This window comes from Xiphias gladius, chromosome 1 (genome assembly GCF_016859285.1).
Source record: "Xiphias gladius isolate SHS-SW01 ecotype Sanya breed wild chromosome 1, ASM1685928v1, whole genome shotgun sequence".
NCBI classification, from domain to species: domain Eukaryota; kingdom Metazoa; phylum Chordata; class Actinopteri; order Istiophoriformes; family Xiphiidae; genus Xiphias; species Xiphias gladius.
In genome coordinates, this window is record NC_053400.1 from 26,446,886 (window position 1) to 26,518,588 (window position 71,703).

General features: G+C 42.3%; 4 protein-coding genes and 1 long non-coding RNA gene across 11 annotated transcripts in view; 2 read left to right on the plus strand and 3 right to left on the minus strand.

The window, feature by feature from the left end:
* The first annotated feature begins 10,538 nt into the window (after positions 1-10,538).
* Positions 10,539-30,822, plus strand: sema6dl (sema domain, transmembrane domain (TM), and cytoplasmic domain, (semaphorin) 6D, like). Of its 6 annotated transcripts, none has more exons than XM_040133400.1 (19): positions 10,539-10,623; positions 17,061-17,229; positions 17,763-17,874; positions 18,884-18,944; positions 19,152-19,214; positions 19,340-19,441; positions 19,639-19,729; positions 19,955-20,074; positions 20,397-20,485; positions 21,323-21,540; positions 21,645-21,776; positions 22,413-22,568; positions 22,904-23,077; positions 23,471-23,611; positions 23,902-23,979; positions 24,107-24,165; positions 24,752-24,808; positions 26,593-26,834; positions 26,942-30,822. In XM_040133400.1, the coding sequence occupies exons 2-19, from the start codon at positions 17,109-17,111 to the stop codon at positions 28,076-28,078; spliced, it is 3,153 nt and encodes a 1,050-aa protein (XP_039989334.1). In that variant the 5' UTR covers positions 10,539-10,623; positions 17,061-17,108; the 3' UTR covers positions 28,079-30,822. The 6 variants fall into 6 exon arrangements, with proteins under 6 accessions (XP_039989334.1, XP_039989351.1, XP_039989368.1 ...); XM_040133409.1 differs by lacking the exon at positions 10,539-10,623 and adding an exon at positions 11,486-11,567; XM_040133444.1 differs by lacking the exon at positions 10,539-10,623 and adding an exon at positions 25,335-25,517 and having other exon boundaries at positions 17,087-17,229.
* LOC120793405 lies at positions 21,442-44,494 on the minus strand. Its single transcript, XR_005707974.1, has 3 exons — positions 44,408-44,494; positions 23,897-23,996; positions 21,442-21,554 (listed from the first exon to the last, which is right to left on the minus strand). It is a non-coding gene; the product is annotated as an uncharacterized LOC120793405 (long non-coding RNA).
* Positions 44,495-53,053: 8,559 nt separating this feature from the next.
* Positions 53,054-56,570, minus strand: LOC120801253 (E3 ubiquitin-protein ligase RNF128-like). Its single transcript, XM_040148020.1, has one exon. The coding sequence runs from the start codon at positions 56,261-56,263 to the stop codon at positions 55,175-55,177; it is 1,089 nt and encodes a 362-aa protein (XP_040003954.1). The 5' UTR covers positions 56,264-56,570; the 3' UTR covers positions 53,054-55,174.
* Positions 56,571-59,552: 2,982 nt separating this feature from the next.
* slc24a5 (solute carrier family 24 member 5) lies at positions 59,553-66,043 on the plus strand. Its single transcript, XM_040124976.1, has 9 exons — positions 59,553-59,767; positions 60,190-60,369; positions 61,442-61,525; positions 61,762-61,865; positions 62,011-62,111; positions 62,574-62,857; positions 62,980-63,186; positions 64,405-64,506; positions 64,893-66,043. The coding sequence occupies exons 1-9, from the start codon at positions 59,611-59,613 to the stop codon at positions 65,213-65,215; spliced, it is 1,542 nt and encodes a 513-aa protein (XP_039980910.1). The 5' UTR covers positions 59,553-59,610; the 3' UTR covers positions 65,216-66,043.
* The window catches only part of myef2 (myelin expression factor 2), an 11,180-nt gene continuing 5,501 nt past the window's right edge, over positions 66,025-71,703 (minus strand). Inside the window, exons 10-17 of one of the 2 annotated variants that reach the window (XM_040124914.1) lie at positions 71,138-71,239; positions 69,571-69,615; positions 69,370-69,465; positions 69,173-69,268; positions 68,873-68,932; positions 67,251-67,435; positions 66,796-66,847; positions 66,025-66,570 (exon numbers count right to left, since the gene is read on the minus strand). In XM_040124914.1, coding sequence (XP_039980848.1) covers positions 66,407-66,570; positions 66,796-66,847; positions 67,251-67,435; positions 68,873-68,932; positions 69,173-69,268; positions 69,370-69,465; positions 69,571-69,615; positions 71,138-71,239 — 800 coding nt within the window. In that variant the 3' untranslated portion in view covers positions 66,025-66,406. The remainder of the gene's footprint in view (positions 66,571-66,795; positions 66,848-67,250; positions 67,436-68,872; positions 68,933-69,172; positions 69,269-69,369; positions 69,466-69,570; positions 69,616-71,137; positions 71,240-71,703) is intronic. The other variant, XM_040124923.1, reaches the window with a different exon arrangement.

Genomic DNA, 71,703 nt, shown 5'->3' on the forward strand with positions numbered 1-71,703 from the left:
CTGCTCATTAAAGAATTACTGCTGACTTCATGTTCACACGGGCTGAGCGAACTCATCAATGTGATACATTAACTTATCAGGACCCCACAGGTCTTTCAGGGATACACCCAGGAGCTTCGGGGAGAGTCGAAGAGGCCAAGTTTGGACAACCCTCATGCTGATACTCAACTACAAATACAAAAATAGGGATTTGAAAGTGTGTTTGCATTTCAAAACTCTGGCACAGAGATCAAAGAGCCTGCAGTAATAACACTGGCAAGAGATCACATACAGTAAAATCTTTAAATATAGCTTTTCAAGCTTAGAATAAGAAAACGATGGCAGTTTGGGGTTGCGTCAAAAGGTGTGGTTGACTTTATCTAAATTATTATTATATTTCCATCCATTCATCCATAAGCTATACCGCTTATCCTGTGAGGGTCGCAGGGGGGCTGGAGCCAATCCCAGCTGACTTTGGACGAGAGGTTGGGTACACCCTGGGCAGGTCACCAGTCTATCACAGGGCAAGATGAGATATTGAAAGTATTTAAATATACCGACCAAAACCATTTTTTTGGGACGATATAGAGGATATTGTTAGGGATCCATAGCTATCAGCATCAAAACAAAGTTTGTTACATGTATTCCAAATGAAGGATATCTTCAGTCTCTCTGGTGTTTATAAACTGTAATTAACTTTCCAAACTTTCCAAAATGTTATATGCTTTTTTAAACCCATATAATGCCTTTTCTCATCCACCATCCTCTGTTCTGCTCTCATTCAAGCTCTCCTCTGAACTGCTCTGCTGTACTAACTTTAAACCATCCTAAACTTGGCTGCAAACACAAGGACAAGCTATAGCAAAAAAAAAGGCTTCCATTCAACTCTGTTTGTAACAAGGAAAAGGCTTGTGCTTTGAGAAAGCAGCAAGTCAGCAACATTTGCCTCTTAGAGAAATTAGAAAGCCCAGGGCACTGGCCACAGGACCAGCAGCATCCCTGCCTATGAGGTATAGATAATTGTTTTGAGAGCCCCTGTTGAGAGCTGCTGTCTCATTTCCATATCTCCATAGCAGTGGATATGATATAGTAGAGTGGATCCACTAAAAAAGGCAGACTGTAAAATAACCCCTCTGACAGCTACATGCTGGTTAGCTCTTCTCTATCAAGAAAACGATGCGGGAATTAGAGAGATTTCAAGGAGATAAAAGAATGGAGAAAAAAGTGAAAAATAAAAAAAAAACAGACAGCCAAAAGGAGGACGTCAGAAAGGGAGACAGAGAAATGGAAAAAGCACGGAATATAAAGCGCAATTGCCTGGGATAAGGCTCATTGGTATGACTTATCATCTGCTGGTATCCATGACAGCAGCTGTAACCTTTGGTAAATGACTCTACTTAGGCCATGAAACGGCCACCGGCCCGATGGGAGATAAAATTAACATCCCGCTGCAATAGTGCAGTGACATACACGTGGACACTTAACTGTTTCTGCAGGAATAGAGACACACACATAACATACAGTTTACAGAGAAAATATTCTTCATTATTCTGTCTTTATCATAGAATATCAGAGAAAATATTCAGTGCTACCTTTCTATCACTCTACTCAACAAACTGGGAGTAAATGTAATATGATGTAGAATACGGGGATATTATAATTTAGCAAATGATCACATTATCATTGCCTGGATGGAGAAAGAGATGGAGGCAGAGATGTGAAGAGAAGGGGAAAACTTGATTTAGCTTGAGGAATGGAGACCACAGAGGAGGGGCTCAGAAGGGGGAAAGACTTTATTTAACATGCAAGATACCACTTGTCTATAGCCCCAGGTAGGACAGTAACACAGAGTTAAAGCTACTTCAGCACTCCATCCACCAGGAAAAGTGCAGAGAAAGGGTTTTCCCTCTAATGGAAGCCATTAATTATCATTTTCCCTTATACTTTGTAGTCATCACTCTCTTAAGTTAAATCCTTTGGATGGGAATGTGTATTGTCAAAGATAGGGGTTTTTTTCTTCTCTGTAAAGCATCTTTTTGTCTGTTTTGTGCAAAGTGCACTTAATGGCCTGTACACACTCTGGAGCTACCTTATGGAACTCACTGATGTTATCAACCGATGAATGGCCACGCGGGTCAAAGGTCAAGTCCAGCTCCCTTGTTTTGACTCTGAAACCCTGTGTGTTCACTCTGCTTCCTCTCCTGTAATCCCCACCAGCTGTGTGCGGACATGCACTTACGCGTGTGAGGCTAATAGAGAGAATAAGTAGCTGAAGTCAGAGTGGGTTGTGTGTGTATGTGCAGAGCTCTGTGATGCAGCTAAAGCCAGATGACTTACAAGAGGAAAGAGTTGGGTTTACTTCATTTAAATATAATCTACCTTCGGGAGATATAAAACGTTATTTCTATTCAATGACAACTGGCATCCAGCAAGAGCACAGAAATCTATCAAAATATTCATTTGGCGCAACAGGAAGGAGAAATCAATCCCATAAAAACAGAGCACTTGATAGAGTTCCATTAGACCAGCTCTTAGAGCTGTACAGAAATGGCCACTCCACTGCAGTTAGGGCATTGAGAGGCCACGCTGATTTCACCAGGCTACAGTTTAGGCTGAATAAAGTCATGCTCCATTTTCAGCCAGTCCTGACAACTGCTTTTTTAAATGACACCTGATACCCTCACGTCCCCGATGCCCCCCCACCACCATTCAGCTGGAGACACACTTGAAGAAGGGCATGCGTGGGAGGGGGATGAGAAATGAATCAGTGGGTGTTGTGGAGGAGTGTGTGAGGGGTCAGACGCCAGGGTTGTGCATCTCTGTCCAGCCATCACACACGACTGTCTCCAAGTGACTGTGGAAGTGTGTGTTTCACATTCCACCTGGTCGGTGACGGAGTGAAAGTCTAACACATATTCCCAGTCCTTCTTACTATAGCCTTATTGAAGTGAGGCAAGAATGTCAGTGAGCTAAAATGTGTTTTCACAGACCTAGAAGGATAATGCTGTTTCAGCGTCTTATTTTTGTAGTTTTTAGCTTTCATTCCTATCATTCCTATTCTTATCATTGCTCTTCTCATTTTGGTTCTATTTGCCTTTTTTGGGGTAATAAATTTCTGCTCCCATACCAGTACAATGGAGCTGAATAGAATTTTGTCTGAGCTTTTCACACTACTGAAAAAAATTTGCGACTACTTTCTACCAAAGAATTAGTCCTTTTGAAAACTATTGACAATGTGTTCTGTGGCTTATCCAGAGTAACCAGGATACTGTTTCTTTAAAGAGACATTGTTGAATTTTTATAAATGTACTTTTTAATTTATTTTTTTTTAATTTGGTGAACTGACTTTTTAATCCATAAGGCTGACTTTGCAGGGTATGTGTAAGAATTCGGTCTGGCACTGATGAAACAGGACTGACATAAATGCTGACACATATACAAGGAAATTTCACAGAAAAACTCAATTTTACGTGGTTCTGCATCCTATCTAATCCCATCTACTCATCTATCTCTTGATCCCCGGAGGCGGTGTGACATAGAAACCGGGAAATAGGAGCCGAAGCATGTTTGAGCTGGTCAAACCCCAAGTGTGGAGGCTGGAAAGTATTAACCCTGAAACGGCTGGCTGTTGAAATGGGTGCGCGCTTCAATATGGGTCTGAGAAAGACAGATACTCCTGTTAGTGTGTGTTAATTCAGGTAGAGTTAGCGGGGCCTGCTACAGCTTGTCTGATGGCTGACCTGGAGAGACGGGATTACCTTCTCCAGCTGCTCTCCTCCCTGCTGCCTCTCCTAATGCCACCTTTATTAAAGGGACAGGTGACGCTGGCTCTATTTCCCACATATCACAGTTGGGTTATTTGGTAACAACACAGAGCACAATCCAAGCCAGATACGTAAAGCAGCAGTAAAATGATGAGAGACTCATCAATCCTGCGCAATAGTTCATGTAATATTAACACTGTATGTCGGCTTTCCTTTATTTCACAAATTTACTGGACTCTGTCTGTACATGCTGGATCAAGGAAGGAGCGAGTGTGAAAGTGATAAAAGAGTAAATGGAGCTGATAGAGTGGGCAGAGTCCATAGCGAGGGACTTTGTGCTTGGTATGAGACAACATAAGCAGGCATGATGTGGGTGTGAGCACAAACATTTGCTCCTCATTTGAGAGCATCTGCATGAACATGAACAGTTGATGTAAATGTGATAAGAGCTGAGGACGGTCCAGTGAATTCCAGCATACTGGTCCTCCTTGTGAAACGCAGCATTTGCTATTGTCATGCAGGCGAGGCCCATTCTTGTCATTTCCTCTCTAACACACACACACACACACACACACACACACACACACACAGACACACACAGACACACACAAACACCCTGGCCCCCAGCTGGCTGTGTGTGGACACCTGGTCTGGATCTAGAAGCCGATGGCATTCCTGAGGGCTGGGATCTTAATTCCCCAGATTAGCCTATACAATCCACCTAAGGGGTTAATCAGCATGTAGCATCACATCCCACCAGCGCAAACTTTAGTTCCACCCACACAAGTAGAACTGCCTGCATGGATGTGAGAACGTATACGTACAAACACAGATGTAAAACAAATAATAAATGAAAAGCTGTATAAAGAGAATATCAACCACTAGCTCCGCAGTCCCGCCAGTGATTAATTTCACTCAGAAACTAAAAAACCATGTGTTTGCCCCCCCCCTCAAAAAGGGTGTTTGTTTACAAGGTCTGAGAAGCAGAAAAGATGCCTTTTGCAGCATTTATGGTATTTTGCTGACATGAGACATTTGCTCGCCCCAGTCTTTAGAGAAAGTCCCTGGATAAAGGGCTTTTCTCTTAAATCCCCGATAGCCTCCGAGCTCCAAGGAGGACTTAACTGGCGACTGACAGCCAGGACGGGAGGTGGGACAGGGTTTTGATGCTTGGACTTATGACTGGTGCTGGGGTAGGGTAAGAGGGTAGGTAAATATTTGGGCCAGCAGTTGTGGTTTAAGTGCTCCCTTTGGCAGGTCGTGGGGCTGGCTAGAGTCAGAGCTATGGCAGAGCTGTTACAGATATATTGCTGCTAGATATTCCTCCGGTTTTGGGCTGTGCAGCAGAGTCAGGGTCATCTTACTGTAAGCTCAATGGTAGAATATCATGTTAGAGACTGTGAGTTCTCCCTGTGTGGCTGCAGTTGGCTTTGGGGCCCTTGAATGGCACCTTGCAGCTGCCCTCTGTGTGTGTGTCTGTCTGTCTGTCTGTCTGTCTGTCTGTGTCAAATGCTGCGTCCGGTGGTAAGGTCGGAGAATGCAACAGCTACCTCCCACCAAACCCAGCCCGAGCTCCTATACCCACAGCTGTTCACCAGACAGTCAGTGCCATACACAGCACCTGTCTGCATGTGTGTGTTTGTGTGCATGTCTGTGTATGTATGTGTGCCCGCCAGATCACACACAAGAATAGACCCATACTTCAGAGCGTGTGAACAGAGCAACCTCTGTAGCTCTTCCTTTCCTGTTCACACTTCAACCTCAGCCTGCTAAATCCTGCTTCTATCCTCTACCACCCTAAATAAAGTCATATCCTTCCTTCCTGAAAATGTTGACTTCTCTGTTAGCTCATTAACTTCATTACTGAGACTGTGACAAGGCCTTGGATCATCTGCGTGGTTGACTGCTATGTTTGGAGCATTCATTAACGGAGCTACAGTGATAAATTTTAACAGAGATGTTATGGGATCAATGCTGTAATGAAGGGCATAGTGTGTGGGAGGAAGCATTTATTATCATTATCAGAAGTAATAAAACTTTTGCCCTCCAACGATGGGCTCCCACGCCAAGTGAATGTCAGTGTTAGGCCTCAGGCCAGGACAGTATCTTTAATTGGTGGAAACATTGTCCTAATGGTGCCATGGTGGCATTGCATTAAAGACACATCATTATTCATTTCATACATAAGACAGAGGGCAGTTGTGTCACTATCAGCTCAAATCCAGGATCATTTCATATTGCCCTCCTACGTGAGCGCTTCGATAGCCAAGCAGATTAAAACATTTAGATAGGAACTGAAATGGGATCAATAAATAATGAGTCGAAAATGTCATGTGTGTCACTCAATCATCTGCAGTTCACACTGATACGGCAGCTTATCGTAGGCTGCAAATTACCCACAGCACTGGCTATGAATATGATTAGCATTCTCATTTTCTCCAAGAAAACTCTAATAAACACAATTCCATTATATCAGAATTTATTTGATACCTTTGTGTGCATTTCCTTGAGTAAATGTGGCAATCATCAGGACTGCATCAAAGCAAACTAGATACTGTAATGTCCTTAAATTTTAAGCAGAAAACAAGTTATGACAAAATAGATTTGCTTCCCTCCTTCCCTCATCTACAAAATAATCTCATAGAAGGAATGTGAAGGAGCAATATGTGCAAACAGAGCACAGGTTATTTTCACTGCAAATTAAAGATATATGTTTCAGTCCTACCTCTTGTCAGTGCATTAAACTTTTGGCCATAAAACTTGTCACCTTTCTCTGACCTTTGGTTAAGACGAATTTTCTGTAAAAGCAGCTGATGAAGTAGATTGGATGGCATAATCATCAAATCTTCAATCTGTGAATTGCACCTCACCTAATATATCTTTGACATTTGCACCCAAACAGATATGAATTGCTCTCTACGTAAAGTCAACTTGTAATTTGATCTATGCTCAGTTTTTCTGTTAGAAAAAGAAATTATTATTAATAATAATAATAATAATAATAATAATACTATAGCATTCTGCATATTTTTTAAAACAGTTTTCAGACAGCATCAAAGCCTCTTTTCTCTCGTTCAGTGTTTCCAAATGCAGCAGGTGACTGACCCTTAAGGGCCGGTGTTGCTAGCAATGTGCTGTGGTGCACTATTGACTAGAGCCTATCATTGTCCTGTAAAGCCTGTAAAGACTGATAAAGGTTTGTTCCCTTTTTTCAACAAGCCCACTTACGTAGCATTGATTATGTACCATTAGCAATTTAGGACGTCTTTCCCTTTACAGCATTAAACATTTTGGGAGGGCACATTGTGCTTTTAAGCTAGCTTCCACTCAAAAAGTGGAGGCTACTTCGCCTAGCTTTCTAATGTTAGCACTGATTCACACTCAGCGCTACTTTCCATTAAAGGTTTAACAGCGCCTGCTGAGTCATCAGCAGCACTTAGTGCTGTGTTAGTCCTACATTATAAGTATACAAAGGAGGGGGTCTAGCTAGTATTAGCTGTCTCTCTTTCATGGGTCCAGTGGTGGTGATGGCCAATGACCAAACTGTCAAAACTCACAGCAAAAGTAGTCCTGTAGCCTCTGCAGTGAATATTTACCTGTACTTAAAGAGTCATTTGCTATTGCAGGAGAAAAATTATCACATTTATTTATTTTTTCTTTTGGTCATTACCAAACACCGATGCTATGGCTAACAAAAACTAATATAGATTTAATCTTAAATCGGCCTTTAAAAAAAAGCTACCTGAGACAAAGCAGTAAGATACCACTTGCATAGAAAGAGTTTCATTTGTAGTATATTTCTTTATGTTTTAACATACCATTTGGTGTTTACTCTAATCCAAAAGGCTGAACACCAGAGTGAGTGAACAGATTTTTGACATGGGTGGCCCTAGCGGATCTGGCTGAGTTGAGGATTTAAAGAAAAAGGTCTGCATGTAGATTGGAAGACACAAAGCCTCTCAACAGGACTGCACAGTCAGGTGACAAATGGTGCCCCAGGCCGGTCGAGTGCCAGAAATGGCCTCTTAATCAATCAGAGGTCACCATGGAGGCTCAGTCCTGACTGCCTCCACCCTGAGAGGCAGCCATCTGATAGAACATTCAATGCCAAGCAAAAAAGCACATAACCTTTTCTCCTAGTTAACACACCACTGCTACTGTTACTGTCATCTCATCAGTTCTGAAAAGTGCACCACTCAAAGAAGAGACGTCTTTGACTTTCTTTTGGTTGTTCATTATGACAGTAATGCTAATTCAATTGAACTGTCTTGGACATGTTTAAATTCAACTTGACAACTTTTAATTTTGTACATTTGTTATTCGAGATGTGCCCCTTAACTTGTTCTGTTTGTATTTTATATATTCTCAAGTCCTCTGATTGGCTGGTGGGAAATGGCGATGTAGTAAAACATCCGACCCTGCAGTTCTCTCCATATCTGGCCTCAGCCCATCATTGACACATGGCCAGCTGTACTGGCATTTCAGGCAGTAAATAAGGGAATGTAGGGAAGTGCACTCCCTGGTAGGCCCAACCTAAGGCCAAGCCCTCACATTCTCCTCTGCACCCCAAGGCCCACCCTCACACGCCCCCTGGGGTTGACCTACACACGGCAGGGCCCCCAAGGGAGTTTATCAGGCTTTAGGAGTAGCAGAGGCCTTCTGTCCTCTGTCTGTCCCCACCCTCCGTGTATATCAGTCTACTCTTCCATCATCCGTCTCTCCATCTCCCTGCATCAATACATTCATCTGTCCATTCCCACTATCAATCCAAACATACTCTCAGACCAAAGGCCTTTGTCATTCACCCATCTGCTTCAATCCTATGTTTGTAAATGTGTCTCCATTTAATCATCTGTTTTCCCATGACTCAAATATGTCATATTTTCAGGAAGCTGCATTTCTGCATCTTTTTTTAAAAAAGAAAAGAAAATAATTGGCTAAGATTTCACTGGCCAATCAAAATTCTAATGCAACTCTGTTTTTTGGCCTCTTCATTTTCAATATCTTACTTGATTAATCATCGTTCAATTGTAAAATGGTACATTTAGGGGATATATGGGTTGTCATAAGTGTAGGAAGACTGTAAAGTCACAGAGAGTGTGTGAATTATCCTTTCATTAATCTCCTTGCACTGGTGACAATTCATTTTAAGTTGCAAAAAAGTTAACGCCACAAGCTGATTAGGAATTGTTAAAGCAACAGTCATGCACCGAAACACATTAAAACCTAATGAAATGGTGTCACATTGCCATTATACTCCCAATAAAAATGTCATTTCACTGGATAAAAGACCAATCAATACTTCTACCAATCACCAGACGCCCACAGATCCATATATCTATTCACCCATCCTGACACTCAGTGGCTGCGTCACCACAAATCTTCGACACATTGATCTATCCATCTTCCCCCTCTCCCACAATAATAGATGCTCGTGCTGATTCAGTCCCCACGGGACACTGGGGCATCACACAGACGTTACCCTGACAGAAACACTGAGTGGCAAGACTGAAGCTTGGGTGACAAGAAGAAAGAGAACTAAGGTCACATAAAAGACAAAGTCTATCATTTGAGATAACCGTGGTAAGATTGGAGGAAAAACTGAGCGCTATAGGGGACCCGAGGAAAAAGAAAAGTTCTGTCAAATTAAGAGAGGATATCAAGAAGTAGCCACTCCAAAAACAAGAGAGTGGGACGAGTAAGGGACAAGCAAGGAAAAGGACATGTGAGAAGTGTGAAACCAGGCAGATCGGCAGTTCAAACTAGTGTTTCCTGTGCAGGTATTGAGATGCAGATCCCACTTTCTCGGCTTATAATGGGGCTGTCAGGAGTGTATGCGTGCGTGTGTGTTGTGGGTGGGTGAAGATGTTCATGTGGAAGAGATTCTCACACATCTGCTAACCTGCTTCTCTAATGGGGTGCAAATGGGCCTCCATTGTCCAGCCTTGCAGACCTGGCTGGAATGACCTGACACGTTCAATGATGACTTTGGCTTTCACATGCATACGGGAACATGTACTCACACTGATGTCCACATACACATGCAGAATGCCTAATGCCTATGAATAGATCTAGCAAACAGAACACTGGATAAGGGTAATTTAACATTCCTATAGAGATTTAGAGTGGGTTTCTAGAAAACAATGATTGCGTAGCCATATAAAATTATTTGTTTTGGCAAAAATCATATTTGTGTTATTTATTTTTGTATTAAAACAGACAAAGGAGTTATGTAGAATATCTGTAAAATGTTCTGAATATGGATTTTAATCAAATATTTGAAATAAGTACAATTTTTCTGTAAAAGTTATACTTGTTGTCAATGGGTACACTTTTGCAGGCCTGATCAAACGCATGACAGTGTGCCGAAGGAGATGGAGATCTGTACTCCAAGCATCTCCCTTTTAAATCCCAACGTTTCAGGAAGCGGTGTTTTACTCAGCAGTGGCTTGCCACCACTCATCTGACATGATTTTAACTAGGCGCTCTTGCCGACTTGGAGTTGGGGGATGGGGTTTAGCAGAGGGCAGGCAATACGGGGTCACACGGGAGGAGAACTGTGAGGGGGCGGCGCGGGGGGGTCGCTTTTTCTTTCTCTCCGGGCTCTAGGAAAGAAAGGAAGGAAGCCAGAGCGAGGCAGCGTAGCCCGAACCAACTGAGGAGAGATGGATGGTGGGGGGAGGGACTGGAGCAAGAGCGCTGCTTATTGGTAGGCTGTGGATCGCTCTCTGGATGGATTGACTTAGCACGGGTCAAATTACACCATTTGCCGTGCATTAGTTTGTTTTCCTCTCAGCCAGGAGAAGTTGATTCACTACGCGCACAATATTTTCTTGGATTACGGCAACAAAAAGGATACAAAATAAGCTATTCAGATGAGGTGAGTTCCTTGCAGCAACGTGGATATACTTTGCTGCGCCGCATTACGCAGTGAAAGTCGAGGGGAAAACTAGACAGGAGAAGTCTTTTTCTGGGAAAACAAAATATTTCTTCTGACCACGTCGCTACGCTGCTCTGCAAAACTGATGGTTACAGGACAGAAATAGTTCAGGACTTTTTTTTTTTTACTTATGCTCCGGTCCAATATACTATTCATTCATTCCTCTTAAGACTGGCAACATTTATCTGTCCAGCTCGGAAGCGCCTCTCCGCCGCTAATATAGAGGAGCAAGAGGGAATCCACCAAATCTAATTTATCTACTCACGTCCCGTTGAAATCTTTATCGGGCCGTATAAGTTCTGCATCGCACCATTAAACCAATTTATTGCATGATTGAGTCCAAAGTTACGCGAGCGTCGTCTGTTAGGACGAACAAGCGCAGAAAAAAAGAGTTGGGCGCAGATGTAGTAATTGTTTACTCCGGTGCATATGTGCTGTAATGGAGCGTCCGTCAGTCCACACGCCCGCTATTATTTTAAATCAGGGATTGTACACAAAGTCGGCAGCGCGGCGCACTCGGGATAACATGTCGTTAATGTTTGTGCCTTTTCCCTCTGGTTTCCAAAGTTAATAGTAGTGGAAGGGGGGCCGGTGTATTGGCGTGTGAGGGAGGGGGCCGTGCGGTCGTGGCAGAGCTTTGAAGATCAGTCATCGGAGCGCAGGGGCCCGGGGACGGAGACAGAGCAGGCAGTATCAAAATGCTCTTTATGTGGCGAGCGGAGCTGAGATCTGTGCGCAACTGGATAAAAGGGAGACGTGGGGTCCGGATGGAGCGTTAAATAACAGGAATATTCCTCGCTGGGTGTTTTCTCTTAAATGGATTACCAAAGGAGTATGACATTCAGTCGGATTGCCCAATTCGTGCGTGAATTCGGATACTCAAGGTAGGTGCCCTCGGTGATTTTTAATTATCGATACAGAGCATTTTTAGGGGTACACCCCCCTGAGTTGTACAACCAAGATCGATCTGGGATTGAGAAAGGGCATATCACTACTGGCTTCTATTCCATCCGGAGAGCCACTTTGTGAACTGAATCTATAAACATTTCAAAGTAGAATGTAGCAATTTCTTTAAAAGAGAGATGTGCTTAATATAGATGATGACTGACCAACAGTGAAATCAGAGCCACGCCATTGTAGTCGCTAGGCACACAAGTGTCCCTTTTTGCCACAGTTTCTGTTACAATAGCTCATCTCTATTGTGAATTGTTCCGAGTAGAGTTAAATGATTGAAGTCACGAATTAAAGTGTCTTCCGCAATTCGGCTTCACAAAAACCAACTTGACATAAATAGAACCTGCACATTATCGGACGGACCATGCTGGCAAACGCAGTATTATACAATAACAGGCGGGTAGTATGGGCAGTTTGACTCAAAGGTTGTTGACTACTCATTTCCATGGCGCTTTCGTCCTATTTAATGTTTTCCGAAATTCATTATGATACTCTTATATTGTATAACACATTGGAGAAGCGCTCGTAACCGCTTTGGAGGCAGAGCTGCACGGAAGCCCAGCCCTGTGCATGCATTAAGTGCTGTGGAGGCAGTTAAACGCAGCCCCATCACTGTTGTCACTCCATCGCTATCCCCCCGCGTCTTTGTTGTCTTTTGTATTAGTCCTACATGTGGACTAAAGGGGTCTGAAAAGATTTACCACGGATAAAACTTGAATGCCTTTACGCCCCGGTCCGCACAATGCCAGCATTAGAGCCCAGGCTGCTGCGTGGATTGTGTGCGCAAAAGAGGAGCGGAAGATCTCCCAAGCAAAACTTGAAAAAAATTACCAGCGAATGAAGGAAAAGAAACAGAAGAATAATAAGAAAGAGGGATCATCAGACTGGTCAATTTGTTTAATATGGAGGGATTTAAGTGTGAGAGTTACAGCAATTTTAGGGTTTGTTCTGTGGTATCTCATTATTTAAGAAAATCGGACAAATGAAGTACATGTGCACAAAAGAGACAGACCAAATGAGCTCATTCTTAAATTGTCAAAATAGACTCACCTGGTGTGCTAAATTAATTTAAGCAAGGGCAAGGTAAAAGTGGACCCTCTTATTAAATTTTTGTTTTCCTGGGGTCACAATTTTATAGGCACTACTCCCTCAAACCAGTACAGTCCCTTTACAAAAAGAAAGACATGGTCAATTTGTTTCAAAACATACACCAGATGCGTGCATTTCCTTGAAAATCTGGAGTGTCTGAGCTCTGCCACAGGGATAGGAGAAGCCCAGCTTAGTTACTGAAACCACACACTTAATATTGGCAGGAGCACCAGACTCCAGCCAGGTCAAACATCAGAACCAGTTATGGGTTCGTTGACAGCACAGCTGGCTGGTGTGTCTCGCTTCGCCTCACTGGCCATGGGGTCAGAACTCAGTGACCAAAACGACCACCGTTAACCTCCACTACAGCCAGCTGTAACCCCGGAACAACTGCCATTAAACCATACAGTGATCAGTGTTAACCCTTTACAGCCTCATTGTTTCCCTAAACTGCTGCATGGAAATCATATTGTTCAATTCTCATTTGGTTGACTGATAAATGTTTGACCCCGTGTGCAGGATTTGGATTCAAGATGTTTATGTAGTATGCTGTATTCCTCAGAACCCCCTTTTTAGGAGCCCCAGAACAGCTCTCCTGCGTGTCGGCCCTCTGACCGGGGGTGGGGCTCTATTGTGTTGACTTGCCCAAAGCCCCTTTTGTTTCTTGGTCACACCTGCAGCTCTGCCCCTTTGTGCTCTACTATTGCAGAACTACTGCTGGGAACAGCCTTTCTCCTGTTTCACTCTTCCTCTCGCCAAGGTAGAGAAGAAAGGGAGGGAAGCACGGTTTAGGGTGGCAAAGCCCTCTCCTCCTGCCAAACCTCTGAAGCAACAAGTCCAACCAAGCCCCTCAGAAATGGTCCTTTAGGGTAGTGGTTATTACTGAAGTGGGAAAAGAAGTAGTAATCATTTCTGGACCCGTGTAGTGGCTGCTCTAATCATCTGGCTGACTCACTGTCCTGTGTGGCTGCATCTTGATTACTTTCTCAGAGCCACAGCTGAGAGCCGAGACAACCATGTTATAGGACATATCCAGTTTTGGACACGGACAGGCACGCATACTTACACATGGATTTAGACACACGTACACCAAGTGTGAAGAGAGAAATGCCTGAAACGGAACTCCCTGGCTATCTGATTTCCTGTGCTGTTAAATTTACAGCTCAGTATGGTGCAAGAAGACGAGTCAGGCAGCCTGAAGCAGCAGGCATTGTTCCTCTGGGCTTACATCCACCCATCGCACGCACACACAATTTACGAAACCTCACGCACCACTGTTGTTTGCCATCCTTTTATTAGCCTCAATTCCCCCCAATAGGACTTCCCTGCAAAAACACAACCATTCTCTGTTACAGTTGAGAAGAGGTTATGGTTGACATACACCAGTGAAAGCACAGCTGAAAGGAAAATATGTGTTAATCTGTCATTTTAAGCTTGAAGCACTAAATCTTCAGCTGAAACTACTAGATTTGGGCTGCAGACCCCTACACCCACCATCGGTAGAAATACTATTCCGCCAGACCTCCTCCCCCTCTCCCCTCCCCGTGTTTAACACCATGGACCCGAGCCAACAACATCAGCAGGGAAAGTGCGTGGTTGTAGGACATTGAAAAGCCTGTAATAACAGAGGTAGAGTGAGGCAAGGCTGAATGGCACTGAGTTGCGTGACAAGCCCAGCGTTTCTGGGCTTGTTGAGGCCTACGTGTGCATGCACACACACACACACACACACACACACACGCCCACACACACAGTCACACACATACTGGAGGGCAGGAACTAGAGAGCGCAAATAGTCAATAGAAAACATGCTGGGCTCACTAGAGATTGAGGAGTAATTTTAGATTGCTGACCTCTGAATGTCTTCTGTTTCTGTTTTACATTAAAGTTTCTGAGGAAACCCTTCGCCTCTGCAGTACGGCTATTACCATGCAAGGGATCATGAGCGAAGGGAGCCGAGCTTCTGCCTCTGGTTGGAGTGTTTTTCTCCGGAATTGTTTAGTGAGGGAAAATGGCAGGAAAAAGTGCTCTGGATGTGTGTGAAGAGGCGATATAGAGCAGGACTCTAAAGTCTGACAACCAAGGAAATGATTTACCTGTGAACATAGCCACGTTTGGGCTAGAAGCACAGCCTGCAGCCTGTATGATAGCACTATAGAATTGAAATGCAAGCTGGGTTTATTTACCTTTCATAGCTCCTCGTTTTTTTTCTATTGTTGTGCATTAGGTATCTATTCCTGTCCCAGCCTTCTCCTACAAACTCCGCAATTTATTGCTCGGGTTATAAAACAGCACATTTCTTTGTGTGAGAGCGTCTGAACCAGGTAGTAAAAAAATTGCTGCAATGCTTTTAAGGAACACCACTGTCTCTCTTTGCAGAGCCGTAACATCACTTCTTGTTTAGATTAAGCTGATGACAGTTGTTTTTCTGTATAGATCTGGGAGCATGTGTGCATAGATCTGTAGATCGTTTGTGTCCAGAGATTCATTTGTATCTAGATTAGAGTATAGCGACTGCTCCAGCATCATTGATGTTTGTAGTTATTGAAAGAGAAAGAGATCTTTTGGCCCTCATACAATCTTTTTATTTTTTCAAAACATCAAACCCATAATTTAACTATTAAGTGGACTAATTGAGATGAAGTGCCGTCTTATCCAGGCCTTGCATTACTCAGTCATAATGACATTGCTTTTTCAAAGGCCCCAGTATCCCGCAGAATACTGAATAGCCATGATTACATGCCGTTGATGACTAAAACACACCGGCATTACTCTGATTCCATCTCACCACCACTTCCATCCTTTTTTCTGAAACATCATCATACAGTAACTGTTCAGAGCTAAATTGGGTTATTAGTGTCCGGTAAAAACGCTGCACGCTTTATATCAGCATGTAGGGATAAAGGCTGTCTGGCCAGTTCATATGTTATGTAATCCACATACACTGGCTGACATGCTTATGTATATGGTTGCTGTCAGGTAAACACCTCACAATGCCTGATTTTTTACTTGACGACCATGTGTATTATGGCTAATTTAGTGTTTTAAACTAAGAGTTTGGAAATACTTTTAAAGCCAGAGGTTCTTCAAAAATGTCCAGCCTATGAGAAGATGAAATCGACCAGATTTTGAGCTACAGAGTTCTCACATGGATACAGTAATGTGGTAAAGTCCACAAGAGATTGCCTTTGCTGGCCACTGATCTGCCATGCTTCCTGTGTGGATCAATCAAAGCACTAATGGCTTGGCAGGCAGGGCTCACAGACAGCACTGGAGCAGGTGTACTTTGGGGCTAATTGAAAAATTAGTCAATACTGTGTGTGTGTTGGTGCGCACACACACGCGTCAGTCTTTGCACTACACCATTTGAAAGAGTGATTATGTATGTGAAGCCCTGTGTATGTGTGTGTTAGTGTTTCCCAGTGTGCTCCCAGCTAATCCATCCCTCTGCCTGTGTGACGTCTCCCGGTAAATTGTTTATATCCGTTCAGGCTTTGCCTGCATGAATAATTTGTTTGCCTTATAAATATTTGAACGTACACCGATCATTAATATGCACAGACACAGTCTGTCTCTAAAGCACTTTTCCACACACTAACATACACATTGAACCCCTGCCACTCCCACAATAAATTATTACCAATGTCGTTGTTGGTGTATCATGTCTACAATCAGAATATTGTACAAACTATTATCCACAAAAATGATTACTGTGTCAAAACAACTGCGCGACTAGGTCCTCCTAACACAAAGATGAGTGAATCATTGCATTAAAGCACACCATCCCCAAAGAGAGGCTGGAGCAATAACAGCCAACAGAGCGCTAATAGAAGTCAGCTAAGGTCAGAGCAGAGGCTACACGAGTGATGGTGATGAAGTTGCAATGTGCTGATTAGTGTTGAGCCTGGCCCAGTACAAACCAATTGAGGCACAGATGTACAGAGACAGCAGGACTGCCACGTTTCTAACAGAGTGGACTTCCGCTCCATCCAACACACACACCAAGACACCCCACCGGTCTGTTGGCTGACCTTCCCTCAGACAGCAGATGCAAGGGAGAGGTAGAGGGGGAAACGCCAAGCACTGCCACTGAAAGCTCAGTCATCAATAAGCCGCAGAAGGCATTATGTGAGCATTAGGTTTGTATTTTATTGGCTTAGAAAACAAAAAAAGGAATTCTTCACTGCGGAAATCATACTTTTTTCATTGTTTTAAGTTTAACAAAGGGTTTGGAATTGGCTCATAAGACTGGAGTTTGCAGCAGTAGGTGAAATATAACATGAAATGTATTACATGTTAAGCAACAAAAGGATGCATTTTGTGTGTGTTTACAGGTAACGACTCCACTAGTGTGAAACAGGAAGTGTCGTCTGTGAGCAGCCATGGGCCAGAGAGCTGCGCTTCTGCTCAGTGAGCTGCTGCTGCTGCTGACAGCTTCGCGCACTCTCCTCGCAGTCAGCTTCCCCGAGGACACCATACCCCTCGATGTCGTTGACGCACACTGTGAGTACGCGCGCAGAGATTGCGATTACTGCAACATCACTGAAAAACTCAACAACTATCCTTTATATGCGCTTTTTCCTCACACAAGTTGCTGTGTTGTTAGGCGTAATACACAGGGAAGGAAGACAAATACCGGCAGCCTCCTACTTCTAGTCATGTCAGCAGTTCAGACACTAGCATTCAGTATCCATAGTAATAAAATCAATGTGTACGGGCAGTTGTAGCATTAAGTGGATTTCATCTTCATCTCTGTAATGTGCAGGAAGAACAGAGAGATGTGCTGACATAGGCAGCCATTATCTCACGCACAAACACAAAGTAATGACACGGATATAATTATGTACAGAATATACAGGAGATATTTGTACTGTAGCATTACTAATAATTACAGGAGGGCTTGTGTAAAGCACATACACAGCATGTCTAATCAGTACAGCTGAGTTCCATGTAGCGTGAGTGTGGCTTTTCTGTGCAAGAGCGTCCGCTTCTACCACGAGATTCGCATCAACAGTGTGTGTGTGATGTCTTCACAGTTTCACGGAGGTACCCTGTGTTCAGAGGCAGGCCCTCTGGCAACGAGTCACAGCATCGCCTTGACTTTCAGCTGATGACAAAGATACAGGACACCCTGTTCATCGCTGGCAGGTAAACTCAACACACACACACACACATACACACTATCTCTTTCTCTCTCTCTTTCTCTTTCACACATCCCCCACACCAATATACTTAGTCACTCCTTGGCAGGTAAACAGTGGCATAAGGGGGGGTAAAAAGCTCTTAGTGTTATTGGATCTTTGGCTTCTAGTCCTGCATCTGATGTATATGGCCAGTATTGATCCAGGAAAGGTGTCTATCATCCCGACCTGACGCTCCGTCAGGGATTTCTTGGCATCTTTACATGTCTTTTTGTTATTTATGGGTACTGAGATTAATCTGACTGCCAGCACTAATATTGTAGCAGGAAATCACTCTGACATCTACAGTATAAAACTCCCAGCTCTGGAGCCCCTGCAATCACCGCCACATGTATCACTGTTGTCAGGTGGATCCCTCCTATTGCCAGTTTTGGGTAGTTACATGTGTTGACTGAGAGTGAAGCAAAATGTTCTTCTCTCGATAAAAATTTGATCCCCATTGGTGTTTGTCATGAAAAATGGTATAGCAAAGAGGATATTCAGGTTTTCATGTAACAGCCAGTTGTATAAATCACAAAATTCACTATGTATTAACTCTGCAATAATGCAGAAATTCGAACAAGTTAAATTTCAGTCTCATCATTTTAAGTTTTTACTAGTTTTGACAGAGTTTTCAAAAAGGAAAAGATTGCTTTAAACTAATTTCACTTATATTTTATATTACCACAAACCAAAAATCTGTGTTTTTTCCCACTGCCAGATGAAGCTGAAACCGTATTTCTCAGTAATTAATAAAACCATGCAAATGAGCTGCTGATTATGCACCAGTTCCTCTAAGAATGTAAAGAAAAACTAGAAATGGCCAAACCATATAGAGAATGTGTTGAAAGTTCCTCAGATTTTTATTTTCAAAACAGAAAAACTGAAAATGATGACCCCTGATTATATTTCATATAAGAGTATTCCTGGCTGTGCTGTGTCACTGAGTTGTGTGTTGTGTTGTCGTCTGTCCACAGAGATCAGGTGTACCTAGTCAGTCTGAGAGAATCCTACAGAAATGAGATCATTCCTTACCGGGTAAGATTCTCTCCACAAGCTGCTCTCTCAATCCACAAACACTAAAAGGGCTCTATAGAAAAATACAGAGCCATTCATCACAAACTGGACAGGTGGTAAAATGAGAGAGTGGAAAAGGGAGGACTGTGTGTGAGTGTGCCTGTGGAAGCGTATGTGTGTATTTAGTGTGCTGTGCAAGTGTCTAATGCTCCATATTGCTTTTTACAGAAGCTAACATGGCGATCGGGCCAAGCTGACAGAGAGATGTGTGCCGTCAAGGGAAAACACAGAGTACGTCTAAAAAAATAATTCACCTCATACGTTTTGTTTTATGTTCCACCACACGGGCAGAGACTGTGAGCTGAGAAGCTGGCTGCCTCTCAAAACGCTATGCAATGTCATCTGTCTGTTTTCAGGACGAGTGCCACAACTTCATCAAAGTACTGGTTCCCAGAAACGATGACCTGGTATTCATCTGTGGTACCAACGGTTTCAACCCGATGTGCAGATACTACAGGGTCAGTGTCCTGTGCCAGAGCCTGCCATGGCATTTTCATAAGTTAAAGGTTGCATACCCAGATGTGCACAAAGGCGCACACGCACGGACACACGCACACACACACACACACAAAATCTGGGCTACTTTTGTGAAAATGTCCTTAAAGTAATTTGGGTAACAGACTTTAATGTTTGGGTGACTGTTGTGTTCCTTCAGCTGGATAACCTAGAGTTGGATGGAGAAGAGATCAACGGACTGGCACGGTGCCCATTTGACTCCAAGCAAACCAACGTTGCCCTTTTCGCTGGTGAGGGTCAAACACACATCCACCCACACACAGTGTTGCTGAAGAAGAAGTAATGTGTTCATACTTATGCCCTCATTATCACCTCTGTGTTTTTGCCACAGTAAAACTGTGCCTGCAGCGATAACAACTCAGCCAATTAAGCCTTATAAAAGACGAGAAACAACAAAGCACCAAAGAGCAGTGTATCCTAGTTTTAGGTGACTGTGCTCCTTGTTTTGTTTTTAGAAGGGAAGCTCTATTCTGCCACTGTAGCTGACTTCCAGGCGAGTGATTCCGTCATCTATCGCAGTATGGGTGATGGATCAGCCTTGAGGACTATCAAATATGACTCCAAATGGCTGAAAGGTAAGCGGATGCCTCTTCATCTCACTCAATCTGTATTTCTCTCTCACCTTGCTTTCCTAGAGATACACGTCCACCTGCCACTAAGATACACGTCTACTTGCCACCACGTATGTATGTACGTTGCTGTCAGAGCAGTTTTTGGAGTGATACAGAGCTCTCCCCCCTTGCGAAGCTCCGTGGGGATATGGCCTGTTCTCTCCCAGGCAATCTAGGTCACCCCCAGTCATATACAGCCTTGTACAAATCCCTGAAATATTCAACATGCACAGTGGTGGTGACGGTGCAGAAATATATTTCAACTCTTCCTCTGTCTCTCCCTCAGAACCTCATTTCCTGCACGCAGCAGAGTATGGGAATTATGTGTATTTTTTCTACCGCGAGATTGCAGTGGAGCACAGCAATCTGGGCAAGGTAAGACATTGCACTTGCCATTTATAATGCTTTATTGAACATTTTCCACACAGATACGGGATGCAGGCCTTTATAAAAAATAAAAAAAAAAGCTTACACCACCTTCAGTGCATTCATTTCTGCCACAAATGGCCCTAGTAGTAATGGGGTCCATGCAGGCAATGACAGTATGTCGCATTAGAATACATGAGAAAAAAACAGCCAATGTTTGCTGGGAATGTTCTGCTAATGTAAAACCATTACACAGTGAGAGGATTTCTCACCCATAGATTGCACACAGAGTGTGTTTTTCTCTCCCTACGACACACACATACATGCTGAAGGCATTAGGATGTGCAATGTTCGGGGCCAACTTCAGATTTGACCATGCCTCATCCCTGAGCTGGTCCGGCCGAACTGCAGAAAGCCAGCATCCTCCATCAGCCACCAGCTAATAAATATTTCAACCCTACTAATGCTGGGATGACACCTGGCCTCTGATGGAGGTTTGCACTGGTAAATTATTGAAACTGTCTAAGCCAACTGCTTCACACACTTCATTTATACTCTATGCCTTGGTAAGATGTGCAATCAAATACACATTCACATGGTGCTCCATTAGGCCAGTCAAGGACATTAGATGTGTTTGTTTTTCAACTGTTTGCTCCAGTCAGGGGGAACAATCTCCACACACAAAGTTAAAAATGAGAGTGTGTGTTTGTTAAGTCGTCTGTGCTGAGTTGCTACAGGATGGAGAGATTCATTATTCAGTGTGTTGAAGTGTTTTTAGTGACGTTCACTCAGCTGCCTTCCTCTTCCACCCGCTTCTGTCCTCTCTTAAACCCCTGCTCCTCGCAGGTTGTGTATTCTCGTGTGGCCCGGATCTGTAAGAATGACGTTGGTGGGTCACAGCGGGTGCTGGAGAAACACTGGACATCTTTTGTGAAGGCGAGGCTGAACTGCTCTGTGCCAGGAGAGTCCTTCTTCTACTTTGATGTGCTTCAGTCCATCACTGATATAATTAACATCAACGGAGTTCCCTCGGTGGTGGGTGTGTTTACCACGCAGATGAACAGGTGAGCCATGGCTGCTGTTAGTTGTTGGATGAACCAATGCAGAGGACAGAAATAAGAAATTTAGAAGTCAAACATGGACATTACATTCGTATTCTTCTCCACAGTATCCCTGGGTCAGCAGTGTGTGCCTTTTCCATGGCCGACATAGAGAAAGTATTCTGGGGTCGATTCAAAGAGCAGAAGACTCCCGACTCTGTGTGGACTCCATATCCAGAGGAGAAGCTGCCCAAACCTCGGTAAGGACTATGTCCTACTTCCAAACCCTCTAAAAGCATCCAGAGCCAAGAAGGCAAAAAATACCCCACCAATTTAGAGAAGAGTCTTAATCTATAAATTCAGATGTTAAACAGGGCTCTCTTTGTCTTCCTTTGACCAGGTGGCACTTGACTAAGCAGCTGTTTGCCCCATGTCATCTTTCCCCTTTTTTTAAACCTTCTTTGTCCAGGTTAAGCCCAATGAAATCAAATCTTTTCCACTAGTAAGAGACCAGGTTATTAGCTTTGTCCCAGCACACACATTCACCATCTGCTGATTATTAAATAATTAATTTGGTATAATTAGACATGTTGCATATTTAACCTGTTTACAGTCAGCACGTATATTTGTAGCTCTGCCCTATGTCAAAAACACAAAGTCCACCAAGCACCTCATTACCCCGATAAATCATTGATGGAGTATAACCATGCATATGTATATTTTATGTTTCCAGCTGAGGTCTTTTTGTGATCCTAGTAAGCACCTGCTCCTCTCCCGCACCCTCTTGTTGCACTTTCCCTCCATTTCCATACACATTATTATTACTCTCTGGTGTGTGATCGTATGGGCTGATCTTTGACCTTTTGCCCTGTGCGTGTGTGCACCCTCCATCCTAGACCCGGGTGCTGTGCAGGTCACGGTCCAGCTGCATCCTTTAAGAACTCCATCGAATTCCCGGATGATACCCTGCAGTTCATCAAGTCCCACCCCCTCATGGATACAGCCGTGCCTTCCATTGGGGATGAGCCTTGGTTCACCAAGACACGTGTCAGGTAAATGGAGAAATGGGTGTCTATGCCAGTGCCAGTGCAACACCTGAGTTTTGGAACTGATTTTTTTTTCTGAATGCCTTACTTTGAGGAATACAAGCATATTTTCCTACAAAGGCCCTTTTTCGTTTAACAAAATTTGCCTAATTTCCCCCCTTTGTATCAGTTTGTAACCACAAGCAGCTCTACAGGAACTTTGCTGAAATAAAATAGTGTAAAAGTTGTAATCTGAATAAGAATAAGTAAACATGACTAAGAATCTGACTAAGATTTTGATGTAAACTTTCAGTCATCAATGCAATTAATGAGTAACACATGCCTCTCTGCTGTGTGTAAAGGTACAGGCTGACCGCGCTGGCTGTGGACAATGAAGCAGGACCCCACAAGAACTACACAGTGGTGTTTATCGGGGCTGAGTCGGGTGTTGTCCTCAAGGTTTTGGCCAAGACCACCTCCCTGTCCCTGAATGACAGCCTGTTGCTGGAGGAGATAGATGTCTTCAACAGGGCCAAGTAGGGATACAAGTGCTTTTCACCCTCTCTCTGTCTGCCTCTGTTCTCTTTTTCTCTTTCCTGTCTGTCTGCTGGCTACGGAGTCAGCAAATCTTAAAGTGAAGCTTCCTGGCACAGATGTCAGTGTTTGTTTGCTTCCTGTCTAATCACAGTGCATGTGTGATTGTTTTTATTCTATTTATTTATTTATTTTTGCTTTCATAGATGTGAAAATGCACGCTGCCGCGTGTCAGAGGTTAAAGTCCTATTGTTTTTACAGTTTTTTACGGTCCTAATGGTAAAAAATGCTTTATCTGACCTCTCCACTTAACAAGTGACTAAGTCTGCTGAGACTGAACAATAGACAGATTTATCTGATAAACCTCTGATCATGTTTCTCTTTTCCCTTTCCAGGTGCCTTTCTAACCGTGAGGATGACAAGCGTGTCCTCTCGCTGCACGTGGACAAAGACAAACACAGCCTGTATGTTGCCTTTTCAAGCTGTGTCATCCGTATTCCCCTGAGTCGCTGTGAAAGGCATTCCTCCTGCCACAAGTAAGTGATGTGCTAATGCGCACGGTGGGGGTTAAAATGTGATTGGTGCAACCGGTCATAGGTTTGTGACTTTAGTGTGACTTCAGTAAATGTCATAAAGGGATTGATAACAGGTTCCCCTTATGCCTTGTGGTTAATGTTCAGTCAGTCACAAATGATTACATTGCACTTGCCAGAATGATTAAACCTGGTGTTCTGATGGTGTGTGTGTGTGTGTGTGTGTGTGTGTGTGTGTGTGTGTGTGTGTGTGTGTGTGTGTGTGTGTGTGTACATGTTTTTGTGTACCCCAGGTCCTGTATTGCATCAAGGGATCCTTATTGTGGCTGGAAACCTCATGGAGCCTGTGAGAGGATACAGCCTGGTGTTTTGTAAGTTCAGGCCCCACCTGCAATATGGAGTAAAAATATTACAGATGAGAAAATGAGATAAAAAGCATTTTTTGCAGTTTTTTGATTAATCTCTCTGTTTATCGGTCTCATTTTCTCTCTCTTTCAGAACTGGATATGAGCAGGACGTTGAATTTGGGAACACAGCCCACCTTGGAGACTGTCACGGTACGAATCTCATCTCCATGCCATGCCATCTATCCTAAGACACATACATACACACACAGAGATACACACACATTGACACACACATGTACGCAAATGAAACACAAACTCATCTCCACACACACCATGAGTCTGCACACTCACACCAGTAACCACTCCAGTAACTTGCCCCTACATAAGTCTATGTGCAGTATTAACACACACATCTACATACAGTACATGGCCACCTGTAACTAATGCTGCCTACTAGGCAGAAACATGGACATGTACAATCAAGGGTCATGCTCAGCTGGTGCAAATGGTAGAGGTCTTAAGATAGCTGTTGGCCAGAAAATGTGCCTTTACTGATTTTACTTGAAAATGTCTGCCCCTTCGTTTGTACCAACTAAACATGACCCAGGCTGAACCTCAGTATTGATAAGAACCAGAGGGCCTCCAGTGAGAAAAGGACACTGTTAGAGAGTGCTTTATATCTTTATTATTAATCCCAGTAAACTGCACTCTTAGTGTCTCTTAGGGACTTTATTATTTTTTAGTTTTTATTTCTGAATTCCCTTATACTGATTTCTTGTGCTTTTAATTCTTTTAGCGTTTTTGGGCACTACTTCAGCGCCAGATTACAAATCATTTGGCGACCCTACCTCTGGTTAGTTTGATCTTTTACTCAAATGGTTTCTTTCTTTGAGTTCAGCATCTCCAACCCTGTCTTTCCGCCACTGCCACCATTCATCTTTTCTTACCCAACACCTCCTGAATGCTAGTGTCACCTGCTTCATTTTCATCGTCACAAATGACAGATCCTCGGGGCGACATCAGTGCTCTATTTCAGCACAGATTCACTTCCTCCTTTTCACTCATCACTTCGTCCTACCTCTTGCATGCCCAACTACCATCCTTTGGCATCCTTACTGTTGTGTACCAACTCCTCTTTGATCCTCAGTATCCTCTCTTTTTTCCCCATCCAAATTGTCTAAACAAAAATGTACTTTCATTGGTCTGTGAATGTGAAAACACAACATTTTGTTAAAGTTTAACTATGATAAGGTTTATTTATTATTTGTTTGGACACTAACCTTAAAAATTACACATTTCATATGCCTACTAAATGGGACGATAACAGTATGCTTCACCCACGTCTGCAAAGTTTGTTAACAGTTTGTTTGTCACCACAGACATGGAGTTTTCATCAGCGCCAGTCACTGTCCAGCCCAGTGGGCCCATACACCCCCCAGTACTCATACCCACTCAAAGCCCCAGTTCTGGGCCTGGTCCAGAGCTCTACGGCTCAGGCTTTGTGCTGCAGGATGACCCAGCCACCTCCCATTCTTTAGACTCTATCCCAGGGGGCCAAGAGGGTAAGGCCCGCAGGGAGGCAGCCAGCATGCTGCATTGAGCCTGATCTGATAGCTGCCCACAACTGTCACTAAGCCACACAAATGTGAATCTACATGTAGGCTTACATATGCAAAGCCACACATGCACAAAATGGCAACTATTTAGGGTTTTTATTAGATGACATGGCAGATTTTACTTTCGTCTTCCTTTTTCAAATAGACAATTTCATACATAATTTATGTTGCTATGCATATTTTTATGTTACTACTGTTTTCCTTCTTTTAAGTTGTAATTTTCCTATGTTCTTTATTTCTTTATTTTAAATTATTTATTCCCAGTTTGCTAATCATTAAATCTTACATTCACTGTTTTCATATTGTTTCTTAAAAATCTCTTGTTTTGATTTAGCGTCCGTCTCTGCCAGTATAGTTTTTTTTTAACTCTAGACATAGTAATAGTTTACCCTGGCTGGTAGATCATTGACTGGGCCTACTCTGCCACATCACTATTGTGGCCGCACGGTAGATGACTAACTCTTTCAATGTCTGTGGTTACTAACAAACTTCCAGTAGAGCAGCAGCTATCTCAACACCTGGAAGGCAAACACTGCTTCTCTTTACTATGACCAACTTCCTGCTGGATGATCTCTTGTGCGAAAAGACTGATTTGGTTCTCTATCTCAGATAAGAGTGCACCCCTAACCCTTTGGTACCAGTTAAATGCATGACAAAAAGCCTGTAGCGGAACGTGGATTAAGGCAACACTAAGTCTTAAGTCTCGCACAGCCCTTCTGAACTAACAGCACGACTTCTTATAGATGGTGAAATGGAAATGGGTACCTAACAGCTTCTGCCAATTTTCACCATATTTCTTCTTCATCTGGGTTTCGATTTATAGGGATGTGTCAACATTTAGATAATTTGGTTGTGGGTGACTGGCTACCTTGTATGGGGAGAGGTGTAAAAACAGAAACTCATGCATGGTTGTATTCACACACAAACATGCACATTTCAGCTGTTGAAAGGGGAAGGACGCTTCACTGAGCACTTGGACTCTTGTTACCAGGGGGTTAACCAATGTCTCAATGTTTTGTAGGTGTGTGGGATATCCAGGCAGGTGAGACTAACCAGATGGTCCACATGAACATCCTCATCACCTGCGTGTTTGCTGCTTTTCTCATGGGTGCTCTCCTGGCTGGTTTGATTGTTTTCTGCTATCGAGACTCATTTCTCCGTAAACCAAGACATGTCAACAAGGATGCAGAGTCTGCACCATCCTGCTCTGACTCCACTGGAAGCTTTGTCAAGCTCAATGGCCTCTTTGACAGTCCTGTAAAGGTTAGTAGCTCCAATGATTCTCAAAAGTTTGATGAAAGTCTGGAAGTGATTGAAGAAGGTATGAAACTGTGTCTAATTTTACTCTTTTGATTCTATTGTTTTCTTAGGAGTACCAAACCAACATTGATTCTCCCAAGCTCTACACCAATCTGCTGAGCAATGGCAAAGACCTGAATACACCCAACGGTGATACCAAGACCATGATCCTGCGGGAAGGCTGTCAGCCCCCTGAGCTGGCTGCCCTGCCTACACCCGAGTCCACACCTGTGCTTCAGCAGAAAGGCCTCCAACCCCTCAAAAACCAGTGGGAGAGGGCTCATGGAAAGGTCAGTGGGCCCCGTAAGGAGTCTAACTCATCAGCGACAGCCAAGAGTCCTCAGTTCCTTCCTTCTTCTCCTGCTCCTCCCAACGCCAACTCCCACCACCCTCACCCTGCCCTGGCACACTCCCACATCCCAAGTGCAGTTGTCCTACCCAATGCCACACATGACCACCCTAACCTTGACAGTGGAGATGATACACTGCCGCATACGTCTGAAAAGAAGCCGAAGAACCCCGATTCTAGGGGAAGTAAGAAAGACCAGAAGAGGTCTGTGGACGCCAGAAATACTCTAAACGACCTTTTAAAACACCTCAATGACTCTGTGGCCAACCCGAAGGCCATACTTCAAGAGGGATCAGGGCCCCGCCCGAGGCAACATCTCACACTGGAGCCCATGGAGGAGTTGACTGAAGTACCCCCCAAGGTGCCCAGCCGTGAGGCTTCCCTGTACTCTCCTTCCTCTTCCCTGCCCAGGCACAGCCCCACCAAGAGGGTTGATGTGCCCATGCCCACCACTCCCACCACACCAACAGGCAGCCTGAGTATGGGGGGCACCCTGGAGAGGCAAAGAGGGGCGTACCAACTCCACCGGAGTGCCTCTCACAGGCAGTCCTTATCCACCTCACCAAATGGGGTAACAATGGGGGTGTCTGTGTCTCGCCAACACAGTATGAACAGAGGTAGTTACATGCCCCCAACACCCCCCTCCAGACTTGACTCCCATGCTGGAGTGATGGGAGCAGGAATGCACTCAGCCCACCCATCCTCTGTATCCCGACAGAGCAGCTACAGTGGGCATGGCTCACTTCCTCGCACAGGGCTTAAACGGACCCCATCGCTAAAGCCAGATGTGCCCCCCAAACCCAATGGGTTTTCACCACAGACTCCACAGATGCGAGTGGTCAATAAATACAGTTATTAAAAGAGCATGGACACTTCGTAGTGAGCTCTTGGCCTTGACTGTAGAGCTTTGAGCCCTGAGGGCTTGGGCGGGGGCGCTGTGGATGGGGTAGGGCCTAGTGTGTGTTTGTGTATCGACTTGAGGTGTGTTTCCCCTTTAAATGATATGCACATTCACTCACACTAAAAAGGGAAAATCACACATGTGGCCAAAGATACTCCTTGGGGCTTTTTCGCTCCCTATGTCTCCATCTCCCTCCCTTGTCACGATAGCCACAAGAAATGAACAGTGGGCAGTGGTGAATCTGCTGCTCCCCATTGTATCTGGGCTTGGGTGTCGCCCGCTCCCATATTAGGTACAAGGTTTAGGACACCAGCAGGGGCTGCTACGGTGTCTGTGCATGTGGTACCAGGTAAGAAACAGTGGAATACTTGAAGAATGGGTCTCATTTGTCACTGCCCTTGAGCACTGTCTTCCCACTAATGTGAACTGAACAGAGAGGAGGAGTAGGCCATGCCTTTGTTTGTAAGATTGCTGGGGGCAGAGGAGAGGAACATCAATAATCATAGTGTGCGTGTTGCTTAAGATACATATGACTACGAACTGCTGAATCAGGCAGCAAGCAAACAGAGAAAGCGCAAATGCATGTGTTTGTGTGTCTGTGCTGGTTGGTTGATTGAAAAGCAGGCTTGTGTAGAGGCAGTACACATATTAGGCCTTCACACTTGGTTATCAAGAGTGTTGCCACATGCCAGAGGATGCACCTTAGGACGTGTCTAAGACCTAAGTCACTGTCTTTCATTTCAACAATATTATCTCTTCTCTGGTCTTAGTTGAACCCGTCTGAACTGAGCCTAAACTATATTTTTGTGTCACTCTGTGGTGTTTCTGGTAATTTGGTTAGACTGAGGTTAAGTCGGTCAAGCTGGGTGAATACTGGGACAGGGACTCTGTAACTCACTGGTAAATTTGACAGTACATTTGCTGCTATTGGTTTTAGACATAGGTGTTTGTCTTTGATGCATTTTTTTCTCTACCAGACTGGGATAGACCTGGTACGGGTGTGCAGATCTGTTTGTGTGTGTGAGCGTGTGTTACATTGCAGACAGAGGCCAAGAAGTACAGTTTTGAGCAACCAAACACACTGTTAAAAAATGCTTCTCTCCAGGACCGAAACCTCCCCTAACCTCCAGAGCCCCTTTGTATGAATTATGCTGGTGGTTCAAGAGACTTCTTTCTTTATGTAGCAGTGGTATTAAGAAAAAAGAAAAAAAAAAAAAAAAACATTTCTCATCTCATCTCAACCTATAAATGAATTTTGAACACAATGATTTACCATTATAATGTTTTACTGTTTTATTTAAAGAATTTACCATATGAAACTAAAGCAACACCAATGGTTTAAGTCCATGTATATGAATTAAACATTTCAGGGCACTTCTGTTGTATTAAACTTTTGTTTCCTCTAATAGGAGAATACTAGAATTTTCCTCCTACATTAATCCTATTAAGGGTATATTAAACTGACTATAGAACAATACATGGATGTAACATCTCTGTCATCTGTCGTGCTGTGTTCCCTGTGCAGCTTCCCTGCGAGTGGCCAGTGTACAATCAACACAACATTTACCAATGTGTCCAAATGAGTCATGCTGGGAATGACAAGATCCTGTATATATTTAAATAATATAAATAAGGATTATAAATATTTTTAGGCAAGTGAACCTGAATCTGTGCATTGTGTGCCTTATTCACAAAATGAACTACGACAGTATATAATATTGGCAATGTCAATTGGTCCTCTGTATGTTATTGTCATATACTCTATAAAGAATTTTTATATAAGCAATTTGAATTTCAGTAGGACTTGTGTTGGAAAATCACTACCTAACCTAAACTGAAGTGATGTTGAAACAAATTGACTGAAAAACACTCCACTTGTGAATGGTAGTTATGTACAAAAGGACAGTCACAAAACATTTATTTGGGGTATGAATCAGTTTTTCTCCTTTACTGCCGGTGTTGAAAAGAAGGGTGTTAATCCACCACATAGAGGTGCCATGCAGTGAATGTATTTTCTTGACAGTGGGATGTAGGGTGGTTAGACCTTGCACTGTGGAGCAGTCGGCTCAATGCAGCACATCCTGCCCACAGCCAATGTATTAACACTGTGTTCACATGAAAGCCGTCTGTTGGCATGGGCGGCGGTCACGCAGAATCTGTAAATCCCCAGGATTGCAGTGACAGGAATTGTTTCTATTGGCCAGTAGGGACGACAGGGGGATCCTTTCTCTTAGCAGTGGGTACATTATTTGGGTGATATCTGCAATCTTTTTCAAGTGTCAGTTGCCTGTTTAGCCCAAAGCCACATTTTGTTTACAAGTGATGATTGTATGTAAAGACTTTCTGCCTGTCATCTAACCAGTGTTTGGGCTCTGTTTTCTACTCAACAAATGCACACTGACATCACAAACATACACTCAACATACATTGCTCAACTGCCTTGTACATTGCAATATGAACTGGGTCTTTCTGTTGCAATCTAAATTGAAGCCTTTATATTTCAGTCTGAGCTCTGTGTATGTGCAGATGAACCGGATTTTGTCATGTAATTTTGATTTAAATACTGTGCAACATGGTGATGCAAGGCCAGCTGTATATATTATCTCCAGAGTATTTGAGCGTGTAGATATGTTGTAAAGTTGTACTGTGAATGTGTAAATAATAATGATGGTCTTTGTTTCATGATATTTTTTGTTGATTTTTTTAACACAGCATGTATAGTTGAAATAAAACATTACTGCACAGAAACAAGTCTTGAGGGTTTTTTCATGTTAAAGACATGGAACTTAGCCGGGTTGGGTTTCAAAAGTCAGCTATGTTATGTCGTGTTTCTGGTGTGATACAGCATGATGGAGAGCTGAATCTGACCTTGGTGCCTTGTGAATCCATTCTAAGACCCATGAGACTTGTTTAGACATTAAGAGTCTGCAATGATTAAGAGCTTCAAAGTATTTTTAGAACTGGGTTGTTTTGAAGTTTGACGCCAGTAGAGAGTCAACCACACCAGATAGCATGTGGGAAAGTTTCCAAAGTAGTATGTTCCTGTAGACACCAAACATCTGGACTAACTACTGCTCAGGGCACAAGATCTAAGCCACCAATGAGCTGTGGAGGAATGCACACACACTAGCACTTGTATATAGAAACATTTAGATGCATTCAGCATAAACTCCAGGGCATGATGTTATGCACAGATAGGGCTGTGATAAGATTAGCTGTCAACAACAAAGAATAAAAGCGTGATGGTTGGATGAAGGATAATCACTTTTCATGTGTTTCTGATTAGCAGAATGGAAAATAATTAGTGAGGAATGAGTAACGACCACTCACTCCCCTCTCAAAAAGACAATCATGCACATACAATCACTACAGCACATGTGCTTCACATGCTTTAGTACTGAACTTCTCATAGGCATTCTCACACAAATACACAAACAAGCAGAAAAATACGATGTGAAAACGGAATTTAGTGTAAAACATGACAACTGGAATGCAGATGCATCTGTCCAAACTGTTTCAAGTCAACCACGGCATGTCACGGTGGCCTAGTGGTCTATAAATACATACCACATAACGTAAACATCTCAAGTTTGAAACCATTTGGGGACCTTTGTTGCATGTCATCTCCCCTTTTTCTCTCCCCTAACATTTCCTGTAAGCCTCTTCACTGTTTACCATCAAATAAAGTAAAGTGGGCGTAACATAATCTTAAAAAACATCACAAACAATTTTTTCCCATCTTATATAACCACCATTTTGAGTGCTAACTTCCTGCAGAAGCTCAAGTCAATGACCACGGAAACATGTAAAGTCAAATATTAAGACTGAAAGGAAAAGGGTTTTTTTAATCTCACTGATCTGCACATAAAGCGCAGGAGGGATCCTGGAGTGTAGCTCCTGCTTTTTTGCAGCGAGGTGATGTAGCCCATTTGGATGTTTGGCTGGGAGGCTTTGAGGCACATCACTGCCGTCAGAATATTGACACAAGTGCTCCTTCATTTGCTTTCAACAGGACCTCCTGAAAACTCACACCTCCTAGCAACTCAGCTCTCTCTGTCTCTGTCTCTGTCTCTGTCTCTCTCACACACACACACACACACACACACACACACACACACACACACACACACACACACACACACACACACACACACACACACACACACACACACAAGGGAAACATTCTCCCCTCTGGGTGTTCTAACGGGGGTTGGGGTGTGATTTGGTTGGGAATGGGGAACAACAAAGAAGCGCCTCTTGCAATTCTGATGTACATCCCATCCTCTCAATTTATCAGATGGTCTCTTTGAATTAGTGGAGGCAAATCAAACACAGCCAGTGATTCTGTAGCAGTTTAATTCATTTGTCCATCCGCCTGGCCACACTTAGTCTCATTACTAGCACCGACTGTTCCCGGACAAAAAGCATGTGTTTGCTGTCATACAGACGTGTCTGTGTGTGTCTGTGTGGTTGTGTGTGTGTATATTCCACTTCTCAAGCGACATAGTACTCAATGCTAAAAAAATATCTTAGTTAAGTGGAACACAGCAAGGTCACTCATCTAGACGCAGGAAGATAAAAGTGAATTGCTTAAGTTGAAAGAACAGATTAAAATGTGCTTTGAAAATGCATCAGAAAATTCAGAAACACAAAAAACACAGAGACACACACACACCATGTACTAACACAGAGAGAGTGATTTGATCCATTTCTCTGAATCTTGGCTTTCTTTGCAGCATCTCTTTACAAATTTAAGGATGGTGATTAGACTGGAAATCATCCATCTATACTCCTTCCTGTCCTCTTTTCTTAAAAGCCCAGAGGTGAAACCATCGAATTACATTTACAAGCCTCAATCATGGGAAGGTGTTTTGAGAGTTTCTTTGTGGGCTCTAGCAAGTGCATGTGCTCTCACTCTGATGCATTAAAATCTGACAGAGTGTCCTGGTAATGCTTCATTTGAAAGTGGAATTAAATGATAGGGAAGAAACCGAAATTTCTGGATTGAAAAAAGGTTTAATGATTTTGGAATATAGCCTACACAGTCAGGAACAACCATCAAAATCCAATCCATGTGCCAAGCACCCTTACGTTGACAGCTGATTAATGGCACACACTGCTGTGAAAAGTGACTTAAAAGAAAGATAAGTGAAACCAACGAAGAGAAGGGACTGCTGAAATATGGGGACTGGAAGTGCAGTCGGGAAGGGACTAGTATTTCCTATGCATCGGTGAGTAGATACAGATATTTAGATGGTGGATAAACTATATACAAATCAGCTAAATGAGAGACAAAAGCACGGCGGATACAGTACAGGAACTTTTCCCACTTCTCAATTACTGAGTTTCAACCGAGCTCTTCAATCAACTGCATTGACACCTCAGAGAAAGACAGTGGGTCAGATGGAAGGAAGGAGAGAAGTAGGCTACAGAGAGTTTAATTCACTGGTATATTATATAACGGCTGCTTAGATTTCCCTGCAGTGAATGGCTGCTGATAACCTCTAGAAAATGACATGACAACCTTCTTTATGCCTGGATCTGTACTGCCACCTGTGTTTTAACATGGGACATAATTATTAAGGAGGAATATGGAATGGGATACTTAATTATGCTGAGTCCACAAAGACAATGCATTATATTATGCATTGATGTCCAGAAATGACCAAAACATAGACCACTGTTGTTATTGGTCATCTATTTTTTCTTTGTTTTCTTGCAGTTCAAACACAGTAGCTCTGTTGCATCCAATCAAAAAATGTGCACTATTAGAATAATGAATTTACTTTTTCCTCACAGTTTCTCGCCAGCACATGACAGGCGGGTTTTTTTTTCTTTCAAGTGAATCACACCTGGGTAATGTAATGAAGCTTTATATTCACTGTGATGGATATCATTGCAAGTTTAATTTTTTACCCACACACTGAGGTGATGAGAAAAACATTCAGTAACACAGATCAGTCTGCTAGAGTCTCTAAAATGGTCAGCAGTAATAGACGACATTTCAGTAGATTAAAAATTCGAAATGTGTAACTGCATTAACATAAAATTTTCCATCTGCTAAATAAACGTATCAAACTAGATAAAAAGAATTAGATGTAACAAGATAAGGTGTCTTTTTACCCTGCCAAGCTTGACATGTTGGATTTTTAAGCTGTACAAAATCTATCTCTCTTTATAAAGATATCTTGTTGACATGACATGACAGGGTAAGATCACTGGCTGTATTTAGCATACTGATGATATTAAGCTAGCCAGCAGTAAAATGCTGACACGTTAGCAAATAGGCTAATTTGGTAGTGGTCTTTATCACCAAAGTAAGAGAGTTACTGCACTCCATTGGTTTGTCCATGATTCAGTCACATAGCATTGCCTATGTCAACCCTAGGCAAAAGAAAAATAAAATGTAAAGTTTTCAAAATTTTTCACTATGTTCACTGCACTACTCTGGCAGGCTGGGACAGCAGACATAACATACAGCAAACAAGAGGATCTAACAGACCTTAGTTTGTAGTTATTGAAGGTAACTAAAGAAATTCTCCCAAACATTTTATCATTCCTGGCAGCCTGCAAACATAGTTAGAGAAGATACCACACACTGCTAGCAAATATGTCGGAAAATAAACTTTCGAGCTTTTCCCCTAAACCTGATAGATCAATAACTAAGCAACAAAATCAGTCAGTAGCATATAGTATGCGAAGGTCACCAAGGGGTTAGTGCCACCTTTGGGTTGTTAATAAGTCTTGAAACTACAGTGAAATGGTATTCAATCGAGATATATGTCTTTAAGATGATAACCATATCCCTTATATACTGCTTTTCTAGTCTTATTGACCACTCAAAGCGCTTTAGACTACTGCCACATTCACCCATTCACACACACATTCATACATTGCATTCACATACACACACACACACACACACTCACATATACTGATGGCACAACGATCAGGGCAATTTAGGGTTCGGTATCTTGCCCAAGGACACTTGAACATGCAGAATGAAGGCTCCGGGGATCGAACTACCGACCTTCCGGTTAGTGGACCCGCTCTACCGCCTGAGCCACAGCCACAAGAGTCAAGATATACAGATAGAAAACATTTTTTGAGAGCAGGAGGAGAGAGAAAGATGAATATCTGTCCTACGTGCTTCTTTAAGATGCGCTAACCCCGCTTTAGCACCTGTAAATAAAGGCTCTTATCTTTCAGATTTCATCTGCTCACCAGGCCATGTGTGTGTATGTGTGTACTTAAAAAGTGCATATTGGAGAAGGGGTGGGTGAGTGGGGCAAGTTGCAGCAAGCCTAGCAGGCGCACATACGCTTACTTAGTGTGTAAACACCCGAGAATAAACTCTTGTTGCAAGGGTATCACGAGTTTAGGTTAGGGATTATCATAACTGAGCGTCCATCTGAAAGCTGTATAACCCTCGACTTGCTTTACCGAGGTGGAATAAACAACATTGTTTCTCCTCTTCTCTTTCTTCTTTTTTCTTTCTTTCAACTCTCTTTATCCAACCCCCCTCTACAGCCTGACTCAGGCCCTTTACAGTGTGGGTGTTCTGAGAGCTTTGTTGGTAAACCAGAGGATTATCCCAATTGCTTTATGACTAAAGTCTAGCCTGCTATTATGGTGCTTTGTCATTGGGAAATCTCGTCTTCCCAGTCACGCACCCTGAGAAACACACACCCTATCCCTGAGGGTTGACGAGACATGCACATCGCAGCCGACGGGACCCTCATCACCTGCAAAACACTGAGCCTGGGAAAGCCCCTGATCCACCGATACATACAAACACACATGACCAGCCTGTAGTATAGACCTACCCTGGGGCAAATAGTTTGGCTGAATGAGCTGGATGCTGTAATAATGATAAAAACCTTACGCCATGTGCAGCAATATTTCTTTACTTAACAAAGATCCCTTTTAACCGCTGTTCAGATCGGAATTATAAAATCAGACGTAAATTACTGATCAGAGCAACCTTGCACAAAGACAGGCCATGAATTACAAAAATACTAAAGTATAATATGTCCTATGGATCAGATGATGTGGGGCAGTTGTAAGTGCAGCACTCTGCCTTTGTTACCAGGATTAATTGAACATAGCTTGGATCTGACACTGGCTAACAACATGAAGTTAGCTCCCTCCTGCATTAGTGCCAGAGCAAATTAATTCTCCCTACAGATCAATGGGCTTATAGTCTATACACATCAACACAGAGAGATTTCACAAACAGGCAGCTGCCTAATTTTCTGCCTTTACTCTACAGCCATCCCCCAACCAACCTTATTTATCACTGAGAAGAAATCAGATCCACAGACCAAGGCCAGCTAACAACTTTCTCCTGTTGTTTTCCTATTTTTCATCTGTATAGATACTAGCATAAACATTCCCTTGCTGCCCTACACAGAGTCCAGATCAATACGTAATGGGCGTCACACTGAGCAGATGAGCTCTCTCTCACTCTTCCCATCCTGATTGAACACTATCTCTTTGTGTTGTTAAGGCACAGCTATAGTCTCAGAGAGAGCAAAGGATTGAAGGAGGGTAGCTGGCAGGAAAAAGAGGAGTGAGGACAGAGAGAGAGGGAAGAAGATGGCACGTAAAGGAGGAAGAACTGAGTGCCAAGATGTTGCACAACAACCCCTGGTCTTTCCAACAGGCAGAATTATCATTCAGGGCAAAAACACATCAACAACGATCCAATACCCTGGACAGGATACAGCTTAGCGCCACCCCCATCCCTAACGGCACATACCCACACATAACCTAACTAAAGCTTTCAGTCATTTTTATCTCTGACTACAGCAAAGAAAAATTATGTTTTATAACGTACCTATATAGAGCAAGTTATAGTAACTCTTAAAGGATACTAAGTTATTCTGTGTTTTCCTTATTAAGTGGGTTTCCATCTAAATGTAGTACAAATTTTAACAGAATCTCAAAAAAATACAGCAACAGAAAATGCAAATGGATGCACATTCCCTTCCACTACTATTATGTGAATATTAGGAGTTGGTTCATCAAGATAAAAAGTTGGTGGTGCTATTTTTTTCAGTCTGGTGCCATTAAACCATTGCAGAAAAGAGGGTGCATTAAGATGCCATTATGAAAACAGTGCCAGCCAAACCTCAAACAGTGAAAACAAGATTAGGTGAAAACTTGGTATCACTCAAAGAGAAAGTTAGAAGCTCATTCACGTATATGTCAGCTGCCGTGCCGTTAAACCAAGATTCATGTACATCATGATTTAATCGCTTAGTCTATTTCCATTACACCTTTTTGCATTTTGCTTTTTTGAATACGTCAACCTTTCTACCTCAGCCAAGCTTAAAAGCTTTTTTTGCGATTTTTCAAGACTTTTTCAAATTTCCAGCATTTCCACTCCATTTTTTAATGCCAAACAGAAAATGCTCATAAAAACAAGTGGATGGAAACCCACCTATTGTGGAAAAATCCTGAGTTCTTCTCCCCATACTTTTCACCTTCCTTACTGTGTCTGTGGTATATAGTATATATAGTGTCATTTTTTTAAAAGACTCAGTAATTTCCCCAAAAAAATAAAAAATAAAAAAAGCTGGGCACTATAGTTTTTAATTCGAAGGAGTAAATAGTGAATTTGTCCTGGACTACTTTAGGATGCAGGTTAGTGCACTTTCGGTGCACTGGGATTGAGTCTATATATATTATACTGGCCATTTTCATGGTAATGAAGAGGTATGTCAGCTGCAATTATGTAGCTCATCTATGTGTGTATGTCTAATTGTTTTTGGACAACAATGAAGGTCTACAGAGGCATACGCCATTAGGCTCTAGCTTTACAAGCAATAATTGTTAGATTAATTTATTGTTGATTTTGTTATTTTTGTCGGATTTGTTGACAATAAAAGTAGAGAATCATTGCATTTTTCTTTTGAATAGTTACCCATTAATAACCATAGAGTCACATAAACTGTGACAAAATTGTCCGAATTTGATTTACAAATTAGATTCTTGAAAAATGTTTTGGAAGAAAAGCAAAGCTACAATATTTTAAGCTACCTAAACCAGCCAAAGTGGCACTAATGACAGTTGTTGTCCTATAAAATATAGCTTCAGATTTACTTTTCTCTCAGAACTATTTGTTCTCACAATACTTTTTCATGATAAATCTTCATGTATCAAGTGCTTTTAAAATCTACATCATCTGGGTAAAATGGACGAGAACCTTTGGTCGCCTACAGTCTGCCCTTGATTGCTTCTCTTACAATACTGGCTTGTCAGAGTAGTAGGCTTAGCCTAGCCATTGCACCTCTGCATGATGTGGAAAGTAAAAAGGCTGTCGTCTGGCCTTAGGAGCACTTCAAAAAGCCCAAAGCAGTGTGAGCTGCAGCACAAGTGACAGACACGCACAGGGGGTCAATGTCTTGATGTGTACGTGTCTGAGTGTACTGTGTACATGTGTGTTGTTGCATAGGTGCACGTGTGTTTGTGTGCTTATGCATGTGTGTTTATATGTGTGTTATGTGTGTGTGGGTGTGTTTTGGGCGAGGGGAGGCCTATTAAAAAGCTGCCTGAGGAGAGGGCTTTCAGCTGGGAACCTATGGGGGGCAGAGAGGATGGCAGGGCCATTGTGTGTCAGAGTTCCATCCTGAGAGCTAGAATTAGAGCCTTTCTCATCTGCTCGGCTGGAAGACTCTGTACCTCCACCGACCCTGTGTTTAATTAGAGCAGCTCTGGAGAGACATCCGAGAGAGAAGAAGAGAGGGAGGAACATGAGTGATGGGGATGAGAAAGAGACAAATGAAAAGAAAACATAATCACTGGGGAAAAGCGGGGGAAAGTTAAAGAAAAACTGGATTCACACCGTTTGGCAATGCGGCACAAGTCTGATTGGAAGTGTAATGAGTTGAATGATAACAACATGATGTGAAATATGATCAAGGTTGGCCTTGGTGGTGTCAGGAGAATCTGTGTAGCATGCCACTGATTTGAAATAGCAGCTAATATGCCTAACTTTCACAGAGTGTATTTCGACTTTCAGTTCAATTAGCTTCAACCCTTTCAGGATTCTTCACATTAACAATGTTGAGGAGTGCATGATAGGCCTTTGTGGAGGCTATAGTCCAATCAAATTAGGTAAACAAACATTAATGGATGATAATGAATGTGAGCATTATCTCAAAATAGAGTGGCCATTAATATTAATGATTGTTTTTATCCCAACACATTACAAACCAAAGCAACAACAATATTTGTCAGAGCAAATGAGTGCAAGAATGTGGTTGGATAACTAAATGGATAGATGGAGGAGATAAACACAGGCTGTTGTCTCCTCTGCTGATGATCTGTCTGTTTAGGCTTGCAAGGTTCATTCATGTTAAATGGGTTGATTGCTATGGGAGGTAAACAATATGTCAAGCTTTATTCCAAAACAACTCATTCTGCTTAACAGTTAATGCCATTAAGGTCTGGTAAAATTGTTTGTCTTTGGAGGCACTGCTTGTTTGTGCACTGGCAGTGCGATCAAAAGGGCTGTCCAATTGAAAAGGCAGGTAATGCTGGATGTCAGTGTAAATGCTGTTTTTGATGTGTATGTGTGTGTGTGTGTGCTTATAAACTCCCACCTGACAAAACTCGTCACGGAGAAAAAAAGGTTTAGGGATGTTGATGATGGATTTTCTTAGACTCCCATTTCATAATACTGTAAAGCAATTAAAAGGAAAAAAGGACCTATCATGGCACATCACAGGACTGGGTCTACAGTACATATATATACACACACACACACACACACACACACACACACACACACACACACACACACACACACACACACACACACACACACACACACACACACCTAGCATGAGGTGTGTTGACCCTTGCTATATTTGGGCTTTCTCTCTCCAGTGTGTCTTAATCCTGCTGTCTGCTGCGATTCCACATGATTAGTCTGATCATTCACTTCTGACAGGCCCATTTTCTTAACCATTTCTTAACACACACAAACTAGCACACAAACGCACACACACACAAAGGAAGTCATGCACACTCATAAAAAACACGCAAGATGCATCACACACTCAGACAATCTGACAACAATCTCAGAGGGGAAGAAAATAAAAGCCTGAAGAGAATGACGCGTTGGTCCAGGCACTCACACGGAAAATATCCCATCATAGCCTGCATTTACCAGTGTCACACATCACTTAACATGGCCAGGTGCAAACACTAGACCATTTAACATAAGGTGCATACACACACACATACAATTAAAGTTGATCAACATATGTAAATCTTTAAGGAAAACGTTTCCTCAAAGATGGCGGCTATTTCTGAATAGTCAGCATTGTGTGTATGTGTGTGTCCGTGCGCTTGTGTCCCTATCCAACAGTGGACCTCCCAGTTGTTAAACACTCATGAACAGTGGATCAATGTGCCAAAGGGGACATTATGGAGGTCCATTGTTGGTCAGGCTTAGATCATGCTATAATTGTGTCTAAAACCCTCTGATGAATTCATTTAAATTTTAGCCAGTAGGGGACCTGCAGGTGTTTGTGTGGTGAGATTCATACTCAGCACTGGCTCTGCAGACTGGGGCTGGGATTTCAGCCACTCATTCACACACATTTTTTCCACACTCCACAGTTTGAGTGGCTTGCAGCCCCAGTCAGGCTTTCAGACTACAGGGGGCTAACACACTGCATACTTTCAGTCACCTTGAAAACTGTTCTTTGTTATCTTTTTGCTAAAATAAATAAACAAATAAATAAATAAAGATAACAAATAATATATATACACACACACACATCAGACTTTTAGTAGAACATAAAGTTTTTTACGGCCCAACAAAACTCCCCTAACCTGTATTCACAAGCTTTGCATTTTATTTGAGCCTAGTGCAGGTGCAAGCCTGCGTCGGAAATGGTGGTGTGCACGCACAGTGCCGTGTACAACTTTTATGCACGTAGTAAGATTATACAACACTATTTGTACACTTACCAAACTCTTTAACCTCCATGTTTCCTCAAAACATCAGTTACTCATGGTTTTCCACTGCATAATCCCCAGGTTCTAATTCCCTCGTAGTCAGGAGGGGGCCAAAGACCCCTACCTCACCCTCTACCTGTAAAGTCTTCACTTTAGTTGAAAGCTGACTTAAGTTGGACTTCAGTTGAACTATAAAATTCACTGTGTCAAGTAAGGATCTCAGTCACAACCTCAAATCTTCCAATCAGTCTTCTAACTCCATGAGCTAGTTGGTAAGACAGTTGACCCTTATTTCCTAGAGCCTTTGAATGTTTTATTTGAGTGATGGACTTCAAAATTCACTGCAGATTCACTGCACTGATCTAACCCCCTCAAAAAACCAGAGTAGTGTAAACGCAGTGCAGGCTAAATGCAGGCCCAAGCCTGCATCGGCAGTGGGTGGCATGTGTCTCATTACAGTAAAGCGGCTTGCACGGGCCCTGCACTGTTCCTCCATACCACTGCTGGCCAAGCGCAGGCCACTTTACTGTGAAGAGAAACAGGAAAAACACAAAAAGGAAAATGGTAAGCAAAAAGAACCACAGGGTAACATTAATGAAATGGCCTACCAATAGAGGAAATCTGTTTAGTAGCATTATTCATTAAATGTTTATGCAATAATTATGTCAATCAGTGAAATCATTAGGTTTGCAATAGCCAATAGCCAAATCTCATTCAATTCTAGGACATATCTTTCTATAAATTCTGGTTTGGTTTAATGTGAATGCTCAGTAAAATTACATGGAGAATAAACATAATTTCTGTAGTAGGAAATGACACAAGGCACGGCAAAGAAGGATTGGTTTTGACCCTCGAGTTACTAAAAACCATCAGGATTTGAAACCAACTCTGGAAAACTGGTGCCTTATGGTTGCAAACTAACCCACCATGCTAGCAATTGCTCGGGGAGCTTCTGAGTGTTTTTCAACCTTCACTTTGGGTGTTGGATGTCAAAATATGCTAATATGTATCAAACCCACATCCTCAGAACTTCAAAGCAGTCCTCTAACACACTGAGTTGTTCAGTCAAAGACACTTGAGGGCCATTTCTTAGAGTCCTAACACCCTGAGCTTGCTGTAAAAACACACTTGAGCAATATTTGTTGAGTGTTTGCTTTAGGTTTTGGTCAAAAAGTTCAGCATCTAAGGATGTTACCCAAGATTTCCAAAGTTCCAAGTGTGGTCCTCCAACATCCTGAGCTATTCAACCAGTAACACTTGCATGTCATTTTTTAGACATCCACACCGCTGCTGGCCATTCAGGCCTGGAGCCTGCACTGGCCCGGCACTGGCCCTAGGGCCGACCTGAATGCTCTGAGGCTTCGAAGCTTTGACCATTGCCATGGTAATCAACGTCCAGATCAGTATTCCAATGCTGCGTTCTTGTTTTTTTATTAATATTATTATTATTAGTAGTCGTAGTAGTAGTAGTAGTAGTAGTAGTAGTAGTAGTAGTAGTAGTAGTAGTATTATTAGTATTATTATTATTATATATGCTTACAAGTTACGACTACGCTAGCAAGATGTGGAAAAAGTCAAGCATCTGGAATAACTTCCAAATTTGTGAAGATGACCCCCCAAAAGTCAAGTGCCAGATATGTCAAAGGAAACTGGCATATCACAAATCGTAATTCTCACTTAAGCTTTGAGGTCCCTGAAATGGTATTCGGGACAGCCCTAACTAACCACACCACCGCTGGGCATGTAGGCCTGGGGCCTGGACTGTTCCTTCACAATACCGCTGGGCATGTAGCACAGTACTGCACTGGCAGAATATTTGTGAAAGCAAGATGTTTTCAAAAGACATCAAGAAAGCCTTTGTATGTATTCATGTCCCAGTTTGTGTTCACCTCAGACAGCTGTGCAACTACAGGCTTAGGAGGTCCCCCTTTTTGATAGGAAGACATCATGCAGGGTTACTTGACCATTTTTAAATGAAAATTACAAAAGTAGTTTTGCGCGTATACTATGAAAGAAGACATTCAATCAAAAAATTGTAATTCTTAATTGTTTTTTCAGAATGACTATAAATAGTTGTCCACACTAGGTCCAACCAACCGGCCACATGGTGTGTGTGTGTGTGTGTGTGTGTGTGTGTGTGTATGTATGTATTCGTGTACGTAGGTGAAGGAACTGTATCCCTCCCCATCTGTTAAGTCATCTCTCTTTCTCTCTCTCTGTTGCTCCCTCTCTCATTGATCTTGTATTCCAAGCAGCTCCTTGATGACCAACCTGCTGTTAGAGCTGTTGCTGTTGCTGTAGTTGAAGTTGATTTAGTTGAGCTTGCCATGCCTGAACTCTGCAGCACCGTTCTGCTCAGTGGCCGTAAATTTGATTTTTTTTACAAGGTGGATCAAGTGAGGCAGGAAAATGTGTGGGTTTGGGTGTTTTAACTCCAAACAGAGTTACTGGTACCGCTCTCTAAAAGGCACCCTTTATAACAGGTATACAGGTTACAACTAATGGCACTGTTAACAGTTAATAAATACTTTATTAATTCTTTATTGATCAGTTACAAGCCATTAATGGAACAACTTTGGGATGTCAGGTTGTAAAAACCTTTGGCTAGTGTTTATCCTCCTTATCCATGATATTTTGTCTTCATAAGTACCACCTTAAAGTCTCTGTCTGACAGAAAGTTAGATCAGAAGACTTATACCACTCACATGTCTGTAGGATAACCAGTAGCTGGAGCCAGCTGCTGGTTAGCTTAGCTTAAATCCACGTACCAGCCAGGGGTGATTCCTTTAAATGAAGTGGCACGGGGGGGGGGGCAGGAACCAGTCAAGGGGGGCCCATGGGAAATCAGAAATATATACAATAATACGTTGATAATTGGTTTAGAAAACATTGGGCAAGATTTTCAGGCTATTTGGGAGTGCCCTGAGCAGTAATACATGTGATATCACATGAAAATTGGCAGTGACAGTTGTCTGGCCGAATGGTGTTGGGGGGTGGCAATCAAATTTCAGGGGTGGGGACACACCCCAGTTACCTGCATCTCAAAAGCTGACTAATTAATATGTTATATTTAATTTGTTTAGTTTGTACAAAAACCAAAGTTTACAACTGACAATTTAATAACTAGACTGGTCATAAAAGAGACCAAGCTTCTTACTGATGTCAACATTGACGATTACAACTAGAAGATAAACAAAAAAATTTTTAAGCACAAAGCTCAAAAACAACAAAGAAACATATACTCTATGTCCCTCATTTCCTAATAAATCTAAATATAACAGTACTTAATAAGGTAACTTAATCAATTATTACCGTGTTTGCCTGGTAGACCAGCAGTAGAATAACAGATGGGAGCATACAAGATCGCTGTTTTTCGCGGCCATTTCTCTCACCTTTTTTTGAGCTCCGCTCAAACTTCCGGGTCACATGGTCATGTGACGTACAATAAATTTGTTCATCATCCCGAATTAAAAAAAAATACAACATATTATTCAGTCTAACTCACAGAGTACCCCGAACTACGGCAAACAAGTTCTATTAAAATTGCAACCAAAAACTACTTGACAATCATAAAAAAAATCGCCCGTGTTGTCTTACGGTGTTGTCATGGCAACGTATATACGCCGGTCTTTACAGTGCAAGCTACATTGCATACTGGACTATGTCTTGGCTTGGGGCAGAAACTTCCTGGAATCTTGGTTACTTGCCGGCAAACTGCTCAGATTTTCGAACCATTGCACAGAGCCAGCCAGCTGTCCCCCCATTTCCAGTCTTTGTGCTACGCTAAGCTAGCCAGCTGCTTGATGTAGCCTTATATTTAGCAGACAGATATGAGAGTGGTATCAATTTTTCCCATTTAACTCTGCACCAAACGGCAAAATAAGCATATTTCCCAAACTGATAAAATATTAGAGAGCCACAGAGCATCCAGGGCAAAATCTGTTTAATAACAAGCTATTACCGTTTACAACTGAAGAGGTGATGGACACTTATCTGGTTTCTTATTTTCTTAAGGCCATCACAGCTGAAGTTATATATGTTTATAAGTCATTAATAAAGGGTTTTTACCCATAATTCATCAAGTTGTAAATGTTCATTTTTTTGTTAATAAATGGATTGTGGTTCACATGCTCTCCTACATCCACAGATTTTTTTCTTTACAACTTGGCAACCCAAAAGTTGTTTTTATTAATTGTCCTATGAGGACAATTATAAGAACCATTAATTAATAATCATTTATAAAAGAATTAGTTACAACCTATAAACCATACAGTGGCTTCAGAGAGTATTCAGACCCCTTCTGTTTTTTTTTTTGCATACTTTGTGTTGTGATTCAATTTTTAAATGAATAAAATTGCCACTTTTACCCATAAATCTACACTCAATAACCCACAATAACTAAGCGAAAACATGTTTCCAGAAATGTTTGCATTTTTGTACTTTGTAGAAGCCTCACTGGCAGTAATTACAGCTTTGAGTCTCATTGGGTAAGTCTCTAAAAGCTTTGAACGCCTGGATTTGAGCAGTTTATCCTATTTTTCCTGGCATAGTCTCTCAAGCTCCATCAGATTGGATGGCATTTGTGAACCGCCATCTGCAGGTCGCTCTGCCAATATTTTCTGGGGCGTAAGTCTGGACTTTGACTGGGCCGATTTAGGACAGTAAGAGACCTTTCCTGAAGCCACTACAGCGTTGTCTTATGTGAAAGCTTTGGGTCATTGCCGTGCTGAAGATTGAACCGTCTCCCCAGTCTCAGATTTCATGCATTCTGGGGCAGGTTTTCTACAAGGACCTCTGTATTTGGCTGCATCCATCCTTCCCTCAATTCTGACCAGTGTCCCTGTCCCTGCCCACAGCGTGATGCTGCCATTACCATGCTACACCGGTAGGGATGGTGTTAGCCAGGTGATGAGTGGTGCCTGGTGTTTGCCAGACATAGTGCTTGGGGTTATGCCCAAAGGGTTAAATTTTTGTCTCATCAGACTATAGAGTCTTCATCACCATGCTCTCACAGTCCTTTAAATGCTGTTTGGCGAACTCCTAGCGGGCTGTCATGTGCTTTTTACTCAAAGTGCCTCCCGTCTAGTCTCTATACCATAAAAGCCTAACTGATGGAGCTATGCTGAGATGGTCACTCTTTCAGCAGTTTCTCCCATCTCTGCAGAGGCCTTTTGAAGCTCTGTCAGAGTGACTGTTGGGTTCGTGGAAACCTCGCTGACCAAGGCCTTTTTCTTGCCCTGTGATTCAGTTTGGCCAACTCTAAGAGGAGTCCTGGTGGTTCAAAACCACTTCGATTCCACAATTATCAAGGCCACTGTGCTCCTGCAAACACTCAAAGCTTTAGAAATGGTTTTATAGCCTTGTCCTGATCTCTGTCTCGCCACAGTTTTATTGTAGAGGTTAGTGTGAATTGTGGGACCTTAGAGACACAGGTGTGTGCCTTTTTAAACTAAAGTCCAGTCAATTCAATTTGCCACAGGTGGACTTCAATCAAGTTCTAGACACATCTGAAGGATAATTAAAGCAAACAGGACAAGTGTGACCACAATTTGTAGTGGCACAGCAAAGGGTCTGAATAATTTTTTAAATGAGAGATTTCTGTTTGTCATTTTTAATTAACTTTAAAAAAAAATCTGAATACATGTTTCACTTTGTCAGTGTGGGTTACTGAGTTTAGACTGATGGACAAAAATGGCAATTTTATCCACTTAATATTAAATCTACAACACAATACAGTGTGGAAAAAAGTGAAGGGGTCTGAATACTTGAAGCCACAGTATATAAATGGTTCCTTATTAGAAAATCATGCCATTATACTTCTGACACCAAGCCAAAATTTCATTTCCTGGTTGCATCCTAACCTTACCTAAACCACAAATCCCAGCTCAGTGTAGACCACACAGGAAACCCTCACAAAGAGCTGTGGTTGCAGTTTGGAGAAGGTGAAAACACAAACAAACAAACAAACTTTGTCAAGTGCTTCCCTCTTTCTCTCTCCTTGGCGTAACAATCCTCTTCCAGCCTGAGGTCAAGATCCTCTTTGTTCATGTCACGGCACATGGTGTTCTAGATGACACTACCTGAAGGCAGCGATTCATATCTTTTCCCCAGCTCTAGCTCCACATCCCTCCCCCTGCCCAAGTCTCAGTTCAGCCACAGACCAGCTATTCCATTGCTTGGACAAAAGAAGCTTCACTGGGATGTAACTCATGCCTGCACATATAGAAGGTAAGGACAAAGCCTGCTATTCACCTCTAGCAACAACATCTTTTGTGTTCTCTTACAAAAGAAAATGCACTGCATTTGCCAGAAATGACTAAAAGGGTTACAAACAGCCTGAACATTTAGTTAAATTAGACACAAAGAATAAATATAAGTAATAGTAATTTGTCCGCTGATTTGCACTGTTAACAGTGTCTTTACATACAAGTTTGTAAAATATCTCTTTGTAACATATCTTATCTCAGACTTTAGTTTCCAACCTGCTGCTTATCTGATTGTCATGTGATTGCTAGTGTGTGTAAAATGGTATTGCACTACATAAATGTTAAGGTCACAAGGAACCAGTATGATGATAATGTTGTTTCCCTAAACAAAATATGGAGTGGGCCAAAACACAGAAAGTTTTTTTTTTTTTTTAGAAGTGATTCTACTCAATGAACAGATTGGAAATTCAGTAAACCTGCAAATTCATACCCAAAAACAGCCATGAACAGATTCCAGCCAGAGCCACGACTTTGTGAATTTTGCAGGTCCTCATTGGGAGAAGATCTAAAGAGGTAACTGGTCAAAGGTCTGTCTGTTGATTTGAATTTCTATGCACACCAGCTGGTCCATAGCAATTAAACATACCCTGTTCTACAGAAAGTGAAAATGGAACGATTTTGGCAGGAAAATCGGAGAAAACGTTTTGTGTAAATAAATGTATGTCATGATATTGAGAAATAGCTAATTTTCAATTCTCTCGTGACTGTAAGTAAAATACATATATGCCACCAGTGATACAAAATATCTGCAACTCTCACTCAACCCACACATTCAACCCTGGATCTCGATTAGATGGTTTGTGACCGAGGCTATGAATGATGATCTTATACATGTGGTCAACCCTAATATCCTCTATAATGGAGACGGCGCTCTCCAGAAAATGTCTAATTTGTGTTTGGTCTTCTTAACATCTAAACTGTCATTCTGTGCAGACCTGTCCTCTAGATTTAACCGGCCTCCTTCCATTCCTCCCCCATTGTTGTATCACCCTCCCCATCTGTCTCCCTTTCCCTTCCACTTTCTATATTATTTCACAGTGTGAGAGCATCTGCCATAAAGGCCAACTTAAGCCAGAGGACATAACCCACCCTGGCATGGTAACCTGGTACGTCATTACAAAACCCTTAACTAGACAAGAGTCCGGTTGAAATAATCTACCTGGTACAAACATTTAAATTCTGCCTCTTTGCACACAGATTAAAAATATAACAAGTCTAGTCTGTATTACCCAAATAATGCAAAAACATGGACTCCATTCTTCACATCAAACTCTTATTTATTTCTTCCTATTTTTCTTTCATTTTTCTTTCATTTTTTAAAATATTTTAGCATAAAATACATGATCTACAATTATTACATACATGCAAATCAAAAATACTGACAGGCCTCTCTGCTCATACTAAAAGATGAGTAACACACTCCTCATCACATATATTCTAATTTTAGCACCTATTTCTTTAATATTGTAAATGACGTTGAGCCATGTCCTAGCACTGAACCTTGGTGTACAAAAATTAGGACAAACCTTCCAGTGACTTTTATTGGTAAACCAAATGGCAGCCACAGCTTGTGGACAAACTGTGTAGGGAAGCCCAGGCAGGCCTGTGACAGATGGTCAGTGCGAACGGGTAACTGTTGACAATGTGTGCTGCGTTCAGGAAAGCACATTCAGCACAATGGCACAGAAAGAGACAGAGAAGAACCTGAAGCTTCTGTTTTGTCACTTTAGACACATATGAACCCACACGCACAGTGCATGGAGACACACACAGACACGCACAACAAGGAAAGAAAAATACCACGCCAGCAGGAAAAGACGGGCGGAGACACAGCAGCCTGTAGCCTGTTTGCCGCCCTGGGACATGTGGACATATTTTTTTTAGCTGATATTAATTCTAGTTTTTCCCAACTCTGTCTCACCTGCTTTCTTTCTTACATCAAAATCCTGACACAAACATCACACCCTCCAGCCCCAAAATAAGGCCTCGTTCGCTTTTCTATTTGTCCCGCTATCTCTTCGCAATTAAGCAAATGGGTCATTAATTAAACGCCGCAGGCAACAGGACACACGAGGAGTTAATCAGACGGGATGGATGGACTGCGGGGAAAGAGCATGACACACAAACACACATACACAATCACACACACACAAACACATGGCCACTTTCGAAAACTATTGACATATCTGAAAAGTGAGCCTCCAGCAAGATGTGCGTGAATAAAATCACAGAAAATGGCAGGAGCTGATGAAAAGCAGCTTGATCATTGATTCATGTTGTCAAACTGTGCTGAGTGGTAGTTTCTTATGGGAGTAAATTTTGGTTGAAACCTTGCCTCAGGCCATCAGCATTCAGAGTGAGACAAGAGGATATTTTTCCAGTGCGTGATGGTACACAGCTCAATCGTTGAGGTCGAAGACTGCTGACAAATCATTTTCATGAAGTATATACAAAGAGAACTATTGACGGTAAACCACACAGAATTCGTATAGACTGGATTTATACGGAGCAAATTGCTTTGACAAGTACAGGGCTGGTCCCAGGCAGGTGCAGTCTCAGTGCTGAGACATCAGTTTGGGCTGGTGAGACAGAGGACAATTGGGAATGTAGACATGTTTTTCAGACCTTTTCTGCTTTAAAGGTGGGTTTCTCTTGAGGCACACACACAGTATCTCTTTTTATCTTTCTCTGGTTCTCTTCCACTCTCTCTTTTATGTGTGTGTGTGTGTGTTTTTTTCAAAAGATGTGTTTTGGTAGGACTGAGGTAATGACATGCACAAATGTTGGGAATGTTTGGAATCTGCACCAGCAGACCACACAGCAGAAAGAGCAAAAAAAGAAGTAACAACTATTATCACTATTAATTATGATTAAATCTAAGTAGGGCTGCAACTAATGATTATTTAATTGATCAATCTGATGATCAAAATAGCTGCTGATTTACTTTCTGTCATCAAAAAATGTATTTACCAACTACTAGTTTATGCTTCACATCTAGGACAGCTAATAACCACCCCTCCACCACCACCACATACACAATAATGTCGCATAAAGACACTGACCCAGAAATCCCGCAATTTCTCCAGAATATCACGAAGTGGTTTCCCTCGATTTCTCAGCCAGTAAACATAATGCTGTATTAACATTTCTCCAGTAGATGGCAGACCTCTAATCACTGCAGCCCATTTGGCAGCTAAACCAAAACAGATTTAGCAATTAAATTGAATGATATGTTAAAACTGGTTGTACAAAAAAATGGATGAAAGGAGTAGTTTTTTCCACCTACAGTAGTCTCTTGAACCATTGTGTGGGAGACAGATAACAATGTGACATCACTTCCTTCTCCGGCCGTGGAATCAGAGGGGAAGAGGGGACATCCTCTCTTTTCCTTTACCTTCACATGCTGGCCTGCCTGCCCTTTTGCTGTCTGTCGGCAGGAAAAGAGAGAGCAATGGAGGGTGAGCCGGCCAGTTTCAAAGGACAGGGCAGGACGGGAAAGGGCAGTAACGACAATGACACAGGATGAGAGTTGTTTTGTCAAGTGCACTCAGCACTATCTGAGGGACAACAGTAGGAAGGAAGGGCTGAAAGCACCAGACAGAGGCTAAGACTCTCACCTGGACAAACCTGAAACACTGCTGCTCTGGTGGTAATATTCCATTAAATATATGCAGAACATGTGAAGTAGACTTTTCCTGATTAGACTGGCAGCAAACATTCCTGCAGGCTGCTGCGGTGAAACTGCTCAGCAAGATATGAAACACTTGAACCATCAGTAAAACATCAACTGATTTTTTTAGAGAAGGACATAAACTGATTGGCCAAAAGACATAAACCCTGCAGGGAAGAAAGAGATTTGTGAATTATATTTTCAATATTTTCATTTCATCACTGAGCCAATGAAATGCTATAGATGTGGAGTGGGCGTTTTTATTTATTTTATTTTACATATATGTACCAGGGTTTGTGATCTAATAGTCCAGAATGTAAGCAGGAACAGAAAAAAATAGATGTTTTATCTTGTACTTACAACATTGACTAATGGATTCATTTGTGTGTTACTGCACTTTTGTAATCAAATTTTCCTTCCTTCATCAAGATAATTACTCAGAGAGTCTGGGACAAAAGAGCCTGAGAGAGGACCAACTACTGCCATTGAATTAGAAAGACTTTCTTTTGCTCTGCTAAAGCTGCACTGCAGCGGGAGAGACCATACACAGAGAGATAGATAGATACATACATAGATAGAGGTTGGTGTGTTTGTACGTGTGTGCGTGCGTGCGTGCGTGCGTGTGTGTGTGTGTGTGCGTGTGTGTGTGTGTGTGTGTGTGTGTGCTGGTGTGCACGCGCCTGTGTGTTGTAGCTTCAGTACAGATTTACAGGGGGGCAAAGTTGAAGAAGACCAGTCGAACTCTTCGAATGTGCCATTAAAATGAACAGCCAGTGAAGTACTGTATTTCATTATGGTCGGCTTTATTACTCTGTACTTTCCACTCAACCAAGAAATTGTAGCTGAAGACAAAAAAATTAAAGGAAGGGACTAGCTTGTGACCATGCAGTTTTACCTTTGCTGGGAATTAATTCAAATTCACTGCAAGTAACAATTTTCTCCACTAGGTGGTGTTGCAGAGCTATCATAAACATGCACAAGGACAAACTGAGACATAGCAGTGAGCATGGGCCAAAAGCCTGTACTTAAAACAATGTCTTCTTGTTTATTTAACCAGAAAAAGAGTACTACCTACTTCTTTGATTTATTTATTTTTTATTCAGTCACAAGCCTCCAGCCAGGTTTATTCGTGTACGTAGAAAACACGAAATATTTACTGTAGACTGTAGAGGGACAGAAAAGCTCTCAGGTCACTACAGTAGTTAATTCCACTGTTTGAGTCCTATCTGGAACTGAAGGTCAAGTGTGGTAATAGAGTACAGCCACCAACTAGTATGCCATTAAATGAAAACCTTCTGACTCAATTTTCTCTTTAACAACCATAATAAATCAGAGGAGCACCACCGCTGAGCAGAGTGTGCCTCTAACCCAGGGCGTGCCAGTTTTTCCCAGCCCGGCCAGTTAGTTCGGTATTGATTCTCTGTCTTGCTGTGATACCACTATAACCGTCCGACCTATGGATGCTGGGGTCACAGCACTGGCCTGAAACCGAGTCCACGCCGGCCTCGGAGGGGAGAGGGAACGTCGTTAAGGAAAGACTTGACTCATCCTCTGGGCTCAGGAGTGCAGTGCGTTCACTAAAAATGTCTTCCCGCGGCTCATTCCCTGTTGGTATTCCTGCTCCAGCCTCTACACTGTTCACCCTGTCTCCCCTCACCATGACACGCCACCTACCTCGACCCCACTCACATATACACGGACTTTTAAAAACTGGCTCTAGCGGGCAACGTGTAGAGATGTTGGGACCATTGTATTAAAATAGCAAGATGTTAAAGTGAGAGCATGGATGACCAAGCGTGCAAATGGGGCCAGTGCCGCGGAGCCTCTGACCATAGGGGTCATAGACCTAGATAACAAGGCAGGGCCCCTAGGCACAGAAATTAATATTAAAAATGTAGCATATAGAATTTCAATCTGAGAAAAAAGGTGATATTATGCATGCAATAAGAAAGGACTGTGCAGTGCACTGTAGAGCAGTATTTCCCATTATGGGAATTACTAATTACCGTAAATCTTCTTCCGATGTTTTTGTTTTTCTTCAGAAATATTAGATACCTCTACCTCTTCCGGCCTGAAATAAATATAATAAATGAAACAATCTGAGAGGAAACGTCGCTCTATGGTTCATCTACTCAATCAACTCATGTCCACATTAAAGCTATAATCTGTGCTTTAAAGGGCCACAAGTGGGCATTACTTTATTTCGAGAGGTCACCAGCCTCAAAAGGCTGGGGACCTCTGTACAGAACAAGCTCATTTTACAGCGTATCAGCTGCTCATAATCACACAGTTCCAAAGTCCTGACTGATGCAGGAGCCTCAGAGAAATTAAAAAAGAAGTCTTGCAATTTCAATCCAGACCATACTGTGGGTGTACTTCTGAAGCACAATGAAAGGATAATAAAAATTGTATTTCCATTCCATTGCCATACAGCTGCACATCTCTGCCTGCTCGGTCAGGCCCTTCTACTTATTTGATATGATGATTATCCAGCTCAGGCTCAGGGTGTGTGCAGATCGGCTCCCATCTGTGCAGAGGTAATTACAGTTTCACTCCTCTCCAGCAGTCACTGGGAACAAGACCATAACTCTGAAAGTGAGACACTATTACCGCGCACAGACCTGCCTGATGCAGAGAAACACACCTGTACAGTGACACACACTCATATATTCCCCCTCTCAGGCACACATGCAGAAACACCGATCTTACAAGCAGATACGCTCATAACTTAAGCCTCATTTTGAGGGATTTATTGCATTCTATTAAGCATCAATGTGATTTAAAACAGCGAGTGATATTCATTTTTACAGAACAATTTAAGACTCCTGGAATCTGTAAAACAGTAGTGAAAATGATTCAGTACAGAAAAATATATTAAGTACCATAATCAGTATATCCCCACCAGCAAACAAAGAAATGAAATAACTCTTTAACTTTATCATTTACCGAGGGACACAGTCTCTTAAAAATATTTCCATAATTTACCCATGTGAGAGTTCAGAGGTAGACCACAGGGATTGGGAAAACATTCCAAATAATTCGAAGGAAAACCTGGAAGACCTGTTCAAAAATAACAATTGGTGCTTGCACATGAAACCGTTCAACTGCTTAGAGGAGGAAAAGGACTATACATACTGTATATTATGTATTACCTTTATATTAAAAGACAGAACTTCATGATTGATAAATCAGTTTCAATATATAAAATTTCAAAAACCAGAACACATCATTTTCTCTTATTTAACAGTCAAGATAAAATTTTTGCAGGTATATCATCTGCAGTTCCCTATGAAATTTATTGCATTGCCATATTTCTGCGGAAATTTCTGTTCCCAAAAGTAGCTATAGACCGGCGAACAAATTTTAAAGGACTTGGTATGTGGTAAACATGCTCCCGTGGACCATGTCTCTAAAGAGTCCGAGCCCCTCAGGCGATGTTATTAACTCATCACAGTGCAATGTCTGTCATGCTGCATTTCCAGTCAATGGTGTGTTAATAAGGGTGTGTTTGAAAATCCAGCTTGGTAACCTGACAAAAAGAAATGGAAAAACATATTCCAATTTTAAAAGATCAGAAAGAAAGACAAAATTATTCAAATCAACTGAATTAAGAGAAATAAATTCTGCTCTGAATTCAAAAGACAATGTTTAAATATGAGGGACTGTGAGCAATGCAAGCTTGCAAGCCTTTTGTTGCAGGAAATTTGGCCTTGATTTCAAACAGATACTCAAATGCTTTGCTGCACTTCCTCCCTAGCCAGTGTGTTCACTAAGCAAAACAGAAATTTGACACCGGCATCACTACTTAGTATTAAGAATCTATTCAAACCATCGAAATGTAACTTCATGAACACACTCAATAATTACCGATAATTAGATACTTGAACCCAGACAGATACAAAGATAATGCAATGGCATCCAAGCTAATTACACAAGGGCCATTAACATTTCAAATTATTGGAATATTTTTTTTGAAATCTATTTTAGCATGCCTCTATTACACGATGAACAGTGTTTCTCCTGTTGGAAGATTATAGCTTGATTCCAGTGTGCTTGTTCAATGTATCCAAGAAAAAGATCTATTTCAAACAGGGAATTTGACTGTGTCCTGGTTAGTTGCTGTTTGGTTTCCGTTGCTGTTGTTCATCCCCTCGCAGCCTCTGAGTCTCCCTCGAAGGCCCTGTTGTCATAGCGATGTTGATGTCTCTCTGGGTCAGGGCTCGCTGGGTCAGTCAGTGGGACTTCGTAGAGGATTTCTCCCCCTGCCACTGTGATCACAGTGACATCTGGCGGTGTATCCGCAGAAAGGCTCTCTTTTGTCTCCTCCTCGACACCCAGGGCCTTTAGGATGTCACACTTGCACATGGGGCAGGTCCTCCTCTCCAGCAGCCAGGGCTCGATGCAGGCTTTATGGAAGATGTGGTCACATGTTAGCACTGTCACCACTTCGCCTGCCTTGTAGGATTCGATACACACGGCACACATATGGGATTCAGAGGTAGTTTCCTCATCCTGTCTCTTGAGTGTGCGTACCTGTAGACGCTTAATCGCCTTCTTAGCCTCAGTTTTCAGCCTCTTCTCAGTGCGCCTGTGCATGCTCAGATTGTAGAGACGACTTGCAGAGATGAACACAAAGTAGGCAATTGATGCTGCCGTCACAATGAAGAAGGCAATGGACAGGAAGTAAAGCCAGTAGGTGTCCATCCAGGGTCCATGAGGGCGGCCTACTTCAATAAGCATCTGTACGTCTGTCCCATTCTTCACCAGCCTGACAACCTCCATGCCCTGAGTGTTGCCAATCATGATAGCCACAATACCAGCTGCATCCGAGTGTGCCATGTGTGTGGTGCTGTTGCCACTGCCATCCACATTATATACCACCACAGCGGCTGCTCCTTGACGTTTGGCAGCATTGATCTTCTCACTGAAGGTACAGTTGCCCCTTTTAACCAGGGCTATCCAGGTGGGTGAACTGGTGTTGCGGTTGTAGACGTGATCCGGGCCGCAGCCTTTGGGGTCTCCCTGGGGAAGTGTGACAATGCCTGAGGCTTTCACCACGGGAGAGTTTTGACCATACACCCCACAGTCACAATATTTGTCCACGGTCTCATTGTCGTTGTTTACATAGCTTATTTCCACCACGGCTGTCCATAAGAGGAAGGCAGCTGAACAGTGAACAAGTCCGGACAGATAAAGCAAAAGCAGCAGAGAGTGTTGTGTCGTCTTACCCATGGTAATGCTCCGTGTAAAACGATGGGAGGCTCTCTGTTAGCTTCTTTAGCTTCTTTTAAAACTCTTCTGTTAGTCCCGGTTCCTGGTTTGTTCGAGCCACGGCGATCTAAACACAGCTACGGTTTCACCCAACCTGCTGCCTGCGGTAATCTGATATGAGCCTTTGGTAACATAACACGAGCTATGCGTCAGCGACTCACCTCTTGTTATCTTCCTGAACCTTGAACACTGAGCACTCCTCGCAGAGGGCAGGGTGCTAGTATTCAACAAGTTGAAGTACAGAAAACACACAAACCTGTGCTGTTGCCAGAGGCAAGGAACAGTATACAAGGAGGCAAGACACGATAAGCAAATGATAAGGATAATTCTGTGAACACAGGTCAGTCCCTGAGCAGTCCTATGAAACTAATAAAAGCAGGTGACTTTTCCTTGTGTAATGATGAGTAAAGCAACTCGACCAGTTTTTCTGGTTAGTCTTCTTTCGGGTAGTTTTTTTTTTTTCACTTGTTTCCTTCCCCTATTTCTGTGATCAAGATCACTGTTTTGCAAAGCAAGCTGACAAGTATTACACCTCTACTTTGTGCTCACTCACTCTAAAAGACGAATACAGTTTGTTTTCTACCACACATTTTAACCAACATGCAGGGACACGTAATAAAACAATCAGCCACGACATTACAACCAATTACCGGTGTTGATGTTGTGGCTGACCGGTATATAAAAAGGTTTACCCTGTGTTTGGATACCTAGAGGCATTTAAAGAGCTTGATTCCACACAGCCAGCATACCAGTGACAACTGAGCCGGAACAGGGCATTGTCAAGTTGCCATTGTGTCTTCTTACACATAAGTGAAAGCACACACAAACACGCGGCACACACACACACGCACACACACACACACACACACACACACACACACACACACACACACACACACACACACACACACACACACACACGCACACACCCTGAGAGAGACAGAGAGGCTTCCAATGACAAATGAGATGGAGAGGTTTCTTGTCAAGCTGCCATTTTACATTAGTTCTTCAACACACAAACACACACACACACACACACACACACACACAAACTGCAGTACACAGACCTCTGAAGAATGTGCCATTGAATAAAATATCTCAGTGGAACAAAAATCTGCAAATAAAAGAGAGCCTGGTATTTATTCTTAGTGTGGTTTCAGCTCACAGTTCTTGATAACATGAACAATGGTGCTGATATGACCCTCAAATTCCTGAAATTGAAATAATTACCTAGACACAGTAGAAAGTGAAGCACAATGTGGAACCTATTAATACCATATTAACTAAATGTTTAGTTTTTCTCCCCAAAAAAAAAAAAAAAAAATTATACATTGATGGTGTGAATTTAGGAATCACATTTACAACATATCCTCTCAGACTTTCGGCTCCAATACCGGCATCTACTGGTTGATTAAGGGTCCGGTCAAACACAATAAACTGCTGCACTAAGTGAAGGTCATCTGAGTCACTCAGAAATCCAGACCTAAACACCGCCAATAACAATAGCTGATATACAGTAATATCCGATATTAGCATATCATGGATAATGTTTTTTTTGGCCTAAAAATTATCGGTAGTTTCAGAAGGCTAGTATTCCATATTGTATGTATGATGATGAAATAACAGCCACATATAAAAAATACTATGAAAAAATAAAATAAAATAATAAAAAATAGCATGAGAGAAAACTGCAAGTAACATGCAAACCCCCAAAAAAGGACCATCAAATGAATTACTAAGACGTTATTAAATAAATAATTTTGTGAATAAATAAAGACCATCTAAAAAACTTTAAAATAATCCGATATGATTTTTAAAACTCAGCTCAAAAGTCATGTCCTCCACTAAGTAACGACAGGTGGCTTTATGAAATAAAATGGTCATCAGGGGAAAGGGATATTTTGAAATAAATAACTACTGGAATTAAAATGACCTGCAGCAAAGTCTGTAATTGTGAAAAGAAGTGGGATGATATAATATTTCACAAATTCGAGCGGACCGGTCAAAGTACAAGATGACGAAACCAATGTGATCGGGCCACACGGGGGCGCCATTTACACACTGTTGAGTATTATCTGCCAGTGAAAAATGCACCGGTTTTTAAGTCCGTGTCGTCCATCACAAGGAGAGAAGCATGCGCAGCCCAACTGGCCGGTGCACCGGGCCTCCTAATACAATCGAAATGCCGAGCTAATTATTTTTTGTCAGTTCCTCGAGAAACCATGTCCGGTCTTTTTTGCATTCCTGCCACTGGCTTCAACTCGTGCGCTCCTCACAGTGTGGCGCAGGGGCCCCTTTGCAGGACAGGATGCGCATAATGCGCGACTCACCACTTGGTCTCGCTGGTGCGTGACCGGGGGAAGATGGACTGTCACTCCGAGCACACACACGCACACACACACACACACACACACACCTTTATTCTATCACAGTTCCGCTTCTTGGGGGATTAATAAGTGCTGTAATACGTGTATGTTGCAACCTGTACTCAGAATAGCCACACACGTGCAACTGAAGCTGCACCGACACCCATACGGTTGTGGATTGTGTTATATCAACGTAGATCGAGACAGGTCAACCAATAGTGACCCCGATTCGGGGATGGAGCCTGCGAGGTGCGGACGAAAGCGCCCCAAAAGCCAGAAAGTGGACCTTTAAGTCGCGATCCTTCTCACCTACATACATTTCTCACAGGTTTCTCACATATACCATGTGGGGTTTTTTTTTTTTGGGGGGGTTAATTTTTAACCAACTAACTCCCGACACCTCATTCGTGACCACTGATGCACATGAAGGTGAATCCGGAGTAATCCGCAGGTGGTGATCCGATCCGGTATTAAAGCATTGTTGTGGACGTTAAGCTTCAGGCCTTGTCCTATTCGTCAAACATCCACGGGCACGTGGGAACGCGCGTTGCCTGTCCGTTGCCAGAAAAAAAGGAGAGACCGACAGAACGACACCAAACAAACTTTCCCCATCTAAAGAGGGTGGCAGGGCCGTTTTAAGGTGGGTCCCTCGTGAATTACACCCCCTGGTGCGCCCCGAGGCTGGGGCCTGTTCAAGTCGACTGGAATGACTCGCAACTCGTGATCCCCCCCCCCCCCCATTCTCGGTAGCGCCAGACCTTAAAAGATGCCTTCTCCCTCAATAATCTCTCTCTTTGCAGGTTGTAGTCGTAGCGCAGTGGTGGATGCCGCGTTCGCGAGCAGCCTGGGCCCACATTTAAAACTTCAGCAGCGCGTTAGAGCAACGAGACCTATGACTGCTCGGGAATAGTTGCTAATTTGGCCTCACCTACTCAAATTATCATGAACAAGGTCTCAGCCCTGCAGAAAAAGAAGAGAAAGGATTTTATACCGTACTTTCTGGGATTTGTCATATTTTTGTATTGCACCGTCCATCTGGTGTCATTTACGGCCAATGCAGCTCAGGAAACCCACACTGCCAGGGTGCGTCGGGCTCTTGGTAAGAAAAGAGGGGTGGAAATCGTGTGTGTGTGTGTGTGTGTGTGTGTGTGTGATTTCACTTACTTTACAGTGTCTATAAGTCTCCCATAAGACTTAGAGACTGGCTTGTTTGATCCATCTAATCTATTCAATGTGTCATCATAAATGTCACGGCTTCTTTTCGTGCCTTGCAAAGTAGGAGAAATCAGTTGTGGCTCAGCAACTGTGACAGTGTTTGTGCTGGTAGCCCCCCCGCGTCTTATTGGTATGAAATACCGTGTAAATGCCAAATGCCCATAGGAGTTGAACCTCCAGCGACAGGCCGGCTGTTTGGGGTCACAGATTTTCTACAGTGAAGACCACTATTCAATGTGTGCGTTGTGTGTGTGTGTGTGTGTGTGTGTGTGTGTGTGTGTGTGTGTGTGCGCCCTGCTGTTTCAGAGAATGAGACAGAGTGCATCTCGCCACAGTCCTCCGAGTTTCCTGAGGGCTTCTTCACGGTGCAGGAGAGAAAGGATGGAGGGCTCGTCATTTATTTTATGCTTATTTTCTACATGCTCTTGGCTGTGGCAGTGGTCTGCGACGATTACTTTCTGCCGTCTTTGGAAGTGATCAGTGAACGTAAGTGGCATGAAATATCTTGTATGTGTAGGACATCTGTGTGTGTTTTAAAGGGTGGGGGTTGGTTTGTGTGTGTGTGTGTGGGGGGGGGGGTCCCTCCATCATTACACTAACTGCACCGTAATGTAGTGTAATTATGGGATTGAGGATTTATAAATATTATATAAGGCTATAGCTATTTTTAATACGTGATTTTAAATCATGGGTGCAAGTTCCCTTTCAGTTTGGAAGCCAACTGTTGTGGCTTTATTTTTGGGGAGATGGATGGTATAAAAGAGTTGGAAACCAATTCCAGAAACAGCCACAGGTATTACAGCTGGGGAAAATTTCAAAAGGCTCAGGTTGTGATTTTTTCAGATGTTGTGGGACTCTGCAGGATATCCAGATATGTGGACAGATTGTGTAAATGTATGAGCCCAGACATATAACATGCTATGTTTAACGGTTCGGACAGTTTTTTTAGTTGAATTATCACGAATGGAAATAACTTTTACCAGGCTGTCAGTCCACTCGGTGTTTCTTCTTTTACTTTAGATGAGAATGTGTGTAGCAGTATCATCAGATATACTAACATTAAACTTAATTAACTTAAAGGGCTTCAACTAATGCTTATTTTCATCATCAATTGATCTGTCTGCTACTCTTTCAATCAATTTTAATCACTTAGCCTCTGAAAAAGTCTACAAAATAGCGTAAAACATCTTGTCCAACCAAAATTTCAAGCCCCAATTATATTCTGTTTAAAATGATATAAAGCAAAGAAAAGCAGCAAATCCCCAATTTGTAGAAGCTGGAACAAGCAAATATTTGCTTTTTTGAATTAATTTATTATTTCTGATGAATTTTCTGAGGATTGACTAATTGATAAATTGAATAACCGTTGGTAACATGTAAACTTAACCAATAAAGTTACAGGGGGTGGATAAATAACATACCTATACAGTATAATGCAATCCCATACATGAGACGAAGCCCTGCAATGAACAGTTATTGTTGTTTGGCCATTTTTGAGGTTGCAGTTTGTAGTTGTAGGTTTTCCTGTTATTTTTGCAAATGATCATGTCTCTCTCAGGTCTGGGGCTGTCTCAGGATGTAGCAGGAGCCACATTTATGGCAGCCGGGAGCTCTGCACCAGAACTGGTCACAGCCTTTCTGGGTAATCATGCATTAGTACGACAATATTTACAAGCAGCAATGTTGATGATGACACCAGCATCATCGCCGTGTCCCTTCCCGACCCGATGAACTGTGACTTCACCGCCATATGGGAGTAGGAAGGGACTTTGGCCTTTGATAAGGATATTTTTTCTCTCAGCACTTTGATACCTTCTCATTCTTTTTCATCGCTGTCTTCAAAGCTAAGATGTGCTCTTCATACATGTTGTGTGTTAGGTGTGTTTGTGACAAAGGGAGACATCGGGGTCAGCACTATCGTGGGATCAGCCGTCTACAACCTGCTAGGAATCTGTGCTGCATGTGGACTCTTGGCCTCTATGGTACATTGTCACCATATTTAGACCATTTCCCACCCAGTAACTGCTTGTAAATAGGAGCAGCAGCTTTAATGTGTCAAGCAGAAGCCTCATTGTGTAAATCGTGTTGTATAAGCTGTAAACCATTTGTTTTTGTTTCCTTTGTCAGGCAGGGCGTCTGACCTGTTGGCCACTGTTCAGGGACTGCCTGGCATATGGAATCAGTGTTTCTGCTGTTATTGGCATCATTTCCGATAACAAGGTGTACTGGTGAGCGCATGTGTGTATTTGTGTGCAGCGACTCAACCTCAGGATATGGTTGCACGATCTTCAAACCTTAAACCACCCTCATGTGCAAGATGACTGTAAAAGACAAAGGCAGATACAGCTGTTTATTGCGTCCTGTGACACTGAGAACTCATAAAAACGGACCACAAAACAACTGTGTTTTGTGAGTCACAGTACAGTGACTCCGACATTTATTACCCTGACAGTACAGTGCAATAAACACCCTTCAATAAAAAAGAAATCCAAGCCAAACTGGAATAAAAAGTAACCAAACATGACACAATGACATCTGAGCAAGTTCCATTGGCTGAAGTAGGCCATGGGATTTCAGTCAAAAGCTCCATGAAAAGTAATTAGACCTTGCATATTTGATATTTACCACTTGTATCTGTCCCAAAGGTCGGGCATGAATTGTAATCCTCAAAACGCACGTTCTGTTTGCAGGTATGACGCTGCCGCTCTGCTGCTGGTCTATGGCGTCTACATTGTGGTTCTGTGCTTTGACCTTCGCATCAGTGAGTTTGTCCTGAGGAAGATGAGTCCTTGCTGCACCTGTCTGGGTAAAGGATCTGGGGAGAAGACTGAGACACAGCCTCTGATGGGCTGGAACGACAACACCAGTCTGCGAGTCCACAGTCGCTCCAGAACAGACAGCGGCATCTTCCAGGACGACTCAGGATACTCTCACCTGTCTCTCAGCCTGCATGGCCTCAATGAGATTCCTGAAGGTAAACACGCTCCTTAGCGATACAAGTGCACCGTTTTCCAGTGTTTTAAACACGATGCGTCCATCATTGATGATGTAGTACACATTCACTGACAACAGGTCTGCCTGCTTGCGTCCCAGCAGAGCATAAGAGTGTGTTTGCCGTGCCAGAGAGGGATCTGAAACGGATCCTCTGGGTTCTGTGTCTGCCCATCATCACTCTGCTTTTCCTGACCGTCCCTGACTGCAGGAGAAGGTTCTGGAAGAAATGGTTCATGATAACCTTCATCATGTCGGCCATCTGGATCTCGGGTTTCACATACGTGCTGGTGTGGATGGTCACTGTTGTCGGTAAGATCATTGTTTCAACTTTGCGTTCTGGGATGAGTTTGTGTAAAACCTGTACATTTCCTTAGTCTTTTCAGTTTAAATCGCAGGTGTACACTAACCAGGTCGTAGAGCCCTTGTGGATCACAAGTGTTTGAAACTTGTGAGAAAAATGTCTGATTTGCAGAGTAGAATCACATGTTGGTCTGCCGGCTAATTCCTGAGATGCCATTGTCCTGGAAAGTTAAGAGGGGGGTTATTGTACCTCCGTTGGGCCATGTGCCTACCCAGCCACAGCAGGATTACAACCCCTAAGGAAACAGTCATGTGAGCAGTGGGTGTAAATGCAGAACTACCCAAAAGCATGGGTCCAGTTACAGCTTTACCCCCCCATCCAGAACAGAGATGTAAATTATAAAGCTGCACTAGGATCAGGCTAAAGGCGCAACTTCATCATGTGATGGTGGTAGTTCAACTGAAGTATAATGAGATTATTATCCCATAGTCGTCAGATAGGCTCACATGGAAGGAGAGTTTAGTCTTATGAAAGACCAGACATGGGACCCGACAGATACAAGTCAAACATATAGTATGTGAACTGGAACGTTTCTCTGTGGCTCCTGTCTCTACAGCACCAATTTACCAACGTCACACTGCACAAGTCAAGAGATGGTTGGTTCAAATTAGCGGGTTAATATTTGGTTGGCGGTTATTTTTCCCACAGTGGCTTCCAGTGAGAGAATTGGCTACCTTTGAGGACATGAGATCATGTTCTTTAATATTCAGCGCCATGAAAAGGAGCATTCAAGGATGACATATATTACACCTTTTGGGTTTTGTAAGGCACATTCTAATATTTTTTAGACTAAATTTGACAGTTTTTAGCCAAAAAACTGAAAAATTAAAATAAAGGAATTAAGTAGTCTCAGAATTACATTAAGTACCTGACATCAGCAAATAATGCAGGAGAAAACATTTACAGTACATGTAACTGAACAGTTAAATAATGAATAAAACAGTTTTTAATAATATTTCTTATATTAGTGGCTAACTGAAATTTTCTCCAGGGGGCAGGACTCTGCTGGGGGAAGTTAGTCTTTATGATCTCAGTATTTCAAAAATCCCGGCTTTGGCCCTGCGTTCACCGACAGCCATAGTTACAGTCAGCTACTGTTCTCTCCCCAGCTCGATGTTGCCAGAGGAGGGGAATCTGATTTCATGTTGGTTTTTATCTTGACACAGGTGAGACCCTGGGCATCCCTGATACAGTAATGGGACTCACTTTGCTTGCTGCTGGAACCAGCATACCTGACACTGTAGCTAGCGTGATGGTGGCCAGAGAAGGTAAACATTAATACGTTTTATCAGCTGCTTTTCCAAAAAGAGTCCTGCATATATATTGTAGTCTGATGCCTGTCAAAAGAAAACAATGAATTCAAAAATTAACAGTAATTTGCCAAGATCTTCATAAGCAACACTGCTGATTCACTTCCTAAATTATACTGAGATGTGGTAGCTGCCCAACACATCACCAAGTAGTGGAGCGCACTGAGCTCTCTTGCTCAAAGACATGCAGGTAGTAACTGTTGAAGACTGACTCACTTTGCTAGCTCATTTTTCCATCAGCCATTTTAAAAATTTCAAGAACAAACTTAAGTTAAATACAGAAATTCTGCTTGAATAGAGACTTAAATCGAGTACTGTATGTAAATAAGTTTTCTGTTAAACAGGGAAAGCTGACATGGCCATGTCCAACATAGTGGGCTCTAATGTTTTCGACATGCTCTGTCTGGGCCTGCCTTGGTTCATCAAGACTGCCTTTGTGGACACCAACAACCCTGTAGAGGTCAACAGCACTGGACTTGTCTTCATTTCCTCCACACTCCTCCTTTCGATCATCTTCCTTTTTGTAGCCGTTCATGTTAATGGATGGAAACTGGACTGGAAGTTGGGACTTGTTTCTCTCATCTGCTACATCCTCTTTGCCACTCTGTCCATTCTGTATGAGTTGGGGATTATTGGGAATAATCCCATAAGACTTTGCAGTGACTGAGATCTGACATTCCCAGAACTGAAGCCATATTTTCGTCCAAAAACAAAACAAAAATGTTAAGCATATAATTCTTTAAATGTCAAGAAAGAGAGGCATGGTCCCACTCACATACTTTTAAAGATAGTGTGCCACGGAATACGTCTGCTGGTCACATCTCAGGAAGAGGATGATCTGTTTGTAATATATTTCACCACAGGTGGAAATTTATCAAAGATCGTTTTCTTGTGTGATCCAGATCCGACTGTTATCATACAGTGAAGACCTGTTATCAAGTTCTGAGATGTCTTACACAAGGCTCATAAATGGAAAATTTGCTGTCACAGGAGTGTCGACACAGTTCAAATAAATTCGGAGCTGTCAAGTCAGTGTCAACAAATAAAATGAGTTGACTAAAGTAGTTTGACTTTGGCCTTCTTAAGTGCATGGGTAAATTAAAACAAAATAGAGGCATCATCCGCACATCTCTGATAAGCTTTTATGAGCAAGTCCTTATTGCCTACAAGGAGGAATGGTGGAATGAGCCATAAATAGTGAGAAACAAACAAAAGAAACTTCCCACCTCCCCTCCTGCCTAAAATAGAATTGCCAAGTTTTTTTTATCACTTGTTTATAATTAACTCCGCAAAGCTTACATGAATTTCAGACATTAGTCTACACTTACAATAAGGCCGATATCATCAAAAGTAGCAATTCTATCCTTCTGAAACAATCCATCAATCACCAATCTTGGAGATCTGGGAATTTAAATATCTTACTGTGATGCTGGAGATCACATCTGATAAAACTCATGTCCTTTCTGGTCTCACTTTATCCGAATTGCTGCCTTTGTGATTAATGCAGAATTTCGCAACTTTGAAGAGGCCGCTGTACGTCAATATTGATCATTGACAGATCAACACCTCAGGTTCGCTTTACACACTGTGAAGAACAACTTTGATACTTTGATCTCAGGAGATTTTACAACCACCAGGTTTAAAAATTAAAAAGTTTATTTGTTCAAATCAACTGCCTGACAAATTAAAAAGGGTTTACAAAACAAAGATAAAAGAGCTATGAAGTATGTATAAACAAAAAAATCTGAAACAGTGGACACATGGAGAGATGAAGTAATTGTGTTTTTAAAACAAAACAAAAGATAATTGGCAAGAGGGCTGAATGTGGAAGTGTGTTAGTATGACTTCTATCAAAGCTCTAGGCGTTGCGATCGATACGGACATCCACCTCTCGGCCATTGATCTTGGTTCCATTCATCATCCTGCAGGCCTTCTCAGCACTCTCTGGTGAGTCAAATCTCACTGTTCCACAGCCCTTTGACTTCCCATTCTCCATCTTGATTTCTGCAAACATTACTTGTCCTGCAGTACACAACATTGAGCAATGAATGCATTCTGAAACCACAATGTTTCAAACAGTGTAGATAAATTTAAAGACCGAGATTTTGGCAGCCTTGTTTAACTACCATTCATGAGTGAATATCAGAGGGAAGTCTTCTGTTTGAGTGGTATGTTGTATATATTATTTAAGCTCATTGCTGATGCATCAGCAGTAACAATTTCATTAAAACTGAGGAAAACACCTACCGCAGTGACTGAACTTCTCTTTCAGCTTTTGCCATGTAAGATCATAGGACAACTGCAACACAGATGTTGATATTTCAGTCCATACACTTGTTAAAATTTACATGACACTGGAACCTAGGAAAGACAAATACAACATGCAAATAGAAGACGATTGCATGAATAATACGGAAAAATACCAACATAATAGGAGTTGGACTCGAAGGAGAAAAATTGTCAAGACCCTACTGTGAAGTACAGCACCAGTTAATTAATCTAAGGCATGGCAAGCATGGGTTATGTCACATTAAGACCTCAATCAATAAGAGGGCATCATCGCAAAGAGAAAATTATTTTATCAATGTAGTAGTCATTAAATAAGAGGGGAGGTCTTGAAGTGGTTCTGTGACTCTAATCCTATTAACAGACTTATAATGCTCTGTATTAACAAAGTTCTTACACATCAAACCCAGACTTACATTTCGCACAAAGATCTGACAGCCTGCTTTGGACCCAGAGCCTCTGTCTGACATCCCTCCACCCATGTGGCCCGGTCCCCCACCTCCATAGCCGCCAAAGCCACGGTTCATGTCCATCCCTGACATGCCCATACGGTCAAAGCTGGAGCCCATGCGGTCCATTGACATGTTGCCCATCCCACCGCCTGCAATTAACACACACACACACACACATAAAATGAGAGCAGAACCAAAACAAATGTGCTGTACTGAATATTTTGACAGTGCAGTATATGCAGGTACCAGCACCATTCTAGCCCTGCAAAGGCTTATCTCAGATTTATATTAACGAGATTTTAAGACAAGAAAGAAACTGCCAGACACAAAGAATTATGATAATACCTTTCACCATCACATAGCTTTTCATTAACTTTGTGCAATGACATGTCACTGAAGCATGTATAAACACTACGAAACTGTACTGGCATTCCATCACTTCAAAACATTTTATGACAGAGACTACAATGTCACTGTGACATTGTTTACACAGGAGGGGGCTGACTTTGTACCAGTTTGGGCTCTTAGATACCAAACAAACTCCACAAGGAAAAGAGTGTATAGAAGTTAAATTAGCTTGTGAATACAAAATACATAGTTTCTCTAATACTCTTTTCCATTTGGTATTTTGTGTACAACTGAGATCATCATCACAAGAACAGGTTACCATGGAGCCATACAGTTGGAATTTTTTAAATCAAATATTTTTGATAAAAAGGAAAAAACTAACGTTGGTATGCATGAAGTAATTGCTTATCTCTGACAAAGGGAATATCTGCCATTTTTTTTCATACAGGCAGCAATGTTGAGCATGACGATGCCAATTTGGTTGAAGAGTGGTATGTTCGCTGCGGAATAAATTAAAAGCAAAACTATAGAGGCAAAACATGCTTTCTGTATATCATGAATATATTACGAAAACTACAGGATTTCAATGCACATCCAGTGCAAATGCCAAAAGGCTTTTTCAGGCTTCCTTATTCTTGGCCCACACAACATGCACATTAGATTCTTTCTGAGGCTAGATGCCCACACACATGAATAACACAAAATTAAAATGTTATGTCTCTTGGTGCTTATTAGATACATGTCGGATCTAATGGTTCAACTTTTCTAATTCTTAATAGCTCAACAGCAGTTTATTTCATAATGTATTTCCATGGCAAATAGTCCTACAGTTGAAACTATGGCCACAACTTCATACATGCGTCTGTTGTAAATGTAACTCACTATTGATCTTACTTCGGTATATATCAAAAAACTAGTGCTCACAGATTTTATGTTTTGTTCAACTGAGCGGGGCCAGTACTCGTGCTGGAGTCATCTTACTGAAGAACAGTCTCTTGTGGTGGCTCCAATCACGAGACTTCCTTCTTACCCATTACCTATTGAGCAGGTTATGGAGCTTAATGACTTGCTACATTAAAGTACACTTATACTCATTCCTCCTTTTACATGATTTGTTGTTTAAACTGTTAAAAGATTATAGAATCATAAGGGCTGATAACTTTCAAACTTCAACAGTAACAAAGAGGCTTAGGGGAGGAACCAATCTATAACAGATTTAGAAAAACTGTCTCATGTACCTAATCCAGTCCCCATGTGCCCCATGCCACCACTGCCCATGCCTCCTCCATAACCTCCGCCTAAAGAAGAGAACGCAAATGGGCGCAGATTAGATTAGACCATAACACATTACACAACAATGTCACGCAGGCAAAGGAAACAGTCAGCCCATAAATAGAACAGCTCACAAAGAAATGCAATCCCTAAAATCTAACATAACTCAAACCAAACTACACAGATAAATTTGCATAACCTGACCTGCGGCTGGTTTATGTGTACGAAAGGAATTCAGGATTGTCTGAAGTCAGAGTATCACTTACCCATTCCTCCAAAAGAATCCCCAAATCCTCGATTCACTGGCATGTCACTGTGGCCAAAGTCCCGATCCATTCCACCCATTCCTGAGCGGTACATATCTACACACAGAAAAAAAAATGCAACCTTAGACTCTCAGTGTTTACAGTGTAACATCCTGGAAATGAACTTCATCTCTGCAAAAACAAATAAAATCACTTACCTCCCATCCTACCAACTGGAGCCATGTCTCTCCCTCCAAAACCGCCCATGTTGCCCATGCTATCCATGCCCCCGAAGCCCCCGCCCCCACTCATTCCTGAGAAAAGCAGCACCAGGTTTCATTATCGCTCTCTTCCTCACTCCACAAAAAGTAGTCCATGGTCTTTCGCAGGGAAAACTCAGAGGTTAACAAAAACCTTACCTCCTCCAAGTCTGTTCATTCCACCATAACCTGCAGCATCCATACCTATGTCAGAAGAAGACGTCAGTCAGACCATGCCACCATGCATACTGCATGCATTTACAGCTAATGGATGTATATACATGGAAAGGTAATGTGTGCAGCCTGATTATCAAACACGGCACAAAGGTGCTTTTAGGCACAATGTCAGTTACATCCTATCAACTGGATTTCAGCTGGTTGGAGCTCTGCTTGTCTTCTCTCTTTAACCCGCAGTGACACTGCTATAGGGTCAAAAGTAGGGATGTTTGAAATTCGTCGACTAAATGATTAAATATTGTTACCCTCAATAGTTGGCACCAGAAATACTAGTCAGTTTAACTAACTAACTAACTAACTATTTATATTTTATTAATGTACAACGTCGATTAAATGTTGCAACCAAGATGTGACACAGCGGCCCGCCACTAGCAGGGGCTGAAGCCCCAGCTGAGAGCAGCCCCCATTTCCCATCCTAATGCCTGGATGTTTTAAACCAGCAAGGTGGAAAGCTGGACAGATGACATCTTGTAAAACGTGTGGTTTGGCACTATTTTTGATCTGGAAAACTAAAATGAGGTTGTATGTAGCCTGTGTCAGTATAAACTGGCATATAACCACTCGACCGGAGCAATGAGTAACTACATTCAGCACAGGCACGTGAAAATTAACCTGCAAGGATAGAAGGCTGCTGGTGCTAGCACTGTTAACAATAGCCACACTCGGCAAATCAGTGACATTGTTTACCCACAAGCGCTGTGATCCTGCTCGGCCTGAAAAAATAACGCCACTCATCACGGCAATGACTGCATAACATGTGCTCCCACTCAACTTTGTAGAAGGGAAAAACTTCTGAAAGTTAATGGAATATATCGAGCCCGAATACACAGTGCCACGGCACCAAATGATCACAACCGGACTGTAGCACAACCATCAAAAAATGATGGAGGAGATTAAATTGCACAAGGAAAAGGCAGAATGTGTGGCCATAATTTGTAGGATGATGTGCAATGTTCATAATGCACGGCGCATGGTGCCAAATTTTTCATCAGCATTTAAAATATGATTTGGTAATGGAAGAATGTGATGAAAGGTTTCACATTGCTCTTAAATACACGCAATATGTTTTTGGACAATGCTTACACTTATTGATTAAATTGTGCTCAATTTTGATTGTTTTCTGAGTGTTTTCTTACTTTTAGACTAGTCAACTAGTCTAAATTTAAAATTCTATTTAATTGTCAGGGAAATTAGCTGTTAGGAACATCCCAAGAGCCACATAAATGTCAGCCAAGAGTTGATGGTTATACATTAACTGTGTCGGTTTGCCATCAAATTAATTATTTCAGAATGATGTTCGAAGTTGTTTTATTAATACTGCCTTGTGGTAGTAACGTGTTGAGCACCGAGTGGACATGCATCTTATTCTTTCTGGTAAGTATTTGCCTGCAGAGACATTTGCCTGCAACACATACGTGATGTACTGTTCAGCATTTGTGAGCATTTTCTCAACTAGACATAACTAAAAAATATTTGAGAGGTGACTGACCTCCAGGCCCCATGGAGCCCATGCCTCCTCCACCGCTCAGACGGTTGGTATTTATAGGCTGACCACCTGGCCCCAGTCCCATGCCAACACCACCTAGACCCCCTACACATAAAATACACAAGAAAAAAAGAGGAAAGTTTAAACTGTGTAATTTACTAGCACTAATAGCAGAGTGGATCACGTACTCTATACGAATTTATACACAGCTCTATTAATAATCCATTACGCTAGCGAGATTTATCAAAATTGGCATACATTGAAAATTCTGTGCAATTAATACAAAGTCATTAAGTAAAAAAACATGATCCTTTACTGCATCTGCAATGCACCAACCCTCACGAGTGGAAGATGTACTGCTAAGAGCATACATCACATCAAAGCTACAAAGACACTGCCGTTGGGTAGAACAGACGTCATTTATTAGCCCATGTGTCATACTGTTAAATTTGTGGAATATTTCCACATCCTATTTTGTTATGGCGAGTCTTTACTTTTAGTGCAGACATCAGACCTCTGTCCTTTAACAACCAGCTACAACTCAAACTGACAGGTCTTTTAAGGACTTT

Excerpts from the sequence above, each read along its gene's own strand:
- sema6dl (XM_040133444.1), top strand. The coding sequence starts at position 17,109 with ATGGGCCAGAGAGCTGCGCTTCTGCTCAGTGAGCTGCTGCTGCTGCTG. Across the intron at positions 19,730-19,954 it reads CAACGTTGCCCTTTTCGCTG|AAGGGAAGCTCTATTCTGCC; the intron begins GTGAGGGTCAAA and ends TTTTGTTTTTAG. Across the intron at positions 20,486-21,322 it reads AGCACAGCAATCTGGGCAAG|GTTGTGTATTCTCGTGTGGC; the intron begins GTAAGACATTGC and ends TGCTCCTCGCAG.
- slc24a5 (XM_040124976.1), top strand. The coding sequence starts at position 59,611 with ATGAACAAGGTCTCAGCCCTGCAGAAAAAGAAGAGAAAGGATTTTATA. Across the intron at positions 61,866-62,010 it reads GTGGACTCTTGGCCTCTATG|GCAGGGCGTCTGACCTGTTG; the intron begins GTACATTGTCAC and ends TTCCTTTGTCAG. Across the intron at positions 64,507-64,892 it reads CGTGATGGTGGCCAGAGAAG|GGAAAGCTGACATGGCCATG; the intron begins GTAAACATTAAT and ends TCTGTTAAACAG.
- LOC120801253 (XM_040148020.1), bottom strand. The coding sequence starts at position 56,263 with ATGGGTAAGACGACACAACACTCTCTGCTGCTTTTGCTTTATCTGTCC.